We start from the raw sequence: 71,327 nt of genomic DNA, 5'->3' as shown, positions 1-71,327 counted from the left end.
AAAAAAGAAAAAAAAAAAAAAAACCTACCCAAAATAGAGTTTTATTCGGCTCTATTTTCAGCCATTTAGCATCATCTCCTCACTCCTACACACTCAAATACTCTCCCTCTCCTACACTTTCTACTCTTCTCTCGACACTCGGGGCACGTTTGGCAACCATGAATTTTTTATACGAAAATTCGGTGTCTCCAAGTGATGAGACGTGGCAAAAAAACTAAAAACTCTAGTCAAAATTGGATTGACTTTTTTCTGATTTTTAGCCACTTCTCATTCTCATCACAATCGTGCTCTTTCAGATCTCTCTCCTTCACCTACTACCCTAACCCTCGCTCATCACTTGGAGACACCGATTTATCATGAAAAAAAAAAAAAAATCCTGATGGCCTTGGCAAACTAATATTCCTTGGAAAAAAAAAATTCAAGGTTGCCAAACATGGCCTATTTGGAAACGCTCAAATGCGGGTGCTGAAATGAAAATCAGAAAAGAATGAATTTGAAATCATTAATTATTGGTCATTTCAAAAAAAAAAAATCATGAATTATTGGCTTAAAAACTAGTACAATTGAAAATTTTAAAGTACTCTTTTCTTTTCTTTTTTAAATTTCCTAGTACCGTGGTTCTTCGTAGCAAGTAATTGTTCAAAATCATTGGAAAATAGGATATTCTAATTCATTAGGGTTGCCGTATAGCTGTGGTATGAATTATGTTCCATGAGAGGAATTAAGGTTGTGGTATGAGTTAATACAAATTCCCTTAGAAAGAAAATGACAACATGAATGTAAAATATGTTTGGAGTGTCTTCTTACAGAAAATAAAGGGTCTTAAATAATAAAAAATCAATTTGTCTAGAAAATTTCCACCCCCTCTTCTTTGTATTTTTCCCCTACAAAATGGTTGTATTTCTACTTCCATTTATTTCTCTTTTTCTTCATTTAAAAGGGTAAATGCTTAGAAAGGGGGTGGAAAAATCATGTCCGGGTGAAATGCACATATATGTTGTAATCTATCTTCCTTAAAAACAGTTTCTACTAGACCCAAGTGCCCCTAATTTTTATATTGACCAAAATATGCCCCTCCATCAAGTGCAAATACCACAGTTATTTTCTCAATTCATCGCACGCGACCTGCTACAATCGTCATAAAAGTTGAGCAAATTCATGAGAAATGTATGTAAATACTATTGCCATCCCTCTACAGATCGGATGGTTAGGATCATCTGATGTAGATGATTTGCATGGTACGACCTATTAAGTTGTGGGTCATTTTTTGAACGGTTTGGATCATCCTATGAAGTGGGTCCACAGTACTGTTTTGAAAAATAGTGGACTTCATGCACACCCACCATATAAATCTCCCATTTTTATTCTCTATGTTTCTTCTTCTTCGTTTTTTACTAAGCATGTACGTTAAAAGGTAAACCGATTGTTCCATATTGCATGTTTACAAACAAATTGCACGTCTTTTGGAGTAATTGCTTGTTTCACGTGCCATAAGAACTATTGCCTCACAGCAAATCATGTGTTCTAAACCTACTAACTAAATATTAAAAATCCACACGTAAAGCTAACCAAATAAATAGGGGCCATATGTGCCACTGTACTTCCAACCCCAAAAAAAGAAGAGCCACAGTGGTTGAAGTATAAATGATTAAAAATAACACCAACTCTAACAGCTTAAGCTTTTGGAGTAATTTGTTGTTCCACACTAACAATTTCAACTCAAAAAGTCTGTACTAAGGTTGGTCCAAGACATGCTGATCTATTGGGTGGTTGGTGCCATGATCAGTGTGCTGATTGGATGGTAGAGATATGATTTATGTACCAAGTTTCAGTGTCTATACATGGGAACATTATCACAACTAGTTTCAATTCCAGATTAGGGTTATGAAGGTTAGTTAATTCATGTTAGGAAGTCTTCTTAGTGTGATAATTTGCTATTTGTTTCCGTAGAAAATCAACGGATGATCAATACCCCAATCAAAAGCAAGATAAAACAAGCACGTGGCAATCCACAACAAACACACTCGATTTAATTATGTGGTCCAGCATAAAGGCCTACGTCCATGTGCGATACAAAGAAAATTCTACTAAGCGAGAAATTTAAAAGATTACAATAGGCTCCCTCAATCGATCCAAGACTCAATCGATTCCCAAACGCTTCTCTTGTAACCCTTTGCACTAACCTTTCTTGACTTTCTCTCTTGTAGTAAACACAAGAGAATACAAAGCTTTCGCTTACCTTTCGTGTGAGTGAGAAATCCGTGAAATCTGTCACCGCTCCTTGCCTTCCAAGCTTGAAGGCCTCCAACCTCAAGGCTGAAGGCCAAAAGCCTTAATCATTATGTTAGAGGTGCAATGCAATCCCTCTATTGCCTGTTTTTTGTAGGTTTTTGTTAGAACCTTAAATATCTGGGTTTTCAGAACCTAAATAAAAGATGTTTCTATTTTTACTTCCAACAAATCACATGACACATATGGGTGCCATAGGAAACTAGGCAACTTCCCAACAGTGTCAAAGTAAGAACGGGCAGATTCAAAACCATCAACAGGAGAGCGGAAAGCAAAGGGGAAAAAAGCACACATCACCCCACCCCAATCAAGCCTCCCAAGGCTTTTCAAAAGAGTCCCTCCACACATAAAGAAGAAAATAAAGTAGTCCATGTGATGAATCCTACCACTATAAGCTTCTTTTCCCTTGCCTATTTAAACCTCCAATTGCATTGCTCTATGTTCAGTCGGATGAAAATTCTCCCACTCTTATTCTCCCTTATCCTCTCTCAAAACCACCCCCAAAATCTCCTCTAAATTCATCTTGAAATTCCCACAAAACCCCATCTCACAAAAACCCTTCTAAAATCACCCATCAAATTCAAATTCCCAAACTCCCACAACCCTTCTCTTAAATTACCACTTGTTTGATCATGGATCCTATCCACATAGAAAAGCTTCAAGCCATGAACAACTTCAAGAGAAACTCCATCCTCCAAAGCCTCTTCCAATACTCTCTAACAACTCTCATACTTGGTCTAGTTTTCTCTAACCACCTTTGGTTCCCCTCCCTTTGTTCTTTCCTCAATCTCTTCTTCTTTGTCACTCTCCCAAATCTTTGCGCTTTCGCCTTCAATCGCAAGTGTTTGTTCTTCCTTTGCAACGCCATCATAATCTTCCTTGTCAGCGAGTCGAAGCTCGTCGGCTCGCCGGCCCCTCCGGAGTGGGATATTTACGAACAGTACTTACGTCGGAATCGGAATCGGAATCAAAACCTCGAAAAGCTTTCTTCCATTGGAAAGAATGGGAGGGAGAAGGCATTGGAGATGTCTATGATTGAAGGGAATGTGGGGGGAATTAAGGGAGGTGGGGAGGAAGATAAAGAAGAAAAGAAAGGAGAAGGGTATGAAGAAGAGGAAAAGAAGAATAAGAAAGGGGGAGAGGATATAGATGGAGAAGAGGAACTAGGTTTGCCAGCTGAGGAATTGAACAAAAGGGTTGAGGATTTCATTGCAAAGGTTTTTAAGCAAAGGAAGCTTGAAGCCAAACTTGTAGATTCTAGTGGGTGAGAAGAAAAAAAAACAAAGGGGCAACCCCCAAAAGAAATAAACTGAATAAAAACTAACCTTAGTACATAAGAGTAGGATTTTATTATTCTTACCGAGATTTAAATTCTTCTATGCTCTTTAGTGTATATGAGATCTTTATAGTTCTCTACGCACCTTGCAAATGGCATGTCCATGCCAAGTATGATGCTTTAGTTTCCTGCAATATCTCAATTTTCAGTGTAATTTATGAAAGAAACGGCAACTATACCCGGAGAAAATACTAAAAAATTTAAAAATAAACGGAGAGGGGAGTGATAAATCGACTCCCATATATCTTAAATCGACTCTCCATGTGTCTTTCTCTCTCCTCTCGGTTAGAGAGAGAAAGATGAGAGAGATATACACATGGGGAGTCGATTTATCACTGCCCAAAGGAAATGAATAAATAATAAAAAATTATCAAATAGAGATACCTCATGTGCAATTTGTAAATAAATAAATGGACCCAATGTCATCATCATAAGCTTTTAACTGTCTGATTGGATTCAACTTCTATGAAAGGTGGACCCCACTTTGTTAACTTTTCAAGAGTTAGTGGAATAAAGTTGGGCCCACATTTTATATATCAATCTAATATCCAATACAAAGGCCCAGATCATTTCCCATCTTTGATGAAATAAAGGGATTACTTGGGAACTAAGCTATTAATATTATAGTGCTTTCAAAGGGTTAAAGGAACGGGTGGCGCGACCAAAAGGCGGAGTGGATATTCTGTTGGCTCCATCACTTGGAGCAATGAGAGAGAGCTGACCTAAAATCCATGATTCTAACCTCTTTATAAGACAACAAGAAGTGGGGTTCCTCTCTTTCCGCCCAAATAAAAAAAGGAGAGATTAATCCTTTTAAGGCCATGTTTGGCTGCCATGAAAGTTTTTTTCCGTGGAATATTAAAAACTCTATTTTGAGCATGGATTTAAATTACGACCGACCGAAACCGAAATTTCGGCCGAACTGAAATTTGGGAATTTATGTCCGAAATTTCTATTAAATGCCATTTTTTATTTTTTAAAAAATGTTACGAAATTTCTGAATTTCGGAATTTGGTTCCGAAATTTTGGGCCAAAATAGCAAATTTTGGATCTTCAGTGGGGGTCCGAAATCAGTACCGAACCCGAAATTTAAATCCTTGATTTTGAGTAGAGTTTTTCTTTTCCTTGTTTTTCTGCCACTTCTAACCCTTCCCTCATTCATGCCCTCTCAATTCTCCCCCTCTACCTACCCTCTCTCAAGTCTCAACACTTGGTCAGCTGATAATCCATGGAAAAAAATTCATGGTGGCCAAACATGACCTAGAAGTACAAATCTTTATTTCTATAAAGCCAAACAAAAAGAAAAGAAAAGAAAGAACAGCTTATTGAGCAAGTAAGGGTGTCAAGGCGTCCATTTCGGATGGATCCGCATATTCCTTTGTCACAATTGATATGGATCCATTTATTGGTCCGATCCTTCTTGGATCCTACTTCCTGTGCTGAGTCATGATCCATATATTGATTCGGACTGAGTTTCCTGAGTCATATTTAAGGCCAATGATATTTGCACTTCCATGTTTGTATTAATTCACCTTGGCTTTTCTTTTAAATTGGCTTCTCGGAGCTTTATAGGCTCAGAGAGTAGTGGAATAGGAAGTCAAAAGAGAGGGGACGAGCGCTGGAATTGTCTAAAAAGAACAAAAGAGAGAAAAAAGCACCATTCCTAAGATTTTTCAACAAAAAATCTACTTTTTCTATGAAATTTGGTTTTAAAGTGAGAATGAGGAGACATGAATACCACATGGACAGACAAGTAATAATTACCTGGGAAACATGTCTAGGAGTCTCTTGAGAATTTTATGCAATATTGGCAACCAAACAAGGAATGACATCTGGAATTCTTTCAAAATGCCAACGATTGCCGAGACAACCTTTGCCACCTGGTTAAATAATAAAAGATAAGGTGAGTTAGTGCAATTATCAAAACATGGTAGTGCCAATATCAGTAGCCCGACCTATAAAAACAACATTAGTAGCCCTACTTGGAGAAGGGTTGACCCTTAGCCCGACCTCCTCAACCTGTGAGTCCGGAGGTTAAATCCCTGCTTACCTACCAAAAAAGAAAAGTTGATAGCCGAGGAGAATCGTCATCAAAACTGAAAAAGTGGAAAAATAATATTGTTTATCATTTCAAGGAAGTTTTTTAATATTCCAAAATACCCATCATTAATAGATATTAATGAACAAAATATCATGGGTATTTTCGTACATTGATGCCTTCATATATAGGATGCTCCATTGGACTTTCTGGCTATAAAATAACTTTGGATCTTAGGATAGCCCACCCGCATCCATAGAACAATATTGTGGCAACATAGACCTAAGTGGTAATATTGGATCCCAGGGAATCATCACAAGTACGGCCGGCCTATATTTGAACGAGAATGCTATGTTGTCCAAGGAAAATCGTCATCGAAACTGAAAAAGTGGAAAATAATATTGTTTACCATTTCAAGGAAGTTTTTCAATATTCCAAAAATACCCATCATTAATAGACATTAATGAACAAAAATATCATGGGTATTTTCGTATATTGATGCCTTCAGATATAGGATGCTTCATCGAACTTTCTGGCTATAAAATAACTTTGGACCTTAGGATGTGGATCCAATGGACACGATTCTAGTCCAACAGTGTGCCTAGTAGTGTTCGGATCCTAAAGATCCATCAGAACTGTTTGGGTCCGTTGACACCCCTCGCAGGAAGTAAGAAGAGTTGAGTTAAATGAAATAATTGATAATTTCGAATAGGTTCTAACTTCATATGTATTTGAGAAATGTTCATTCTAAAGAGTACTATCCAACATATTGAGGCATGAATCAACTTCGTGAGGCTTACGTTCTGTATGATGGTGTAGACACCCCATTTTGATCGAACCCTAAACCGTTGTTTTTATTAAAAGAATCCTTTAAATAGGTGAATTTGATGTCCCAAAATCAGTCTTAGCATAGGTCTGGGTTCCATTTAGATCCCTCTAAAATTTCAAAAAAATCTGAAGAAGGGTAGGTAGTGTTGTGTAAATTTAGTGTTGCAGAAGGGGTGTGCATATCCTGACCAGGAGGTGGCCTGGTGGGAATAAAATGTGGGTAATTTGCTGCAGGAGGGTGTCCTTGGGTAACTTAAAGGAGCGAATTTATTCCCTTATTTTTTATTAAATTTTTTACCTTGGGCCACTCATCACCTAACCGAAATAGGTATAAATGTAATATGGGGATTGTCTTAAGAACTTATGGGGGTGAAAAATATAGGGAAACCATCTATAAATAGAGGTGCCCTTCTCATTTTCTGGGATTTTCATTTTTCGTTGAAAACCTTTAGAGAGAGAAACTCTGAGATTCCTAGTGAGAGAAATCAGATCTAGTCTTCTTCTCCGGCCATACTCCGGCAAACTCCGGACACTTCTCCAGTCGACTCTTCTTCTCCTTTGATCATGCACATCACAGCCGCTGATTCTTATTTCGTTTACTCTAAATTTTTGCTTGTCACTTAAACCCTAACCCTAGCCTTCTCTTCTCCGATCTTCTCCGGCAGATCTCTGGACGGATTCCGACAGATTTTCGATCATGCTTTGTTACTTTTTCCCTCTTTACTAGTTATTAGATCTCTTGATTCTCATTTTTTTTTTAATCTTCAAATCCTATTTTCACCTTCTTTTCCCTAATTTCAAATCCTAAATCTTGTGGCTTCTTCTTCTTCGTTTGTTCCTCGTTTTCCGAACCTTTTCCAGCAATATTTTCTGGTCGATCATCTGCAAAATTCAGATTTTAAGCAAATTTTGATGTTCAAGAGAAATCTGCAGGTTCTAAGACTTAGACTCAAGGAAATAAATAAGAAAAACTTGTGAAGGAAAGGAGTTTATAAGTGCTGATCTAAGAAAGAAGAAATCAGAACAAAATAAAGGAGAAGAAGATCAAAGGAAGAAAATAACATTTTCATCTCATTTAAGGTGAGTTTTCCTTTCATTATTTGATATTTTTACTGATATAGTCTGTTATGTGATTAACTAGTTTTATTTTGTTGATATATCCGATTGATTAGCTTAATTTCTATGTGTGAATGAGGTATTTATGTTTTGATGATTATATTATGAGAAATTTTCTCAATTGACTGTGATTAAACGGTATTTGGATTTTGGACGAGGATATATATAATCATTAGTTGATAGTGCTCAGGATCAGGTTAATTTAGAAGATTATAATGTGAAAATTACACATTGCTGCTTGAATTATATATATATATATATATATATATATATATATATATAAAATATTAGGATGAGTATTTTAGGATGACATTTCAGGTCTTATAAATGGTAATTTTTTTTATCTCTCTCTATATGAGGTCTGTTTTGCTTGTAGATCAAACGAGAATAAATCATTTTACATGATTTCAATTCTTCAATGATTTGTAAATTGATAAAAAAAAAGAGTGTTAATTTTCTATTGTAGCTTATGGCCTTCATTATTATTTGTTGTTTCTCATCAAGTTTTCATACGCAGGTGACATATTTTAATTTGTTGTAAATTAATTCCTGAAGATTTTGGAATTGTGATATTTATCTTGTCTGTATTGTTATCATTGAATCTCATTAGACTTATTTCATTCGATGTAGTTCGAAGGATAGTGAAAAAGTGATATTTTGTCATATGTTTTTGGTATGAATTCACTTTGTTATGATTCATCTATTGGCATAAATTTCCATCTAAGAAATTTGGTGCTTCATTGTTCAAACTATATATGCTTCATTTTTTTTAATTTTTCTTGACTATATTGCTTATCTTCCATTGGTATCTTTTATTGGCGTATGTGATATTTAATAATGCAAAATACCTCAGTGTGTGTTGTAGCGTATATGTCTATACTTCAATTTATCTCAGTCGAGTATATTGATTCTAGAGGTGTTTAGATCAGTTTCTTATATATCTATGCTCACTTGAACATAGCTTTATTATTGGTTATTATGTTGGTGTTACAAGATGGATTGAGATAATTCAGGAATATGATAATGTTTGTGAGTTATATGTTGGGCTATATAGAATACAAGAATATGAGTAAATATACTTCCTATATAGTTAATCTCTAGCTTGAGAGTAGATATTATTTACTTTAGTATTAGTTATTTCACTCCATAGGAGGTGATAGCCTGTGGACCCGCGATCCGAGACGGGGCCGGGGGGACGTGCCCCCACGCTCGTCTCGGGATCATCCACGTGAAGGAGAGCCCCGCCAAGGAACTCTCGAAAGAGTGCCCCTCACAGCATGAGCGGCGATGTGAAGTGAGATACCTCTCGATTCGGGGACCAGCCCGGATTCGAGACGCACCTCGAATAAAGAAAGAGTCGCCATCCAAGGAAGTGGGCCCTGGATCCCATGCTGTGCTCTGTCGCAACAGATAACCAGAGATATAAAAGGTCCGTGCCTGATGATGAATGGGGAAGGGGTTAGGCGCCCCCAATTTGCCCAAGTGCGAGCACCTGGTCTCTTATGCCATTTATTATTAACTTTGAAGAGTTTTGGGCGAAAATCATGTGAAATGGGAACGAGCATCCCCGAGAAAACGTCTATCTAAGCATGCATGACCCGGGGATGGGCAAAAGAAAAATAGACATCCAAATCCTAACTCACCGCATCTACTCCTAACCCATCACATCTAGGAAAGCAGTAACATCCGCATGCACAGCTACAGCTAAACAAGCAATATCAGACATGGTAAGCAGAAAGCAGTAAATAGCCACAGCTAAGCATGTGAAACTAAGCGCACAAATAATAAGCAAGCTGAAAGTAAACACACAAGGAACCAAAGACAAACACACGATAAACAAAAGATGCGAGGAAAGAAATGAATCGATAAATCGACGGTACATGAGGACCGAGAATACCAGGGAAAATAAAAGGGAGCGTACGATAGGCTCAGGGAGTCTAATGAATCAAACTCAACAATCCTGATCCGCTGAAGATCGGATAGGTCTCACGATCGTCATAGCCTATCGTTGGGCTCAGCGAGGACAATCCCTGCGAAGGGGCCACGCTACGTCGTCGCCCGTCCCAAAACGCGATAAAAATGTCGGAAAATCGATAAAACCGGCAAACCACGATGAAAACCGGAAATGGAATGGAAAGAGGGCTCCGAGTGACCTGGCAATCACCGTCCTTGCCCATTTTTGCTTTTGTTTTGAAACGTTTGGAAATATTTATTAAGAAGGTTTGACTGAACTCGGGTGGACGAAAAGATGTGAAATATTTGTAAAATGGTGATTTAAAAAAATGGTGTAAAAATAAGGAGTGAAAGTGAAAATGGTGACTGCACTCAGGATGCCAGCAGCACGCCTGAGCTGCCTACGTACCCCTCAGCTAGGGATCAAGCCATCCGTAGTTCGGACGGAAAGGTGAGAAATAAAGAGTGATAAAAAAAAGGTTGGTGACTGCACTCAGGATGCCAGCAGCACGCCTGAGCTGCCTACGTACCCCTCAGCTAGGGATCAAGCCATCCGTAGTTCGGAAGGAAGGGTGAGAAATGTTGGTAAAATGGTGTAAAAAGAGTGACTGAACTCAGGGTGCCAGCAGCACGCCTGAGCTGCCTACGTACCCCTCAGCTAGGGATCAAGCCATCCGTAGTTCGGAACAGATTTTCCTAACTACACTCTAATGACTCGAGATTTTTGAGATTTTTTATTTTTCAGATGTTTTTGATTTTTTTCGACACAAGAGGACAAAATCCTATCATCACAAGTGGAGGACAGACTCCTGATATCCCGCAAAGGTTGGACAGCATCCTATGCTTTGCGGGGGGGATGAACAGAATCACGACTCTGCAAGGGTTGGACAGCATCCTATACCTTGCAGGAGCGGACAAAATCACATGACTTGATGAGAGGGTGGACAGAATCCTATCCCCTATGATGATAGGACAGACCCCTGAAAGACTGAAGGACTGACTCCTATGCTGAAGACTGACTTTCACAGACCCATGAAAGACTGAAGGACTGACTCCTATGCTGAAGACTGACTCTGAAAGATGGAAGGACGGAATCCTAAATTTTATGAAGAGATAGGACAGAATCCTAAACTCTACAGGGGTAGGACAGACACCTAAACCCTAGGATGGTAAAACTGACTCCTAAACTCTCTGGGACTGACTCTAAAGAGGAAGAAATCCCTTAACATGCGAAAACTCTAAGGCAGGAAGGGAGGGGGTTGTGTCGAGCCGGTAAGGGCTGAACTCGGCTGGGTTGAGTTGGGTCTGAGTTGGACTGGGGTCGGGTTACGGGTCCCGAGTTGGAGTTGAATTGGATTGGGGTCGGTTAGGGCCAAGTGCGGGTTGACTTGGCTTAGACTGGATTGGAACGGGTTGAGGCGGGGCTGGACCGAGTTAGGTCCGAGTTGGACCGGAGTAGCTTGGGCCGAACTATGTTGATTTGGGCTGAGTTGATTTGAGTCTGGGCTGAGCTAGGTAAAGTTGGGCGAATCAGATTGCAAGATTGAGTTTAGACCGCATAAGGTCCAAATTGGATCAGGAGGAATTGGGTCGCGGATTGGGCTTGGGCTGGGGTTAAGGGTGCGGGTTGAGACACGGGTTTGGGTAAGAGCTGAGTTGGGATTAGGATCAGGTTGTGGATTTGATCTAGGGTTAGGGATTAGTGGGCGTAAAGGGAATTGGGCTGTGTCGAGCCGGTAAGGGCTGAACTCGGCTGGGTTGAGTTGGGTCTGAGTTGGACTGGGCTCACTCGGATTGGGGTCGGGTTACGGGTCCGAGTTGTGGTTGAATCAGATTGGGGTCGGAACTGGGCTCACTCGGGGTGGACACTGCCCGGCGTGGGAGGCCGGAACTCCGGCGAGACACCGGAGAAGACATGGTCGGGTCGAGCCTCCCTCTCTCTGTCTATATATATATCTCTCTCTCTCTAGTTTTTTTTTCTTTCTTTCTTTCTCTTTTTTTTTTTGGGTTTTTTTTTTGGGTGACAGAGGGGTGGCGGTGGAGGAGGATACGGTGGTGGAACCGCAGAGGGAGTGGGTGTTGGCAAGGGAGGGTGATGGATGGCAAGTGGCGGTGAAGGAGATTTAATGGTCGGAGAACATGGGGGAGCATCAAATGGGTTTGATATGAACAGGGGGTTTTAATGGCAGAGGAGATCAAAATCGAAGTGGGTTTCGGGAGGTGGAAAGGGTGGAGGTTCGGGTATGGTGGAGGCGCGGCGAGGTGGGAAGAGAAGGGGTTTTCATGGAGGTGGCGGCTCGGTGGTGGTGAGGATGGTGGCGGTGGTTGCAGAGAAAAGGGGTTTTTCGACGGGAATGGGTTTTGGATTTGGGAGGTGTGGAGAGGGGTTTGGAGGTGGCAGATAGAGGGGGTAGAACGAGGGAGATGATGGCTTGGATTCCGGTGGGTTGCCGGCCGGAGATGGGTTTGGCCTCGGCGGATTCCGGCTGGCCGTGGTGGTGGAGAGGGTGAAGATGGGGGAGGTGGTGGAGAAAATGGGGGAAGAAGAGGAAGGTGGGGGAGGAGAGGCTGGCCGGAAGGATGGTGGTGGCCGGCGGCTCTTTCTCCCTCTATCTCTCTGTATTTTTATTTTATTTTTTGCTCTGTTTCTCTCTCGATCTTTTTTTTTTTTTGGGATAAGGGAGAAGGTGGAGGGAGAAGGTGGTGGAATGGAAGAAGGCTGGTGGAGGCAAAGGGGAGGTTTGCCTGAGAAGATGGAGGTGGAAGTGGCGGCTGTGGGTGGTGGTGGCCGGCGGCAAGGGAGATTGCTGGTGGTGGAGATTATATATTTTTTTTGAAATGGGTTTGGTTTCGAATTGGGTTTTAGGGGCAGAGGAGTTGCAGAGGTATGGGGGTTTGGGTGGGTTGTGGCGGAGTTTGCGGCCGATGGAGGTGGCTGGCAATGATGGTGTGGGTGATCGGAGAAGGGTGGCCGGATTTCATGGAGAAGATGAAAGGGGTGTAGTGAAATAAGGTCGGATTCCGATGGGGTTTGCCGGAATCCATGGTGGTTGGGGATTGTAAGAGTGGAGATGGGTGCGGTGATGGGGATAGAAGAAGGTGGAAGGAAGAGGATGGGAAGAGGCTGGCCGGAGGAGTGGCCGGAGGCTTCTCTTTCTGCTTGCCACGAAGATGAAGACCTCCATCTCCCCTTTTTTTCTTTTCTTTTTTTCTCTCTGGTTTTTTCTTCTTTGGTTTTCTTCTGCTCTCTTTTTTTCTCTCTGGTTTTTTTCTCCTCTCTCTCGTTCTCCCTTCTGCTGTTTTTTCCACTACGAGAGAGGAGAAGACTGGGGAGGCTCTCATGACTCATCATGAGAGAGGATGATGAGTTTTTTTTTTTGTCCCCCTCTTGTCCCCCCCCCCATTTCCCATTTTTTTGCAAAATAATAAATAAAAAAATAAAAAATAATTTTCAAATGGCATTGGATGCCATGCGAAAACCAAAACCACTCATTACGCCCACTTTAAAAACAAAGAAAATGATGACTGTCCTTATTCTCTCTTTGACCACATAAGCGGGTCCCACACCAGCGGGCCCCACACAAGCGGGTCCCACATCAGCGGGTCCCACATCAGCAGGTCCCACACAAACGGGTCCCACAAAAGCGGGTCCCACACAGGCGGGTCCCACACCAGCGGGTCCCACACAAACGGGTCCCACACAAGCGGGCCCCACATTCTCTTTTGCTTGGATTAATTCCATTCATTTTCCGCCTGACCTCGGGATTTCATTCGAATACGCGGGTTTAGGGCCCTGTCAAAATGGGGTGTCTACAGATGCCCCTCTTTGGCAGAGTGTGCTTGTCGCACGAAAGCCAAAGCCGAACAGACAACACATTTTGACTGGCCCAAGATTTTAAACAGAAAGGATGCAAGGGGGTGACGAGATGGATCGACTAGACAGATTCTAATCGAGAGGGAATGATAAGATGGATCGACGAGACAGAATCTCGAAAAGAAAACTGAGATGGACTCTCAAGGGGGAGTGAGACAGATTCGCACAAATTGCAGAATGGAATGATTAGACAGCATCTAATTAAGCCACTCAGGGATTTGGAGATTGTAAAGCAGAATGATTAGACAGCATCATGATCATTCCCGAATTGGGATCTGGGACAAGCGAAATGATTAGACAGCATCTTGATCATTCCTGAATTGGGATCTGAGAAGACAGCATCTTAACAGATGAACACAGCGGAATGATTAGACAGCATCATGATCAAACCTAAATTTGGATCTGAGAATACAGCATCTTGACAGATGAACACAGCGGAATGATTAGACAGCATCATGATCAAACCTGAATCGGGATCTGAAAAGACAGCATCTTGACAGATGAACATAGCGGAATGATTAGACAGCATCATGATCATTCATAGATTGGGATCTGAGAAGACAGCATCTTGACAGATGAACACAGCGGAATGATTAGACAGCATCATGATCAAACCTGAATCGGGATCTGAAAAGACAGCATCTTGACAGATGAACACAACGGAATGATTAGACAGCATCATGATCAAACCTGAATTGGGATCTGAGAAGACAGCATCTTGACAGATGAACGAAGCGGAATGATTAGACAGCATCATGATCATTCCTAGATTGGGATCTGAGAAAACAACATCTTGACAGATGAACAACGCGGAATGGGTGCTCTCAGGGAGACTTTAGTGAGGTGCTCTCAGGGATGCTCTCAGGGAGACTTTGGTGAGGTGCTCTCAGGGAGACTTTAGTGAGGGTGCTCTCAGGGAGACTTTGGTTGGGTGCTCTCAAGGAGACTTTGGTTGGGTGCTCTCAGGGAGACTTTGGTGACGGTGCTCTCAGGGAGACTTTGGTGAGGTGCTCTCAGGGAGACTTTGGTTGGGTGCTCTCAGGGAGACTTTAGTGAGGTGCTCTCAGGGAGACTTTGGTTGGGTGCTCTCAGGGAGACTTTGGTTGGATGCTCTCAGGGAGACTTTAGTGAGGTGCTCTCAGGGAGACTTTGGTTGGGTGCTCTCAGGGAGACTTTGGTTGGGTGCTCTCAGGGAGACTTTGGTTGGATGCTCTCAGGGAGACTTTAGTGAGGTGCTCTCAGGGAGACTTTGGTTGGGCGCTCTCAGGGAGACTTTGGTTGGGTGCTCTCAGGGAGACTTTGGTGGGGTGCTCTCAGGGAGACTTTGGTGAGGTGCTCTCAGGGAGACTTTAGTGAGGTGCTCTCAGGGAGACTTTGGTTGGATGCTCTCAGGGAGACTTTGGTTGGACGCTCTCAGGGAGACTTTGATGAGGTGCTCTCAGGGAGACTTTGGTTGGGTGCTCTCAGGGAGACTTTAGTGAGGTGCTCTCAGGGAGACTTTAGTGAGGTGCTCTCAGGGAGACTTTGGTTGGATGCTCTCAGGGAGACTTTGGTTGGGCGCTCTCAGGGAGACTTTGGTTGGGTGCTCTCAGGGAGACTTTGGTGGGTGCTCTCAGGGAGACTTTGGTGAGGTGCTCTTAGGGAGACTTTGGTTGGGTGCTCTCAGGGAGACTTTAGTTAGGGTGCTCTCAGGGAGACTTACACGGATGGGATGCCTCAGGGGTCTTACACAGAAGGGATGCCTCAGGGGTCTTACACGGATGATGCCTCAGGGGTCTTACACGGATGATGCCTCAGGGGTCTTACACAGATGGGATGCCTCAGGGGTCTTACACGGATGGGATGCCTCAGGGGTCTTACACAGATGGGATGCCTCAGGGGTCTTACACGGATGGGATGCCTCAGGGGTCTTACACAGATGATGCCTCAGGGGTCTTACACGGAAGGGATGCCTCAGGGGACTTTGGAAGGGATGGATATTTCTTTGGATGTTGATTGATTGATTTATTGATTCAGATTGATTCCTTTGAAAATTGCCTTGTCTCTTGCCGAGAAAATGGGAGTGCGGGTTCCTTGGTGAGGACCGGGCTCACATGATTTGCTGGGATTTTGGGTATTGACCCTTTTCCTGAGAGAATTGAATTCGGCAGGGGATTGAAGGTTGTGAGAGCAAATTCTAGACTCCGCTGGGGAAAATTGATTTTCTTGGAGAATTGACTCTTCTGAAGGGTGGACTCAACTGAGGAGTTTAGAGGTTTGGCTTGAGATGTGCTCGTACTCCTCTTATCTTAACTTGCTGGAGACATTGGCACTGATTGCCTTTGTGCTTGACATCTTTTATGACACAAGTCATAAAAGATGCCCCTAGTATATTGTGTTTCCATGACAGGAGTTTTAAGGAGGCAGGACAATGATGGTTGAAGAAAAGATGCTTCGTTTCATGAAGGCTTGAGGTTGCACAGTTTTTTTTTTGTATGGAGAGAATAGGACAATCACCATGATGGCTGAGTCTGAGAATCCTTTCTTTCGCATTGCTCACTTTTGGAGGCTTAAGGTCTCTGGTAGGTTCGAACAAGATGTCTCCCGCCCCTTCTGATACCTAAACCAGGATTTACTCTGAATTTTCTTTGCATTTTGGAGAACACGCTCCCATTCTTCCAGCACCCGACAGTTTGGACTTTGCAAGGAAATGGAACACAAATACGGAGGAGGAACAGATTTCCAAGGACTCAATCAAAGAAGACTCTTATTGCTCGAAGGACTAGACTCACTTTCGACTCATTCTTGGATCTGATGTGTTATTTTTTAAGGGTTTGGCTTAACCACTCTTAGAGTATTTCGAAGACCGTGTCAAAAGGCACTACTCTCCTCTTTCGGTGTTTATGTCATGGTCATTATCCCTTTCGGATTGCTCGGTTTCAATGCCCCCAGTTTAGAGGAATGTTAAAGTAAGTTTGCTGGCACTACTTGGACTCCGAGATTTTACCCTGGTTGAATACTGTTTCTCCATCTCAATGATTCGCTTTTTGTTGGAAGTCATTGCCATTGACCAGATTGCCTTTTCAGGTTTTCAATCTGACGGACCGCTTGCCCTAACTTTTGCCTGGATCGCCCTTTCGGGTTTTCAATCCAGCGGGCTTGATACCCTAATTTTTGCCTAAGCCGACTTTTCAGTTGTCAACTTAGCGGGTAAATGACCCTAAATTTTGCCTAGACCGCCCTCTCGGGTTTTCAGCCTAGCGGGTCTTCAGACTCCATCATTTTTTTTTATTTTTTATTTTTGACTTTGAACCTTTGCTTGTTCACCAGAAGGACTTTCTAGGTGGGCTTGGATTCAAAAGGGTTGGATATTTCTTTTGGATTTCAAAGTTTCGACCGAACCTTGATCGGCCAGGTTGCCTAAGTACCCCAAAAATGGAGGATCAGGTCCGCGTAGTTCGCTGGGGTTTGGAACAGAATGATTTGGCTTTTAGCTCAAAAGTTGAAAGGGAATATTTTGATTTTTATTCCAAAGGTTGAAAGGGAATAATTTGACTTTTATTCCAAAGGTTGAAAGGGAATAATTTGACTTTTATTCCAAAGGTTGACCGAACCTGACTTGATCAGGTTGCCTACGTACCCTGTAGAAAGGGATCAGGTCAGACGTAGTTCCGAACGAACTACCCCTGGTTTGTGGGTGCTTGAAAATAATGTTTGATTTTGTTGAGGCTCAAAGGTGTTTGCAAAAGGATTTTTTTATTTTTTTTTAAAAAAAACTTGGGATTTTGGCATTTAAGGCTCAGGCGTCCAAAGATGGCCTTCTGGTGTTTTGGCATACAAGCTTCTTGAGTGACTACGGTTCAATGGCTTTGAACTTTTTCCTTTTTTTTTTTTTTTTTGAGGAGTCTGGCGGCATTTCCTGGCAAGACTTCATCTGCACTGTGCAAGCTAGACTGATTGAATTCCCACTTTTTCTTTGGGATCTCGCACTGATATTCGGGATTCTACGATTCTGGGTCTTCTCTGAATGCTGAAGATTTTGAAATCTTTCAATCTATTTATCAGCTCTGCTTTTTGAGATTCTGACATTCTTGAGGAGTTGACGTGGGGCATGCTCCCTTCTCCTTTCTTCTCTAGATTCTATCTTTTTTTTTATTGGATGTCGGGGAGGCCCCTACTCCTTGAATGCTCTAACTTGAAATTCCATCGGAATGTATAGCCCAAGTATTCTTTTTGGGGTTCATGTTCTATGCTCATGACTTTGTTGTCCGAAAGTCTTCTCTCAATTTTTTATTAACTTCACTTGATATCTGGTATTCTTCGTTTGAAATTTTCACTTTTTCGACCCGATGTCTGAAGCTGAGGGTGACTCACGTTGAACAGTGTCAAGATACGCTTCCGCTTTATCCTCATAGGACCAAACAACACTTATTTGAACCCTCTAAATAAGTTTATCGATTCTTTGCGCTCTTCGGGAGATTTTGCCAATCCTTATTTCCCGAGTTTCGGATTTGGATACCACTATCCACGGTATCGATTTCATCTTCAAGTGGCTTTGCTCGACGCTCTTCCTCTCGTCTGATCATCTTTCAAATCTCGAGGAGAATTTCATCGGCATCCTCGTCCGAGGAGGGTGTCTTAATTTGTTTATTAACATTAGATCCAAGAGTGAACATATACAAAAATATTGACGACACTGGAATCAAATGTTCGTTGCATTGAATGTTTGAAGTACATACAATGATTTTTGACGCGCCACGATAGGCTCTCCATCAAATTCAACAAGAGACTGGACATTGGCACAATGAGAGAGACCAATAAACACAACATACTTAGAATTGATATTGACATGGTTAAACTTACCAACTTTGACAGGAGGGTTGGTATACACACTTCAAAACAAATTTCAAAGATGGGACACTTCATCGGAGGCAACGGATTGGCGCTGAAAGTTCGAGGGCAACGTGCCTTCATTAATGATGATAATGATTGGAGAGAGCAGTCCTGGAGTTAGAATCTCAGAAGTGAGGGCCTCTTTGGTTTCTGTTGACCCAGCTCAAATTGTTCTTTAGTACCTGACCATGCCAAGGCTTTCTCTGGTATGATATTTTTAAGGAGTTCAAGCTCTGACATTTTTCTTTTTCCTTTCCAATCATTTTTCAACCCAGAAGTGGTACAGGTAAAGGTGGTGAGATCTATGAAGGGTTGAAAGGGTAGAGTGGTTCCCATGGTGGGTGAAAGAGGTGCAACACGGTTTGGTGTAGGGTTCTTGGAAGCACCTGAGCTCGAGAAGAGAGGGGATCCCCGTCTATCAGGTCCTGGATATCATCATCATCTCTCTCATTTCTCTCAAGACGAGACTTTCAGTATACTCAGCCATCTGGGCAATGTGAGAGGAAAAAGGTACAGCAGACTGGCTAGACCAAGCGAGTTTAGAAATGAAAGCTCTTTTGGGGTTAATGGTAGGCGAGTGACTAAGACTCCTGTCATGGACACCATAAACACTAGGCTCAATGAGAATTAATCGCATGGCAATGTAACGCGCAAGTTGAAGCAAAAGGTAGCACAAACACATCCTTCCCCTGGATAAAATCCGACAGCTTAACGGTTGTACATGAAGATGTGGTACAACAAGTACATGGTTTGTCAGCAAGCCTAAAAGGATGATGACCACACTCAAAGTATTCGAAGAAAATTCGACATCATAACAGCTATACTAGGAGATGTGGTAAGGTAAGCACATGGTTGTCAACGAACCCAAAAGGATAATGATTACGCTCAAGGGTTCTGAAAAGAAATCGGCAGCATGACGACTGTACTAGGAGGGTCTCAGCAATTAAACATGAAGAGTATGCCGTCATGGTCAAGATAAAGCAGGGCTCTCAGCAAGAACACACACTCCGATAATGATAATGGCAAGATAGACTCACAATCGACATGTGGAACACGGTCTGATCAGGATCAATCAAAGGATCAGACTCATGGGAGATAGATCATGGCTAAGAGAGCCAAGCATCTGATGATAATCCACATAATGGATAGAGAAGAATAATTGATTAGATTATGAAGGAAAACTTAACTAGGAAGTAAACCCTAATCTAATAACAAATATGTATATATATATATATACATCCTAACCAGGGGCACCAACCCTAGTCTAATCTAGCGGAGCCAAGGAGGTCTCGACTCGTGACAGACTGATGAGTGTACTAGGACCGCGCTGTAGCCACGCAAGGTGAGCTACCCTAGTCTACAAATTGGACAAGGCTCCTAACTCTAGGCTTCACATGTGTAAGCAACATATGTTCGTCCTATATGAGTACATATATATAATGTCCTAGCAAAGGTTCCCTAATTTTGGTTCTAAAGGGAGCAACTAATATATATACATAATATAATGAAATGAAAGTAGGGCCCAGGCATTTCTGCAGGGTACTATGCTTATGACCATACCCTTGATGTATAACGCCAGCACACCCAGCATTATACAGAGTATGTTCATTGCTCATCGGCTGCTGTAGAACACCAGCACACCCAGTGTCTACGGCTGCAGCTCCGGCGCATAGCTAGGAAATAGATACAACGGCTCCCATCTGGTGCGCGTCATATCTATTCCCTGAGGCCAATAAGGAAAATAATGAAAGAAATAAAGAATATGACAATGCATGATGTGCAGTGTGTGAATCCCTTGTTTTATTTACGCACCTACTTGGTGCCCCTGGATTTCTAACGATAAAGTTCCCATTTAACTTGGTTTTGACCCAAATTTCTTCAAAATTAATAAAAATGGCATTTTCACAGAGTTAGGCAATGTTTCAAAAACTCCCCAGCAGAGTCGCCAGCCTGTGGACCCGCGATCCGAGACGGGGCCGGGGGGACGTGCCCCCACGCTCGTCTCGGGATCATCCACGTGAAGGAGAGCCCCGCCAAGGAACTCTCGAAAGAGTGCCCCTCACAGCATGAGCGGCGATGTGAAGTGAGATACCTCTCGATTCGGGGACCAGCCCGGATTCGAGACGCACCTCGAATAAAGAAAGAGTCGCCATCCAAGGAAGTGGGCCCTGGATCCCATGCTGTGCTCTGTCGCAACAGATAACCAGAGATATAAAAGGTCCGTGCCTGATGACGAATGGGGAAGGGGTTAGGCGCCCCCAATTTGCCCAAGTGCGAGCACCTGGTCTCTTATGCCATTTATTATTAACTTTGAAGAGTTTTGGGCGAAAATCATGTGAAATGGGAACGAGCATCCCCGAGAAAACGTCTATCTAAGCATGCATGACCCGGGGATGGGCAAAAGAAAAATAGACATCCAAATCCTAACTCACCGCATCTACTCCTAACCCATCACATCTAGGAAAGCAGTAACATCCGCATGCACAGCTACAGCTAAACAAGCAATATCAGACATGGTAAGCAGAAAGCAGTAAATAGCCACAGCTAAGCATGTGAAACTAAGCGCACAAATAATAAGCAAGCTGAAAGTAAACACACAAGGAACCAAAGACAAACACACGATAAACAAAAGATGCGAGGAAAGAAATGAATCGATAAATCGACGGTACATGAGGACCGAGAATACCAGGGAAAATAAAAGGGAGCGTACGATAGGCTCAGGGAGTCTAATGAATCAAACTCAACAATCCTGATCCGCTGAAGATCGGATAGGTCTCACGATCGTCATAGCCTATCGTTGGGCTCAGCGAGGACAATCCCTGCGAAGGGGCCACGCTACGTCGTCGCCCGTCCCAAAATGCGATAAAAATGTCGGAAAATCGATAAAACCGGCAAACCACGATGAAAACCGGAAATGGAATGAAAAGAGGGCTCCGAGTGACCTGGCAATCACCGTCCTTGCCCATTTTTGCTTTTGTTTTGAAACGTTTGGAAATATTTATTAAGAAGGTTTGACTGAACTCGGGTGGACGAAAAGATGTGAAATATTTGTAAAATGGTGATTTAAAAAAATGGTGTAAAAATAAGGAGTGAAAGTGAAAATGGTGACTGCACTCAGGATGCCAGCAGCACGCCTGAGCTGCCTACGTACCCCTCAGCTAGGGATCAAGCCATCCGTAGTTCGGACGGAAAGGTGAGAAATAAAGAGTGATAAAAAAAAGGTTGGTGACTGCACTCAGGATGCCAGCAGCACGCCTGAGCTGCCTACGTACCCCTCAGCTAGGGATCAAGCCATCCGTAGTTCGGAAGGAAGGGTGAGAAATGTTGGTAAAATGGTGTAAAAAGAGTGACTGAACTCAGGGTGCCAGCAGCACGCCTGAGCTGCCTACGTACCCCTCAGCTAGGGATCAAGCCATCCGTAGTTCGGAACAGATTTTCCTAACTACACTCTAATGACTCGAGATTTTTGAGATTTTTTATTTTTCAGATGTTTTTGATTTTTTTCGACACAAGAGGACAAAATCCTATCATCACAAGTGGAGGACAGACTCCTGATATCCCGCAAAGGTTGGACAGCATCCTATGCTTTGCGGGGGGGATGAACAGAATCACGACTCTGCAAGGGTTGGACAGCATCCTATACCTTGCAGGAGCGGACAAAATCACATGACTTGATGAGAGGGTGGACAGAATCCTATCCCCTATGATGATAGGACAGACCCCTGAAAGACTGAAGGACTGACTCCTATGCTGAAGACTGACTTTCACAGACCCATGAAAGACTGAAGGACTGACTCCTATGCTGAAGACTGACTCTGAAAGATGGAAGGACGGAATCCTAAATTTTATGAAGAGATAGGACAGAATCCTAAACTCTACAGGGGTAGGACAGACACCTAAACCCTAGGATGGTAAAACTGACTCCTAAACTCTCTAGGACTGACTCTAAAGAGGAAGAAATCCCTTAACCTGCGAAAACTCTAAGGCAGGAAGGGAGGGGGTTGTGTCGAGCCGGTAAGGGCTGAACTCGGCTGGGTTGAGTTGGGTCTGAGTTGGACTGGGGTCGGGTTACGGGTCCCGAGTTGGAGTTGAATTGGATTGGGGTCGGTTAGGGCCAAGTGCGGGTTGACTTGGCTTAGACTGGATTGGAACGGGTTGAGCCGGGGCTGGACCGAGTTAGGTCCGAGTTGGACCGGAGTAGCTTGGGCCGAACTATGTTGATTTGGGCTGAGTTGATTTGAGTCTGGGCTGAGCTAGGTAAAGTTGGGCGAATCAGATTGCAAGATTGAGTTTAGACCGCATAAGGTCCAAATTGGATCAGGAGGAATTGGGTCGCGGATTGGGCTTGGGCTGGGGTTAAGGGTGCAGGTTGAGACACGGGTTTGGGTAAGAGCTGAGTTGGGATTAGGATCAGGTTGTGGATTTGATCTAGGGTTAGGGATTAGTGGGCGTAAAGGGAATTAGGCTGTGTCGAGCCTGTAAGGGTATGGTGGAGGCGCGGCGAGGTGGGAAGAGAAGGGGTTTTCATGGAGGTGGCGGCTCGGTGGTGGTGAGGATGGTGGCGGTGGTTGCAGAGAAAAGGGGTTTTTCGACGGGAATGGGTTTCGGATTTGGGAGGTGTGGAGAGGGGTTTGGAGGTGGCAGATAGAGGGGGTAGAACGAGGGAGATGATGGCTTGGATTCCGGTGGGTTGCCGGCCGGAGATGGGTTTGGCCGCGCCGGATTCCGGCTGGCCGTGGTGGTGGAGAGGGTGAAGATGGGGGAGGTGGTGGAGAAAATGGGGGAAGAAGAGGAAGGTGGGGGAGGAGAGGCTGGCCGGAAGGATGGTGGTGGCCGGCGGCTCTTTCTCCCTCTATCTCTCTGTATTTTTTATTTATTTTTTGCTCTGTTTCTCTCTCGATCTTTTTTTTTTTTTTTTTTGGGATAAGGGAGAAGGTGGAGGGAGAAGGTGGTGGAATGGAAGAAGGCTGGTGGAGGCAAAGGGGAGGTTTGCCTGAGAAGATGGAGGTGGAAGTGGCGGCTGTGGGTGGTGGTGGCCGGCGGCAAGGGAGATTGCTGGTGGTGGAGATTATATATATTTTTTGAAATGGTTTTGGTTTCGAATTGGGTTTTAGGGGCAGAGGAGTTGCAGAGGTATGGGGGTTTGGGTGGGTTGTGGCGGAGTTTGCGGCCGATGGAGGTGGCTGGCAATGATGGTGTGGGTGATCGGAGAAGGGTGGCCGGATTTCATGGAGAAGATGAAAGGGGTGTAGTGAAATAAGGTCGGATTCCGATGGGGTTTGCCGGAATCCATGGTGGTTGGGGATTGTAAGAGTGGAGATGGGTGCGGTGATGGGGATAGAAGAAGGTGGAAGGAAGAGGATGGGAAGAGGCCGGCCGGAGGAGTGGCCGGAGGCTTCTCTTTCTGCTTGCCACGAAGATGAAGACCTCCATCTCCCCTTTTTTTCTTTTCTTTTTTTTCTCTCTGGTTTTTTCTTCTTTGGTTTTCTTCTGCTCTCTTTTTTTCTCTCTGGTTTTTTTCTCCTCTCTCTCGTTCTCCCTTCTGCTGTTTTTTCCACTGCGAGAGAGGAGAAGACTGGGGAGGCTCTCATGACTCATCATGAGAGAGGATGATGAGTTTTTTTTTTTTGTCCCCCTCTTGTCCCCCCCATTTCCCATTTTTTTGCAAAATAATAAATAAAAAAATAAAAAATAATTTTCAAAACCAAAACCACTCATTATGCCCACTTTAAAAACAAAGAAAATGATGACTGTCCTTATTCTCTCTTTGACCACATAAGCGGGTCCCACAACAGCGGGCCCCACACAAGCGGGCCCCACGCAAGCGGGTCCCACATCAGCAGGTCCCACAAAAGCGGGTCCCACACAGGCGGGTCCCACACAGGCGGGTCCCACACCAGCGGGTCCCACACAAACGGGTCCCACACAAGCGGGCCCCACATTCTCTTTTGCTTGGATTAATTCCATTCATTTTCCGCCTGACCTCGGGATTTCATTCGAATACGCGGGTTTAGGGCCCTGTCAAAATGGGGTGTCTACAGATACTAGTCCAGTTATGTTTAGAAGTATATACTATTTTATGTGTGTAAAACCAAAGTTATTGTCCCTATTGTAATTTACTCTTTTGTATCTTATTGTTTTAAGAAGGATTTTTTTTGGTGTGTAGTAAAATGAATTTTACTTATAAGAAATCTGTAGAGGAATAACTGGCAGTTCTTCTTCACATGTCATTTTGAGGGCATATATGTGTATTTTCATGTCTAAAGAATTATGTAGACTTTTTTTCTTGGCTTTAGTTTTTGTAAGTTGTTATAGGGAAAGGGAAATAATCTGTTATTATATATATATGAGTTTTTTTTAGATCCTCATTTTTCATCTATTTTCCATTTTGGTTTTAGTTTTGTGTTTGACAATTTCGAAGGCCAAGTCTTCTAGTAGCTGCAATTTCTCCATGCCCTGTGTTAGGCCTAAAATTGGTAACAGGTTATGGTAGGGCTGGATGGTCCGAGCTAACAAGTCACGACTGAAGGGCTGGTTGAGTCCTGCGCTGCAGAAGGGTACAGACAAGAAAGAGAAGGGTCAGAAGACCAACCCGAAGTGATACTCCGGACGGGCGCTTCGACACTCAAGTCAGTATGAGCAGGAGTGCAGAGCAATGTCAGAGCAAAAGCTTAGAGTTTTGATTCTCAGATTTCAGGACCCTCACCTTAGTACAAGTGAAGGCTATTTATAGTGATTCTGAGCCACCTGTCTAGGACAGGTGGTAGTTCTGAGCCACCTGTCCAAGACAGGTGGTGGCCTCTGTATGGACCAGGTCTCATACCTAAGGAGGGCAGGTGGAAGTCCCTGATTGGTCCAGGTGTCATACCTAGTAGGGACAGGTGTTGGCCTTCCAACGGTCCTTGTGAGGGCCACGTGCCAGCAGCCAATTGGATGCTGAGTTCGGACCCATCAGTGCTGAGTCCGGATTCCCTCAGTGCTGAGTCCGGACCCCATCAGTTGCCCCCTGGTTCTTCGAGCCATGAGAGTGGCTAGAAGAAGCAAAGAGAAGGTAAAGACAGCGTCTGGCCGGCCTTAAGGCCTCTGGGCAGCTCAGGCTGGACTCAGATTTAGCTAGGAGGAATCGTGGCCGGACAGGAGCCTCCGGGCGCCCTGGCCTGGCCTTGAAGTTTGGCCTGAAGGAGCACGGCCGGGCAGAAGGCTTTCGGTTATCCAGTACGGCCGAATTTTGGACCAGAAGTCTGGCCGGCCAGGCTTCCTGGGCGTCATAGCCGGGCGTAATTGGTTCATGTGGTTCATGCGATCCTGTCCGGCTAAGGCTGTGGACGGCCAGCCGGGCAGGTCTTTGGACTTCGAGCGCTTTGCCGTCTAGCGAATGCGCCATATCCTGTCCGGCTAAGGCTGTGGACGGCCAGCCAGGCAGGGTTTTTATCTTCTAGCGTTTTTGTCGTCTAGCAATTGCACCATATCCTGTCCGGCCAGCCGGACAGGTCTTTTGTCTTCTAGCGCTTTTGTCGTCTAGCGATTGCGCCATATCCTGTCCGGCTAACCGGACAGGTATTTTGTCTTCTAGCGAATGCGCCATATCCTATCCGGCCAGCCGGACAGGTCTTTTGTCTTCTAGCGCTTTTGTCGTCTAGCGATTGCGCCATATCCTGTCCGGCTAACCGGACATGTATTTTGTCTTCTAGCGCTTTTGTCGTCTAGCGATTGCGCCATATCCGGTCCGGCTAACCGGACAGGTATTTTGTCTTCTAGCGCTTTTGTCGTCTAGCGAATGCGCCATATCCTGTCCGGCCAGCCGGACAGGTCTTTTGTCTTCTAGCGCTTTTGTCGTCTAGCGATTGCGCCATATCCTGTCCGACTAACCGGACAGGTATTTTGTCTTCTAGCGCTTTTGTCGTCTAGCGAATGCGCCATATCCTGTCCGGCCAGCCGGACAGGTCTTTTGTCTTCTAGCGCTTTTGTCGTCTAGAGATTGCGTCATATCCTGTCCGGGCAGCCGGACAGGTCTTTTGTCTTCTAGCGCTTTTGTCGTCTAGCGATTGCGCCATATCCTGTCCGGCTAACCGGACAGGTATTTTGTCTTCTAGCGCTTTTGTCGTCTAGCGAATGCGCCATATCCTGTCCGGCCAGCCGGACAGGTCTTTTGTCTTCTAGCGCTTTTGTCGTCTAGCGATTGCGCCATATCCTGTCCGGCTAACCGGACAGGTATTTTGTCTTCTAGCGCTTTTGTCGTCTAGCGAATGCGCCATATCTTGTCCGGCCAACCGGACAGGTATTTTGTCTTCTAGCGCTTTTGTCGTCTAGCGATTGCGCCATATCCTGTCCGGCTAAGGCTGTGGACGGCCAGCCGGGCAGGTCTTTTGCCTTCTAGCGCTTTGGAACTTGTGCCTTGTATTTAATGCGGACGGCGCATTTAATGCGAACGGCGCATTTAATCCTGTCCGGCTAAGGCTGTGGACGGCCAGCCGGACAGGTCTTTTGTCTTCTAGCGCTTTTGTCGTTTAGCGAATGCGCCATATCCTGTCCGGCCAGCCGGACAGGTCTTTTGTCTTCTAGCGCTTTTGTCGTCTAGGGATTGCGCCATATCCTGTTCGGGCAGCCGGACAGGTCTTTTGTCTTCTAGCGCTTTTGTCGTCTAGCGAATGCGCCATATCCTGTCCGGCCAGCCGGACAGGTCTTTTGTCTTCTAGCGCTTTTGTCGTCTAACGATTGCGCCATATCCTGTCCGGCTAACCGGACAGGTATTTTGTCTTCTAGCGCTTTTGTCGTCTAGCGATTGCGCCATATCCGGTCCGGCTAACCGGACAGGTATTTTGTCTTCTAGCGCTTTTGTCGTCTAGCGAATGCGCCATATCCTGTCCGGCCAGCCGGACAGGTCTTTTGTCTTCTAGCGCTTTTGTCGTCTAGCGATTGCGCCATATCCTGTCCGGCTAACCGGACAGGTATTTTGTCTTCTAGCGCTTTTGTCGTCTAGCGAATGCGCCATATCCTGTCCGGCGAGCCGGACAGGTCTTTTGTCTTCTAGCGCTTTTGTCGTCTAGCGATTGCGCCATATCCTGTCCGGCTAACCGGACAGGTATTTTGTCTTCTAGCGCTTTTGTCGTCTAGCGAATGCGCCATATCCTGTCCGGCCAACCGGACAGGTATTTTGTCTTCTAGCGCTTTTGTCGTCTAGCGAATGCGCCATATCCTGTCCGGCTAAGGCTGTGGACGGCCAGCCGGGCAGGTCTTTTGCCTTCTAGCGCTTTGGAACCTGTGCCTTGTATTTAATGCGGACGGCGCATTTAATGCGAACGGCGCATTTAATGCGGCAGGTGACGTGGCGCACTCCGGCTGGTGGGAAAAGGGCAGGATTTTTCCCGCTCTTCCCAGCCTCTCTATATATACTGAAGTTTACTCTTCATTATTTACTTTTCATCTTTTACTCTCCTCCTCTTCTGCTCGGCTGTTCAAGTTTTCTGCCCGCTTCGGATCAGTGAGCCCGGAGATCTTCGTCCAACACTTCAGTTCGGTAATCTCTTTTAGCTTTTCTTTTCTTCCCTTTTTAATGTCTAGCACTAGTTCGGAGACGGACTCTAGCTCAAAGGAGTCCGGTTCGACCAGTACCACCACGGGGTCCGGGGCGTCAGAGAGGGCGATGCCGGCCTCACCTATGGAGGCCGGTGTTGAGGACGAAGAGATAGTAATCGTACTAGACGAGGAGAGCGGTGAGGAAATGATTGTGGACTTAGACACAATCCTGGTCCATGGGGACGGACCGGACCGGGTAGAAACCAGCGACGATGAAGAAGACGTTGAAACGGTAGTTCCTCGCTCGCCGCGCATGCCTCTCGAGGTGATAGCGGAGGCACAGATGGAAGCCAACCCACAGTATAACATCGGGGCCCTGTACGAGGTGAACCATCTGTGGCCGGGCAAACTTTAGACCGTCAGGGACAAATACTGTATTCCTAGTCGGTACATTTTGAGGGCGGCCGTTGAAGGGGACCGGGCCAGCAACGATAGTGCAGACCTCTGCCTATATGAAGAGGCCTTACGGGCCGGACTTAGGCTCCCCTTCCACCCCTTTTTTGCTGACGTACTGAATTATTACGAGCTGGCGGTTACACAGGTCGTCCCAAACTCTTGGAGAACGCTGGTCGGCTTCTTATACCTTCTGGGAGTCCGGCTCTGTAGGAACCCCACCGTGCCCGTCTTCAGGATGTGTGCGCACCTGAAGAGGCATAAGGACGGCGGCTGGATCTACATCAGCCAGAGGCCTGAAGTGAGAATGATCACTGGGATACCTACTTCCATTCACACATGGAAGAATAGGTTTTTCTACGTAAAGGACACCGAGCCGGGCTCCCACTGGCCGTTCTCATTACAATGGAGAACACCGGACACTCGTCTCCTTAGTAAGAAACCAGCCCTTGAGGACTATGACCACATGACCTTCGCTCTGATCAAAGAAGAGCTCAAGCGAGGTCAAATACACTGCTCAGAATTCGAAGAGGAGGCCGAGCTGGTAGCGCTCGGGGTCAGTCGTGCGACGCCGGCACGTAAGTAGACTTTTTAGGCCAGCATTTTATTTTCCTGAACTATTCTTCAATTTTTCATAGTTCTGACTGCGTTCCGTTCTCGCTCGCAGAAATGGTGAAGCAGATGTCCCTGTTGGACAGAATCAAGCAGACCTCCCAAGCGTCCCCAGCGCAGGAGCAGCCCCAAGCCAAGGGCAAGAAGAGGAAGGTGCCGGAGTCGACTCCGCCGATGGTCGCACTGGCTAAGCCTCTGAAAAGCAGCCGGGCGACACATAAGCTTGCCATATCGAGCCGGGCAGATACCACGGGTCAGAGCTCCAGGTCCAGAGGGACGACAGGGCCGCAACACGGCGGGGCGGTTCTGGGCATTGCTGCCGCCGCGTCGGTTGGAGGCGACAACGTCTTCCGCCCGAACTGGGCCGTGCAGAAAACGGACACCGGTCTGGGGGATAGCCGGGTGGCCACGGAATTGATGTACAAGGGCGTCCTCCCACGCGACCGGTTAGAAGTCAAAAAAGAGGTGCCGGAGACCTGCGAAGCGGCAATCAGCTCCGCCCTCTATCAACTCCAAGTCTACTCGAGGGACATGGCTAAGAAACTATATCTCTTCTCTGAGACGATCACAAAGATCGAGTCTGAGAAGGCCCAGCTCCAGAAAGAGAACAGCGAGCTCACTGAAGCCGTCCAGATCAAAGAGGCCGAACTCAACAGCTTACAGGACGAACTGCAGAGGGTCAAGAACCAGGCCGTGCAGGATCTCTTAAGTTCGGCGGAGAGGGCCGGAAAGAAGGAGAAGGCGGCCGTGGAGAAGGCCGTGAAGGAGACCGAGGAGAGGAAGGAGGCTCAGCACTTCGACTTGGGCCTCCAGGCCTATAGGGCGGGTTTCCTTCTCTGCGCCGAGCAGGCGAAGAGGCTTCACCCCGGCGTTTCCCTGGACGGACTGACCGTTCCGTATGCACCTCCGGAGGGGGAGGATGACGAAGAGGAAGACGAACCAGACTCCTCCCGGCCTGTTGAGACGGATGCGGAGGTGACTGTGGCCGCAGTCTCCTCTACTGAGGTCGGCGAGCTTGCAACCCTCACTCCTACAGAGGTCGTCACCGAGGGGGTGGCCGACGAGGAGACCTGAGTAGCAGCCCTCTTGCTCCTATCTTTATTTTTTGCATGGTTCGTAAAGCCCATTCTTTGTAAGCCAGCTCGGCGAAGAGAGCAATTTTGTAATATGAATACTATGAATACAAATACACTTTTGTTCAACTGTCTGTACGGCATTCTTGTCTTTTGTACGCATAATTTCTATGCTGCTTCCTTCTCTTTCTGTCGAGCCGGAGTGGTTGTCCGTCGTTGACCGAGAGGGTCTGTGAGCCATTTACAACGAGCCGGAGTGAACCACTTCAACCCCACTTCAACGACCGGGAAGGTCTGCAAGCACCGAGCTGGGAGCTAAGTGTGCAAACACTTAGAAAATATTTGAAGGTGGTTTCCACTGCGGGCGTCCTCGGCTGAAACTGATCTCCAAGCCACTAGGATGAGCCGGAGTGCACCACTACTGCTCGTCCTAAGTCTGCGAGAACCGAGCTGGGAGCTTGGTACGCAAACACTTAGAAAATATTTGAAGGTGGTTTCCACTGCGGGCGTCCTCGGCTGGAACTGATCTCCAAGCCACTAGGATGAGCCGGAGTGCACCACTACTGCTCGTCCTAAGTCTGCGAGAACCGAGCTGGGAGCTTGGTACGCAAACACTTAGAAAATATTTGAAGGTGGTTTCCACTGCGGGCGTCCTCGGCTGGAACTGATCTCCAAGCCACTAGGATTAGCCGGAGTGCACCACTACTGCTCGTCCTAAGTCTGCAAGCACCGAGCTGGAAGCTTGGTATGCAAACACTTAGATTCTTTGGAGGTGGTTTCCACTGCGGGCGTCCTCGGCTGGAACTGATCTCCAAGCCACTAGGATTAGCCGGAGTGCACCATTACTGCTCGTCCTAAGTCTGCAAACACCGAGCTGGAAGCTTGGTATGCAAACACTTAGATTCTTCAAGGTGGTCTCCACTGCTGGCGTCCTCGGCTGGAACTGATCTCCAAGCCAACAGGATGAGCCGCAGTGCACCACTGCGGGGCTTCTAAGTCTGCAAGCACCGAGCTGAGAGCTAAGTATGCAAACACTTAGAGTCTTCAAGGTGGTCTTCACTGCTGGCGTCCTCGGCTGGAACTGATCTCCAAGCCAACAGGATGAGCCGCAGTGCACCACTGCGGGGCTTCTAAGTCTGCAAGCACCGAGCTGAGAGCTAAGTATGCAAACACTTAGATCCTTTGAAGGTGGTTTCCACTGCTGGCGTCCTCAGCTGGAACTGATCTCCAAGCCACTAGGATGAGCCGGAGTGGGCCACACTATTGGCGTCCTCGACTGGAACTGATATCCATGCCACTAGGAAGAGCCGGAGTGGGCCACACTATTGGCGTCCTCGACTGGAACTGATATCCAAGCCACTAGGATGAGCCGGAGTGCACCACCGCTGAGTCTGCACTTCAAACAGGTTCTACGGAGTGAACCTCTGCACCGCTGCTGAGGTCTAAGTCTGCAAGCACTGTAAACACTTAGACTCAGGACCCACATGCCTGTCCCGGAGGCTGTTGTCTCATCTTGTGAAATGACGAGTCTGATTCCGGTCCGGGGGCGTGTGTTCTCCGCGCCAATCCGTCCTACCATTTTTGTCTGAGTGAGATTTCGAACAGCTTTTTGTTGCGGGGTCCCACGGATGGCGCCAAATCTGTTAGGCCTAAAATTGGTAACAGGTTATGGTAGGGCTGGATGGTCCGAGCTAACAAGTCACGACTGAAGGGCTGGTTGAGTCCTGCGCTGCACAAGGGTACAGACAAGAAAGAAAAGGGTCAGAAGACCAACCCGGAGTGATACTCCGGACGGGCGCTTCGACACTCAAGTCAGTATGAGCAGGAGTGCAGAGCAATGTCAGAGCAAAAGCTTAGAGTTTTGATTCTCAGATTTCAGGACCCTCACCTTAGTACAAGTGAAGGCTATTTATAGTGATTCTGAGCCACCTGTCTAGGACAGGTGGTAGTTCTGAGCCACCTGTCCAAGACAGGTGGTGGCCTCTGTATGGACCAGGTCTCATACCTAAGGAGGGCAGGTGGAAGTCCCTGATTGGTCCAGGTGTCATACCTAGTAGGGACAGGTGTTGGCCTTCCAACGGTCCTTGTGAGGACCACGTGCCAGCAGCCAATTGGATGCTGAGTTCGGACCCATCAGTGCTGAGTCCGGATTCCCTCAGTGCTGATTCCGGACCCCATCACCCTGTTTTATGGTAATTTCATCTCTTAGGTATCAGACTTTCAAAATTTTAATTCTTTTTTTTTTGTGCATTTGGTGTTGACTCTACCATGCTCTGTAATTGTGCTAAATCTTTTTGTCCATTATCAAATTTTGATATGACTCTTAAAAAAAGCTTGTAGGTCAATTCCCTTTTATAAGATTGGTCATAGTTCCATTTTGCTCTAAATGAGATGAATTTACCTCTTGTTTGATGAGAATGAAAATAAAGTGAATGTTGCATAATGATTTGAATAAAAGTTACGCATGCATTGATTTTTCTAGATGTTGATCTTAATGTTGCCATGTTTTAGAAAAGCCTTGCATGGTTGAAGTCACATTTTGCAAATACCTAAGAAAAATTTAAAGAGTTTAGTCCATGAGTTTTGGGAAAGAGAGCAGGACATATTGGGACCATGATTATCATCCCAATTCTATGATAAGTCCTGTGAAAGACAAAAATCCATTTCATTTCTGCTCTTAGATCCTTATGAGAATTGACTGAAATATCAATTTTTTTTTTCTGTTATGTTGTTGATCACCCGAAGTATAGTTTTCTCTAATCTGCTACATTTGGATCCATAAAGAAAATTGGCCCTGCTTGCTAGGTATTATCCTAGAACGTACCTTTGATAATTTCAGCCCATACACTTGATAATGATAGCCCTTAGACTCTGGATTTTGAAACCCCACACATCATTTAGCCCTCTTGTACATTTAGTGTTTACACCTCACATCATTTTGGTATATCAACCTTCATTTTGGTTGTGTGGAATAGGGTAATGACCATAACAACCTTCATTTTTGTTGTGTAGAACAGGGTAATGATCATAGCAGCCCTCATTTTTATTGTTGGAACATGAACATGGGAGTTTTGTAGTGTTGGGATTTGATGATTATCTAGTGATAGATTTTTTTTTAAGTTCAAAATCATATCTTCAGAATATATTGTGTACTTGTTATTCAAACAGGTCTGATGATTATGTTGGGCTAGCCTGCATGTATGTTATTCAAACGAGCTGATGTTGCTTTTAATTAGCTAAATGAACTGTAAAATGATAGTGTATTTGTATTATGTTGTTTATTTGCTTGTGTCTATTCATCAAGACATGATGTTGGATTAATTAGTGTACAGGTGAGGATATCTTTCAGGTTATAGAACTGAACAGGGGTTTAGTCTAAGGTTCTGTTGGGTAAAATTCTAGGATTAGGACGAGTAAGATCATTTGAGTATTTGTGTGGATTGTGAAAAGTAAAAAAGGGTTTCACTATGGGAATATAGCAGAGTGTTTATTGTGCAAATTATGTGAACACATTATTCAGGAGCTGCTAGTTCCTTCAGATGAATACACTGAACCAGTTATATATATATATATATATATATATATATATATATATATATATATATATATATATATATATATATAATGGCACAACCATAGCTTACTAGGTCAGCTACCTTTGTTTTGTCATGTTTATATTGATTAGATGGCCTTCATAGGTAACTCTAATTTTCCAAGTTGCTAGATTTGTTTTGTCTTTGAAAAATCTAATGATTATTTGTAGATTGATATTCGAATGAGTTTGTTGTTTTGGTGAAAATGGATATTTAGGCTTATACTAGGAGCTTGTTAATGGTTGAAGCCTAGGTATGGTGGCTTGTGATAGGAACCTTGGAAAGTTAAACATATACTTTGTACTTTTAATAATTGTAGTTTTTGGTGTTACCTTTGGTCCACTCCTTGAAAACTGAAAGATATACATGACCTCAATTCACAAATTTGAAAGAAGTTTGTTGTCAATTGATCTTGGAAAAAGTGATGTCTATATTACCATATTTTGATGTTGTGACTTCTATCACTTTCACTTTTTCAATTTGCCTTCTACTGCTATTAAAATAATCAAGATATTATTATTATTTTTTATGGTCAATTAAAATAGAAGGTAGTCACAAACCAATCAAAATGTTGATGAGTGGTTGTTAGTTTTCTTGTAAAATTTTAGCAGGAATCATAAGAACCGATTTATTTTTCTCATGGATTACAAGGATATTTATCTACTGTGACTTAAGTTTTTCTTTGGAAATGATACTAACCTAACTCCTATTTCAGTCTTATGGCATTCATGTTATTTTTCCGTGACCCTGTTTCTTTATAAATGGATGTCATAAATGTTGTTGTTCATTATTCTCCTTATGTAAAATAAAAGAGTATAGTCAGCCCTAGAATAATTCCACTATAAATTTAATAGTTGTTGAGTAAAGAAGTTTGATTTTTTTTTATGTATACTCTATTTAGATTTTATTTTATTTTTGTACTCAATACTAAGGTTATTGTTTAAATCCATATATTCTTACAGGCGAATACACAGGTGTACATCACTTTTGTCAAATTAGATAATTTTCAGTAAAGATTGATTTGTTAGGATATCTTCTATTGTTGGATCATTGTCTTGAGTTAGTCCTAACTTTTCTTGTCTTAAGGGTTTTCCATGTTAAGAGGCTTTCATTATTAAAGTTATTCTGATAACTTAATATCCCATTCATTAGTCTAAGAGTATTTCTCTTGATATAGGAATTCGTTCTTTTAAGGCGATGAAGGCGTTAGCCCAAGCCCATCATTCTTAGGGGACTTGCTCGGTCCTAGTAGCATTCCCCTCTTTTATTTATTATACTTTCCAAGTCTTTTAGATACCTTTAAATATTTGTTTCCCTCATTGCAAGGGCAATGAAAGAGTTATCTAGAGCCTTCCATTTTAGGAGACATGATTTGTCTTGCTAAGTAGTTCCCCTTTGGAAACAAGCCTAATTTAGAGCCTACCCTTAGGAAGGTTACCTTGATTTTGATAGATAGTGTACTCATAGGAGACATGTCTTGCCTCATTTATAGTCTCTCTGTAAGTTGTACCCATTTCTCAGTGTTTTAGTTAGGAGTTTCTCTTTTAGAGTTGTTGTCATTCTTCTTTGTCTGAGACTCGTGCAGTCTTATTAGATCGTTTTCTCTGTTCCTGGGGCATTTGTTTACTTGTTGCGGATCGTCTCTTGGAGACGTAAATTGTTTGTTCGAGGTTTCCCCTTTAGCTTTAGGGCTTCGCCCTAGTTTATGATTGTGCTTGCGTGTTCCCTTTAAGGAGTGAAATGTTTAAAGGTCCTAAAACATTTGAAATCATTTAAAATCTCAAAAACATTTGAAATTTAAAACATTTAAAAAACATTTGAAAATCTTAAAAATTCAAAAACATTTTGAAGTGTTAAAATTTTTAGTGATAATTAGGAGAGTTCGTTTTCGAACTACGTTGGCTTGATCCTCTTTCACGAGGTACGTAGTGCAGCTTGGGATCCACATCTCAAGTCCAGCTAAATTTTGTAAAATAAATCATTTAACCCTTTTAAAAATACAAAAATCTTTCTTACAACATGTTTTTGAAAAGCTCTTCCTATAGAGTTAGGAGTATGTCCTAGATAGAGTGTTTTGGTGGTTGTGTGTTTGCTTTAGAGTTAGGGGTTTGTCCTAGAATTATATGAACGCCTCCGTCCGGTCAGTTGGTGATTCACATCGCCAACTGATGATAGGTGTAGGATGCGTTAGTGATCCCATGGTTTTTCTTAGAACACAGCGCCTAGTTACACATAGGTTGGAATCACCTGCATTAGCTTAGGGCTAACCTGCATTTAGTTAGAACATATAGGGTGTCCTAAAATCCACAATCCACCGGAATTTAAATAATTATACAAAAAGCTCTAATAATCAGTCTGGTCTTCTAGGTCGTGTCTAAGATAGAAGTCTAGATGTCTTAGGCATCATAGTTTAGAATAGGTGCGAAGAACTACGTGACTCTGATTCTTGGGGAGGGGGGATACGTAGGCTTTTTTGGATGAACATCAGACCATCCAAGGACTCGGGTTAAATCGTTTAGAGTCATAGGATTTGTTATTTTGTCATGTTGTGTATTTTGTTGTGTTTTCTTACTTTCCTGCGCATACCTTATACCTTTAGCTGTAGCATGTGTGTGTTTGTCCACCAGAACTTAGACACCAGTTAGGCATGTCACTCATAACATAGCTGTGCTTAGGTGACACATCTTTTATTTTATTTTATATGTATTTATTATTTCATCCCCGAGTCATGCATGATTAGGTAGACATCTACTTGGGGATATTTGTTCTCATTTGACATGATTTTGCCCAAAACTCTTTGGATTTAATAATAAATGGCATAAGAGACCAAGTGATTGCACTCGGACGAATTGGGGGTGCTCTTTGGACCTTCTCCATTCGTAATCAGGTATGAGCCCATACATATTTTTGGTTATCCATTACACAGAACATATTTGTTTTGGGGTTCCATGGCGTATCCATGGATGGCGACTCTGAGTTTATTTTAGGTATGTCTTGGTTTCGAGCCTTGGCTCCGGATCAAGACGTATCTCTTTCTTTTTATATCGCCACTCGTGCTATGCTATGAGTGTGGTATCTGTTTTGAAAGTTCCTTGGTAGAGCTCTCCTTCTTTCACTTGGATGATCCAGAGGATGTAGGGACTCGTTCCCTCATCATCCTCGGATCGGGGTTTATAGATGGCAAGAAAAACATTTCTGATGGAAATAGTTTTCACAAGAAAACTTTTCTTTTCACAATTTAGAGGTGATCAAGGTTAATTTACACGGATAACCCCATAAATTGAAGGTCCCTCTAAATAAAAATTAAATAGGGTCGGTTCAAGTAATCTTTACTTGCGTGTAAAAAGAGTACGAAATCTTAGAAATATTTTCCCTTTCTAAGCTTTTCTAGAATATTTCTGCAATCTAAACAGGGCCTAAGGAACTTGATGTTGACGTTTCCTTTGCATAAAGGAGAAAGTCTTATTATAATTAAAAATTATGATATGGGATTTGCTAGAGTCCATCGCAAAAGGCATTCCGCAAATGGTCTGTCACATGTTAGACCAGCCACACATGATCTCTTTTATGCATAAATGACATTAGCATTGCAATCTTTCGATATTCCGTGAAAGCTTCTTGTTGTTAGGGGCCGTTTGGATATGCGGATTTTAGAATCCGGGATTTCTTCAAAATTGTAGCTAAGAGACAAGAGAAGAAGCGGACCAGCCGTCGTTTTTTACTTCTCGGCCATCTTTCCGTCAGCAAGAGAGTGGCAGATCCTCCCATTTTTCCAGGTTTTAGAAATCTTAGGATGCAGGAGAGATTTTTAAAACCTGAATTTCTCACTTAAAATCCAAGAAACGCTGCCAAGACAGCATGCAACAGCTTGATCATGAACCTCTTTTACATTGTTTTGAAACTAAAAACCTAGATTCTAAAATCCGCGTATCCAAACGGCCCCTTAGTATTTAAAGGGCTGTCAAAAAGGTTATTACAGTTCCCAAAAAGCTCTAACAAGCCCTTTAAATACTAAACGACAAGAAGCTTACGCAATAATATCAAAACACTGAAGTGCTGATACCATTTCACTAATATTATTTTGGTTTTCTTTGTAACAAACATTTCCTAACATGCCCATTAATTAAGGAGCACTTTTGTTAAGCATATTTTTAAGTGACATGTGGTAAACAAAAAGGCATCCGAAAGGATACATATCCCATCTTGTGTTTTCATTTATAGTTCCTTTTTCTTTCCTGCTTCTTCTGTTTCCAAAAATTTCAAGTCATTTTTTTCTCTGATCAAGGCGGTATAAGTGTGTTCACTAGGCATCTGAGTAGCGTGAGTGCACACCCCCTTGGAGCAGAGTTGTAGGCATCCGGGTAGCGTGAGTGCACGCCCCCTGGAGCAGAGTTGTTGAATCCTGGAAACATATGCCAGAAGACCCAATTTGCACCGTGACTCATCACATGTGGGGGCACTACTTGTCTCAAGGACATCAGATTAAGATTCAGACCTCAACTCATCGACATGTCACTCACTACTGTTTCTTTTAGTCTCCCCCACCCCCCCCACCTACGCACCCACACACATTGCTATTTTGTTATCAAATTTTGCATATTACAGTATTCTAATCAAATTCATCTTCATCAAAGGTATAATCTGAAATCCCTCAATATTTTCAATCAATAGTTGATTCATAAAAATCATTTGATCTATAAGAATCTGGGATGCGTGCTTATTCCTTTATGCTCTGTTTGGTTGCTCATTTTGGGGAGATTGTAGGAGTTTGAAATGCTTGAGATCTTCCAAAGATCTCCCCAAAGCATGTTTGGTTGTCATTTAGACCTTTGACCACTAGACAACTTCTAGACATCATTATTGCTTTTTATCCTAGGTGGCGCCTACATGGCAGAGATGTTTCCCCATAATCTTCTCCCCAAATTTGAGGAGAAGATCTAGATCTTGTCTAATTCTCTTTTCTCCCTTTCTCTCTTTTCCACCCTTCATTTTGGTAATGGCACCCTACATCTTCTGCTAATCTTCTCGTGGATTTCCTTGTAACCAAACACCACGGTACCAATCTTCCGCATTTCTTCTCCAAATCTTCCATGCTTGTCTTCTCCCCTCTGACCACTTCTTCTACTAATCTCACACTCAACTTCAAGAAACCAAACATAGCATTAAGGAAGTATATTCATACTTTTTTTTGGTTGATGTGGCCACATCTTCTGATTGTGAGGGGCAAAGATTTGGAAGTTTCCTAAGAGTCCGACACATACATGGAAGTGGATTTAGTTTGATTTTTATTTTTTATTTTTTTATTCCTAGTTAAGAGTCCTGCTACAAAGAGTTTGGTTATTCTTGTTTTTCATGGATTCGTAGAACAGCTCTTCATGGATTCGACAAGCTCCCCTCGCTGATTCGAAGGTTTTTCCAATCCGAGGTCTATGACAATTCCTCGACCGTCGTGCTTCCGGCTACGCCAGCAAGCATAACTATACTTGCTCTTGGACCATGCCTTCCCTACAACTGCTACCCACTTATTGTGAATGCTGAAAGGGAGCCCCCATGGGCTGCACGTCACCATCTTGCATTTATGATGGCTATAAGTTAAAGAGCATTAAATCCACTTTGGTGACTCGTAGCCAATGGGGGCTCCATTCAGGCCATTTTTGCAAAGGTGGCCGTGAGTTTAGCATACGTCATATCACAAACTGTTAATTACGCCTCTAGACTGCCTCTAGATGGTAACAAACTGTTGATTACTCATCTTTAAGATCTTGTACATCTATTACATGTCTATTAATATTTGCACGGGCATGTTTTTACAATGGGGCAAATTCTTTTGGGACCCATGTTGAACTTGCCCTTAAAAGCTAACTGTTGATTAATGGGAGGGTGCCCAAGTTCTTATAAGCCCTCGACATTAGTTGCTCCCCAACCAATGTGGGATCGTTTCTTTTGTGTAGAACCCCAATAATCTCTCCTGCACATGGGAGCAACATAAGAATGGAAAGATCTTTCCCGAGGGATTTTTGACAGCCTTAAGGGTAAACCAGAGCCACCACGCCTAGCTCTGATACCAATGTTGGACTTGGGTAGAACTCACCCTTAAAAGCCAATTGTTAATTAAGAGGAGTGTTGTGTAAATGTCATGTATTCTGGCATTGTACAGAACCCTTGAGGACTAATGTGAGTGACGCACACACAAGTGCAAGGTTTTCTTTGTGTTTTCTTAGCCAAGAAGGAGAGTTTCTGTAACTCTAGATTGAAATAGTGAAAATCTTCCCCCGGGGATGTAGGCACACGGCCGAACCACATAAATCTTGTCTTCTATTTTGTGTGATTGTGTTTCCCGCATCTTCTTTCTATTGCTTGTTGCAAATTGTGTTTGATCCTCATTTAAGAAGTTATTTCTCATTTTTCTACAAGTAGGGTGCCCAAGTTCGTATAAGTCCACCACATCATCAGTTGCTCAGGATCGTTGCTTTTGCATGGAACCCAACAAATTCCCCTTATTTTACATTTTTTGATGGGCTGCTGAGAATATTTTTTAGAATTTTAATAGCTTTTGACACCTGGCTACACTATGAAACAAGGTGAGTTCAGCCCATTATCAAAATAAGGCGAGTTTGGCCCATCACTTTGGGAACTGTAATACTGTAATAGCATTTGACAGCTGGTTATCACATGTAATGGTCATGTTGTTTATTTAATGAGTGAAATCTTGATACAGATAAATAGAATGTTGTTTATTTAATGAGTGAAATCTTGATACGAATAAATAGAATGAAACACCACCTGGTGGTCATTATAGCAATTCCTTGCGAATGACAATGGAAAGAAATATGGCTATCATATACCATAGAGAGATTTTTTTTATGGTGCCCGGCCGTGAGGTCAAGCGTGGATACTAGGTAGTACCACCCTTGGTATTTTGATCCAACAGCAGACCACTTTTTAGGAGTCTCCTCTTAGATCAAATCTCAGGGTGGTACTTTTATCGTACCACCTACACTTGACTTCACGGTCGGGCACAGTATAATTTCTCATATTATAGAGACATGCTTTATAGAGAACTTATATACTGCCCGACCGTCAAAATATAAAGGACGGAGAGAGAACCCCCTCCACCCTTAATTTCCGATCCAGAAAAAGCCGCCTTTTTTTACTTTTTGCTGCATTGGAAAAGTTGAGGGGTTGGGGGGTGCCTCTCGATCTCCGCCCTTTATGTCTCACGGTCGGGCATCATATAATTTCTCTGCTTTATAATAGGCCTATAATGCTCCCTAGAATCCTATGTAGATATGTACTTCAATTTCCTTGACTAGACCTAGAGAGGGTCTTTGAAATATTGCACAACAATTCCATTATATTCTCAAAGTAAAATATTAAATCACACATTCTCATTCTACCCTTCCATGGAAGTAGCATGAGAAACTTCTTGTCTTGTTACTATTCATGTCGAGGTTTTTTTTAGTTTGATCAGTATCTACAGCTCATGTCTATCATACATGTGGGCATGTCCGAAACATGGTTTAAAATTTCGGTTTCGGTAACCGTTTCGGACTCCACCGAAAACCAAAATTTGGGCGAAATCCGAAATTTCGGTCCGAAATTTTGTAATTTTGTTCGAAATTTCAGCACGAAATTCCAAAATTTTGTAACACATTTTAAAAAAATAAATAACGGCATTTAATTAAAATTTCGGTCCGAAATTTGGTAAATGGCGAAAAATGAAATTTCAGGAAATTTCGGTTTCGGTCGGATTTCGGTCCGAATTTCGGATTTCAGTCGAAATTTAAAACCATGGTCTTTAATGGGCCTTACGAGGCTATAGGCCGAAGATGGCAACGATGCTAAGGTGGGCGGTTTCCCCTGGACTGCCACTCTGTGTGTGCCCTCCATGTGAGCCCCTCAGCGTCCTCAAATTATTTTTCTAAGAAAAATGCGCTTTTTGTTTTAAATTATTGAGCTATATTCATTCACAAGGTAATCTACTCGATAAATGACCACAATTGTTAGTGCAAAAATATGTAGGAACCCGAGTAGAACTCACCCTTAAAAGCTAGCCGTTCTGTAAAGGGGAAGGTGCCCAAGTCCTAAATTATAAGTCCATCCACATCCATCCACTTTTCCGATGTGTGATCTTTGCTTTTGCATGGAACCCCCAACAGATGGATGGGTAATTCGGATTATACTAACAAACAAAGGAAATAACTCAATAACTTGCATTTGAACTAACTAATCATAATCAATGGAAGAATCAATGTTGAGTTGAGGCATGGATCTAAATCTCTTATCCTTAAGACAAATATCGCCCCTACATTTGACGAATTAATGGTGCAGATGGTTTCTCCAGGGTATGCGCTCCATTAAGAGAACATTTTGGGAAGAAACAAAAAACCAAAGACCTTGACTGTATGTACAGATACTATTCAGATGGTTTCTCAAGGGTATGCGCTCCATTAAGAGAACATTTTGGGAAGAAATAAAAAGGGAAATGTTGTCAGCACTACTGTATTTTGATGAGGCCACTCCTCACTTTATTAAAAGTACGGCATGGCCCGCACCATAGGATGATCCAAACCGTCCATTAGATGGCCCATAGCCTAAATAGGTTGTGCCCTAAAAATCATTTCCATAGGTTGATCCTAACACTCCAATCTATAGAGGGTTAGGATCAACCTATGGAAATGATTTTTGGGGTACAGCCTATTTAGGCTATGGCCAATCTTATGGATGGTTTGGATCATCCTATGGTGCGGGCCATACCGTACTTTTAATAAAGTGAGGAGTGCCCTCATCAAAATACAGTAGTGCTGATAAAATTTCTCATCAACCTATGTACAGATACTATTTATAGGATTTGAAGAGGAATACTTTAAAGAGACACTTCTCTTCAATCGTAACTTTAAAATAAAAGCAGACTTTTTGCATAAAAATAAATGAATAAAATTTAAATTTAAAAATGTCGTATTTTTAATTAAAGAAAAACAGTCAACACCACACACCATGATTTTTTATTTTTTTTTGAATGATGGGTATACTAGATGCAAGAATAAATTTATTTGATATATAATAAAGTATTAAACCTAATGTCTTTCAAATATAATTTTATTCCAAAGTAATTTAAAAGTAAAAGAATAAATTTATTTGATATATAATAAAGTATTAAACCTAAAGTCTTTCAAATATATTTTTATTCCAAAGTAATTTAAAGGGAAAATTACATTTAGACCCCCTCTAGTTTCTGGCACATTCAACTCTAACCCTGACTTTCAAAATGTGACAAGTACACCCCCTCCGTCAACGGTCCGTCAGTTTAACCTGACGGAAAGATTGAAACTAACCATGGTTAATATTTTGAGGAAAAAAATACCCTCATTTGCAGAGAGATTAGGGTTACGCCATTTCCCGCCGCCGCCGTCGCACCTCAGGCCACCGTCGTCACCTCCACCACAGACAATGAAACCCCACCCCATGGCTACATCAAACCCATATTTCAAGAAAAAAAATATTGATAAAAACAAAACAAAAAAACCCTAAAATATTAGGGTTTATGTGCAAATCATGATAATGGTGTGAATGAAGACAAATAAAACTCATAAATCGGGGGTTTATGTTGATAAATAAACAAGGGTTTGAATCAAACCCTAATTTTCAGCTTTCAAGTCTGAAAACCCTAATTTTCAGTTAGGGAAGACGAGGGCATTTTGGTCATTTCCGTCTAGCCGTCTGCTCCGTCACATTAACAAAACCTCAAGGGGTGTACTTGTCACGTTTTGAAAGTCATGATTAGAAATGAATGTATCAGACACTAGAGGGGGTGTATCTGTATTTTTCCCTAATTTAAAAGTAATTCTTAATTGGAATATATTCCCACTTGTGAGAAAAGAATAGGAATGGAATAGATGGCAATTCCCACTCAAGAGTATCTTTTTCTTCTACTAGTTTATAATCTTAAATCTGTTTCAATCTAAAAACCCAATATATTTTGAGTTCATTTCTTCACATCTCCTTTTCTCTCCTCTGAGGCTATTAGTTTGAAGGAGAAGGAGTTTCTACCCGGTATAAATTTTCCATCTTGTTATTGTTCATATTTCCAATTTTTGAGGTTGATCCCTCTACAACACTATCCACTGTTTGATCTCTACCGTTGATGTGAGTTGGTCTGGTGTGATTTGTATCATTTAATCTTAACTGCTATATGATTTGTCCCATCCAACAATCCGAAAAAAATTGGCCATGATCTATTTATCAAATAGTTAATCGGTGAGAATTTTTTTTTTAGGCCGGGGGTCTGTCTACTGCAGATAGGACAAAAGGGACATGGTCTTAATCACAATATATAATTTTAATTTTATTTTATTTTATCAGTAATTAAAACCTTTTTTTTGGGGGGGGGGAGGGGGGTGGTGAATATTAGTTATCAAATTTCTAAAGCTTTCATGAAATATGTACATGATTTTTTTTTTTAAATGAATGATCCTATATTTAGGGGATAGGAGTTGGGTCTAAGGCCTTGTTTGGATTGTAAGAATTTTTAGGGCATGTTTGGCAACCAGGGGCAGTTGTGAGCTTGGTTTTAAATTTTGACCAAAATCCGATGGTCGAGACCGACACCGAAATCACTAATACCCGAAATGGTATTTTATTTCGTTTTTCCCCGAAATTTCACCCAAAAACCTATTTTTTAATTAATTTAATATTTTACCTAAATTTCGGTAATTTAGGCCAAAATTTCAGTAATTTCAGCTGAAATTTGGTATCAAATAAAATAGTCTTTCTATTGTTTCGCCGGATTTCGGCCGAAATTTCAATTTCGGTGGGGTCCGAAACCGGTACCGAAACCGAAATTTAAAACCGTGGTTGTGAGAGATGGCAGATAGAGGGAGACTTGAGGAAATTTTCGCCATTTGTAAATCTATTATAACCATTATTGCAATCAAGCATATTAAACTTCAAAACCATTTGCATATAATATTAGGCTCTTGTTTGTATATTCCTAAAATTGTCTGCATTTTCACCTCCATTTGTTTGTATTTCTCTCCACTTACAGGAAAACACAAACAAAACGAGGTGAAAATGCTGTCGCATGAAGTGGAAATATCATTTTCCATTTGATTACATGAATATACCTTTTAGAGGTATCCAATAATTGCTTAATTAATTGGCAGAAACATAATTATTTCTTTCTTTGGTAATTAGTTCTCCATAACACTCTAATCTTGATGTTGCAAGTCTTACCAGTTGATTAACTAAACAACACTCTCACATATTAACAGTGGTCTTAATAACCTTGCTTGAAGTAATTAGAAAAGTTGCATAATCTTGTCAGTTGGTCAATTGAAATGGAAGAAGCTTTTGAACCCGTCACCAAGCGGATTTTGCAAACTAGCAGCAAGTGTCTATTGCAAAGCAATGAGCTGCATCAGGTGATCTCCTTTTTGAATCCCTTTTTATTGGTCATTCCTCTGAGATTCTTCTTTTTCATTTTTCTTTAATTCATTGCTTTTCTTTTGTGTTCTGGTTTTGATTTCATTTGGGTAGTATATCTTGGAGACTAGTGTATACCCAAGAGAGCCAGAGCCTCTCAAGGAGTTGAGAGATGCTACTTCCACACAACCAAGGTAATTTATCTCATTACCACCTTCCCTTCCTCTACTTCCACCCCATTTCTTGCCTAATTTTCATAAAAGAATGAAAAGGACAATATAGTATCAGGGTTTCGTTTCTTTCAATGTAAAATGGATGTGAAACAAATTTTATGCCCATTTTTTAAATTTGTTTTAATCCCATTGAATTATGAGGAACCCTGGTAAGAACTACTCATGGGTTCCTATACCCAAATTGGGTATAGATATTTTTTTTGTATTTCCTCCCCGCTCCCCGACGGCTGGCTAACGTTTTCCCACCATTTGACCGGTCTCTCTCTCTCTCTCCCCCGACACACACAACAGGAACAGTTGGTGGGCCCATCAGAAATCGTTGGCGGAATGGTGGGCCCATCTTTGAACAACGTAGGCCCCGCCCATACCACACCATAGGATAATCTAAACCATCCATTTGATGGGCCATAAACGTAAATAGGTTGCGTCCCAAAATATTATTTCGATAGGCTGATCCTAGCCCTCCGATCTAAATAGAAACTAAATCTTATGCAACCACTATAGATTGTTGGGTTGTGATCATCCTACGGAAATGATTTTTGGGGCACAACCTATTTACATTGTGGCCCATCAAATGGACAGCTCGGATCATCTTATGGTCTGGACGGTACACTTCATTTTCAAAATATGGGTGGGGCCTAAATTGGTACGAACCACGCCATAGGATGATCCAACATCCTATGTTGTGGACGGTACGCTTCAATTTGAAAAATATCGGTGGGGCCTACGATTGGGCGGCCTTAATGTCATTGTACGACCACAAGATGATCCAAACCATTCATTTGATGGGCCAACCCATTTGGGGGCACAACCCATTTACGTTATGGCCCATCAAATGGACGGCTCGGATCATCCTATGGTCTGGACGATACACTTCATTTTCAAAAATATGGGTGGGGCCTAAATTGGGCCTTTGTGGATGAACCAAACCATGGATGGCTTGGATCATCCTATGCTGTGGACGGTACGCTTCAATTTGAAAAAAAATTGGATCGTCCTATGTTGTGGACAGGCCTTAATGTTACTTTACGACCAACTCCATAGAATGATCCAAACCATTCATTTGATGGGCCACAATGTAAATAGGTTGTGCCCCAAAAATCATTTCCATAGGATGATCACAAACCTACAATCTATAGAGGTTGCATAAGATGTAGTTTCTATTTAGATCGGAGGGCTAGGATCAGCCTATGGAAATGATATTTTGGGACGCAACCTATTTACATTTATGGCCCATCAAATGGACGGTTTGGATTATCCTATGGTGTGGTATGGCGGGGCCTACGTTGTTCAAAGATGGGTCCACAATTCCACCAACGGTTTCTATTGGGCCCACCAACTGTTCCTGTTGTGTGTGTGTGTGTGTGGAGAGAGAGAGAGAGAGAGAGAGAGAGAGAGAGAGAGAGAGAGAGAGAGAGACTGGTCAAATGGTGGGAAAGTAACATATACGTTAAATCCTAACGTTTAACGTTAGCCGGCGTCAAGCGGGGGGAATAGCCTATACAAGGGAAAGGTTGGGGGGGGGGGGGGGGGGGCGGTGGAATATCAGCGCCCTTTTTTTTTCTTTTTTTATATTTTAATGACCCAAATAAGATATTTTTGACATGTACTATCCTAGCAGGACCTCCTAGAACAATCGAGTTAGTTAAATCGAGGTAAAAGTCTTGAAAGAGTCATCCTATTTCGGACACTCTAGTACTGAAATTTGCGATTTGGAATAACTCCAAATACTTATTAATGTAATAACACCTAGTAAGAGAAACCAATGGGGCATGTTTCGTAACAATTAAAAGAGGTTTCCTTTGAAGCTAACCCACACAGTGATAGAGTCTGCCGAATTGCAAATGATCTACAAAAGATAGCTCTGGAATCACATGTTATGTAAAAAGAAATACGGTCTAAGATAAAACGAATCATGTATCTCTGCTGAGAAGAATGTTAATTAAATTGTTCATTGTTGTGGTAAAAAACAGTCAATGTGATGTGGCAGTTCAGGAGAAGCGAACCTGGCTGGGATATGATCGGATATTGGAGTTGATGCTGATCCGATCGTCTGATAGAGAAGGTCCTGCGCTCAGATGAGTCCTGCACAAGGTAGCACCCGGTCAGAAGGCCAACCCGGGGTATAGTCCCCGGGCGGGCCTTCGACACTCAAGTCAGTAATGGGCACCAATAAAGAAACCAATGCTGTGAATAGTGATTTCTTGGGATTCCCCCCCTTATCTTTGAGCCTTTAATGGCTATTTATAGTAGGTGGTTATAGCTGATTTACCTCTTTGCCCTTTGGACAGGTGTCGCCCTATGGTTGGGTGTTGAGTGAATGTTTGCTTTATTTTCTAGGATTAGGTTCTTAATTATTCCCTTGTAGCGGGGGTAATTAGGGTATACTACCAGAGGACACGTGTCGCTTCCTGGTTGGATGGTCGATTCTGGGTCCCATCAGATGCCCCCAGTTCCTTAGGCCATATTTATGGTCGGGGAAGTCTGAGTATCGGCTTTGAAGGTTATCTTTGTTATTTTCCGGCTCTGCTCATCATTTAGACCGATTTTGGACGGCCCAAATCGTTTTGGTGAAGTTGGATTTTGATCCGATTTGATGAAGTGACACTGATCTTAGCTGGATCAACTGTCTTAAGTTTTAGGATGTGCATCTCATATGACGATCGGGTGGTGGCTCCAATATTGGGATCGGCTAATGCTGATCCGAGATTTTTATGAGGCTCGGGTCTGATATTGGGAACGGCCAAAGCTGATCCGAGATTTTTAAGAGGCTCGGGTCCCATATTGGGATCAGCTTTGTACGATCTTATTAAGTCGCCTTTTATGGCATGGTGCCAAATTGGCCTTGCTCCATAAAAGTCTCACTATTTATGGTATTTAAGCCATGTTGGGATCGGTTTATACTTTTCGTAAAATTTTGGCGTTTTGGGTTGCCAAATTGGGAACGGGTATGCAGGATCACAATTCCAATGTATATGGCATTTAAGCCATGTTTTGATCAGTTGTGTACCTTCCCTAAAGTCTTTCCTTCTTTGTGGCAAGATGCCATTAAATTGGGATCGGCCTTACTTGGTCCGAATTCCACATTTTTCTAGGCGTTTTAAAATTTGGGTATACTTCCCAAATTTTTAGGCATGTAAATATTTGGATCGGCTCCAAATTTATTAGGCGCACGGAACTTTTGGGTATGACTCCCAAACTCCGAATTTTCCTTGTATGATATGTTAAAATCAGATCCGTTCTTTCGGGATCGGCAACATGCCATCCAAAGTTCTTATATTTTCGGGCGCCATAAATGGGATCGGTTTTGGCTGATCCGAAATTTTTATGGTGCACGTGTCATATTGAGATCGGTTACAGCCGATCCAAGAGCCCAACTTTTCTGGGATGTGCCTCATATTGGGATTGGTAGCGGCCGATCCGGAATTTTGATTTTTGTGTTGTTGCATATATGGATCGGTTCCACACAATCCTAAAATTTTGGTTCCCATTTTTCTAGGCGCATCCAATTTTGAGTACTCCTCCCAACATTTTTGGCATTTAAAATTTGGCAATTGCACTAAATTGGGATCGGCTTTAGCCGATCCTCAATCCCAATTTGTAGGGGTTTAAAATTTGGGTGTACTTCCCAATCTTTTAGGCGCACAAAGTTTTGGGTACGGCTCCCACTTTCTTAACTTCTCAGAGCATAATACCACATTAGCATCGTATCTGGACGATCCAAACCCCAAAGTTTTACGATCTGTATGCTTTATTTGGATCCGCAATATACGATCCTAGGCACGCCCCAAGTTTAGATAGGCAAAATGCGATTTAAAATTTAAAATACAATCCTAAGCATTTTAAGCCATGTTTGGAACGGTTGTATACCTTGTCTAAAATTTTGGGTGTAACTCCCAATATTTTACGCATATAATTGTTTGGATCGGTTCCAACATTTTTAGGCGCACAATAATTTTTAAGATCGGCTACGATCCAAATCCCACTTTTTAAGGCATTAAAGCCATGTTCGGATCGGCTATATAAGACCCTAAAATTTTGTCTTTTTATGGCGTAGTGCCATATTTGGATAGGATGTGGACGATCCTAAATTTCCGAATTTTATGGCGTTTGTGCCATATTTGGATCTGATTTAGTCGATCGTAAATTTCTGAATTTTATGGCGCATCATATTTGGATATGATTCCAAATTTTTTAGGCGCACAATATTCGTTCGATTCTGGTCGGCCAAAAACGATCATAATTTTGTCGTTTAGCGGTCAAGCACCATACCCTAATCGTCCTTAGATGATCAGGATTTTGTCGTTTAGCGATCTTGAGCTATATCATGATCGGCCAAGGACGACTAGAATTTTGTCGTTTAGCGGTCATGCGTCATATGCTGATCGGCTAAAGGCGATCATGATTTTGTCATTTAGTGATTGCGTGCTATATTCTGTTCGGACCAGGATGATCAGAATTTATTGTTTCTGGCTTTGCGCCACATCCGGATCGGCTCTGGACGATCCTAGATTTTTGTCGTTTTGTGGCTCTGCCCCATATTGGGATCGGCCAACGACAATCAGATCGTTGTCATTTTGTCGCTTTGCCCCATGTTGGGATCAACCAACGACGATCAGATTTTCTTCGAAGGAATCTAGACAAACTACTTTGCTTAGTAGTTTTTTGTCTTTTTCTGCATGGAGGAGGCAAAACGACGTGACTACTCGTGAACCGAGCCAGCCATTAATGGCCTCTGGCATTACGAGACTCGTGGCATGGCGGTATAGAGAATGTGAAGGGTCGTCAGTGCTGCTTTCGGGTCATCTATAAAATGAGATGGCTTTTTCTTCCGTTTTCATTCCTGACTTCCTCTTGCCCCCTCTCCTGCTGTCTCTTCTCTCTGGTCGTATTGACTGTGTCTTGTTCTCCTTGAGTTTGGGGCTTTCAATCTCCTGGTCGGTGATCCCTTCTTCGTTGTTTGCCCCTTCCATTTTTTATTTTTCCGTTCATGTCTGGTAGCAGTAGTAGTTCTAGTACCCTAGTAGAGTCTGGATATGGTTCGTCTTCGGGAGAATCTTCTTCTTCCGGTAGCGATTCAAGAACTAGCTCTTCCGAGAGAACTAGATCCACCTCTAGGGGTCATAGCGGCCGGATCATGGCCGATCAAAGTCATCGGAGAGGGATCCTTGGTCCTTACGTTGTAGATAGTGATGAAGAGGTGGCTATTGTTGATGAGGATCCCATCTTAGATTTAGGGGCGGTTCCTGATCCGTTAGCATCTCCTTTTGATGGGGGAGCGGATCATGATTCCGATGGAGAACTGAGAAATCATGTACAGGGGGCTTCCGATTCGTCCGTGTTAGATAGGATTGTTGAGGTTATTACTGAGGTGCGAATGGATGCCGAGATTTAACACCATAAAGCGGCCCTTAAGGAGTCCAGTAAACTGGTAGGGTCTAGGCTGGGCTTCATTAGAGACAGGTTCTGTATCCCTGGGCGATTCGGCTTGCGACAGACGGAAGCAGGCGATCGCGCTCCCAACGACAATGTAGATGCGTGCATCTACGAGGATTCCCTTAGGGCCGGGTTTAGGTTTCCCATTCATCCTTTCGTGGCGGAGGTGTTACGCTTCTATGGGCTAGCTCCATCTCAAGTACTCCCGAACTCATGGAGGACCATAGTTGGCTTCATGTACATAACGAAGAAGAAGCTGGAAAGAGATCCTATATTGGATGTGTTCCGCAGGTGTTGTCATCTCACCAGGAATCGCTCTGATAGCTGGGTTTAATTTAGCCAGCTCGTGGATATGAAGTTCATAGTCAGTTTTCCATCCTCGACCCATGGTTGGAAGAATAGGTTCTTCTATGTGAGCCTTGACTATCCTAACCCAGGTGAGATGTGGGAGGTTCCATTGGTGTGGATACCAATAGATACAAAGTTAATGAGTGAGAAGCCTGAATTGTTGAGTGGTGACCTGGCAACCTTTGAGGCTCTTGAGGCACATCTCCGAAAGGATGGGCCAATATTCTACAGTAAGGACTATGATAGTGAAGAGGCTTTGTTAGCACTCGGAGTTAGTTCTGCGATCCCAGCCAGTAGGTGTCTTAGGCCTGCTTCTGATTAGAATTCATGCCTCTGTTATTCTTTTACCTTTATTGGTCATATCTCATTCTCTGGTTGCTTTGTTATTTCTTTGTTATTTGCCTTGATCCCAGTGATGGAAGTTGCAAAGAAGGCTGAAATGGTGAATTGAGTGATGGCAGGCAAAGCAGGCCATGCTCAGAAAAGGAAGGAGCTAGAAGGACCCTCTGAATGTCCGAGTCATGAGAAGGAAAAAGGGGTCAAGTCTACCACAGCTGGTAAATCTCTTTCTTCTTTAGTGCAACATTATAAAGAGACTCATCCTGAAGAAGTTAAAGGATCAGGTGCTGGAGTTGGGACCGGGGCAAAGCGCCCGGCTTCTACTGTTCCGCCAATTAATAAGGACAAGATGTTTCGTCCCGATTGGTCCGTTCTTCGAACAAATACTGCGTTTGCCAATCCAGACGTTGCTCGAGAACTCCTTAGGAAGGTTGTGCTGGAGAAGGGTGCTCTGCGCATTGAGAAAGAAGTTCCTGCGACGGCGTTTGGGTCTGGCTTTGCATCTATTTACCAGGTGACCGTTCTCATTTCCTCTTCAATTGGTTGCGTGCGGCCTTCGTAGTTTTGGTTATCTTCTTATCTGCTGCCTGTGTTTGTAGTTGAGCTGCTACTAGACTAGGAGAACAAATGCCTGAAGAATGTCTAGGATGAGAAGATCCAGAGGGCTTTGGATGATCAAGCTTTAGAGCATCTGGCTGATAAGAAGTAGGTTGTCGATGAAAAGCAGGCTGAGTGTGATGACCTCATTTCTACCGCTTATGCCGAGGCTTTTGATGCATGCAAAGGCCTTATCCTGAAGAAATATCCTAGTGCTGGTTTTGACTTTGAGAATATTACTTGGGAGAGCCTGTTCACCAGTTCTTCTGCTGATCCGGTGGATGCTCCTATTGCGGAGGAGGTCGGTCAAGGTCATGATCAGAGTCCTACTCTAGTTGTTGATGATCAAGAGGCTCCGGCTCCTTATGCTTTGTTTGTTGGTTTTCTTTTCTGCTGGTGCTACATTTTATTTTGTTCTTAGTCCTTGTACACCATTTATGGGTTGTATAAATACTCTTTGGATGGGATTTTGACTGCTTTTCCTTTTAAGTAGTCTTGCTACTCTTTGTGTGGTGGATGTTTTACTACTTCGTGCTTGGTAAATACAGAACTTTCTCATGCTTGGAAATTTTATTGCTCTGTTGTTGTACATGTAGTTTTTCTTGCTTTGATGGTTAGTGGAGCAATTTTGTCTGATTGTAAGGGGTGGTCCTAATTGGATCAACTGTGCTTCGATAGGCTAAGGTTGATTGGATTAAGACTCCTGTGCCGACTTTTTGAGAGCCAGTAGTTGTTAGATTTCCCCTACCTTTTTTTGGGGGGTTCATAACTTTTTCTATTCCACCTAACTCGGTCTTTGGCATCCCTCCCACGTAGTTCCTAGAATTCGGATGCACAACCAGGTTAGTGTAGACACCTCATTTTGACCGTGCCCAAAATCCCTCCACGATTGTTCAAAACCCCATCAAATCAGCGAGCTAGAGTCCCAAATTTCTCTCCAAGCTAGCTTAAGGTCCCACCAAGGACCCTACAAAATTTCGTCGAATTCCGAGCGCGTTTGCCTAGCGAACGAGATGAGAGAGTGTCCGTAGTGTAAACCACAACAGGGGGTGGATTATCCTAGATGGGGTTGTCTAAGGTAATAGAAGGGGTACTAATGTCATTATTTTTTCCCCCTTTAAATATCGATCGAGTAAGGTCATAGAGGAGAGAGCTCATTTTTTTCATGGAGAAAAATCACAGAGAGTAGAGAAGAAAAGCCAGCAAAGCCCTAGCTCATTCCCCCTATTTTCCAGACACCTCCTCCGACGAGCTCGCCGGAGATCTGTCCATCAGCATTCTTTGATTTTCCCTCATCTCTCCCTCCTTTTCCATCTCTCCCTCATCCAAATTCAAGATCCCCAATTTTCCAAACCCTAACCTCCTCTCTTATCTTCTCCGGCTCAACTCCTTGCCGGATTCTGGTAAAAATCCGACCGTTCTTTTTCCGGCCATTTTACACAAAGATCCGATCGGCAAAGCTCCGAAATTTCAGATCTGAAATCAAAAGAAGAAAAGCTGGGAACAGAGGGTTTTCCCCAAATCTGAGAGAGAAAACGAGAGAGATTTTTTTCCCCAGATCTCGCCAAATCCAACACCTCAAGGTTTAACCTTCTCGTCTTCTCCGATCAACTTTGCCAGAGCTCCGGCCAAGCTCCGGCTGGACCTTCTTTCCATTCTTATATTTTTTCTTTTCATTTTTATCTTCATATTCTTTCAAATTCTCAGCTATCATTTTCCTTCATGCTCAGATCTGAGTTATCAAATATCAGATCCAAGTTTTCAAACCCTAATCTTTGTTGCTCATCTCTGCTCTTCATCTCCTCCGGCTACACATCCTCGATTGATTTCCATTCCATCTGCCATTAGATCTGGGCCATTAGATCTGGTGATTTCTTCACAGATTTTCCTCTTCCTCATTTTCTACGGTGGATCTCGTCGGAATCCGGCAGATCTACATGAACTCTGGTCGGTGCTTCACATCTTCAGCTACCTCAAGCAAATCTCATCATTCATTAGCTGTGAATTCAATTATCTTATTCTAAACCAGGATTCTAACACAAGAAAAGGTACTTTAAAGAGCTGAGGTAATTTTTATTCTTAAAAATGTCTTGTTAACTAATTTTTTTTAATGCTAGTTCTAATCTGAGAATTCTGGTTTCATCTCATCACTAATTTCAATTTTTAGATTTTGATTGTTGTGATAGAATTTGAGATCTGAATGTTCTATTCATTTTTAGTTCAGTTTTAGTTTGAAATGTATGCATTAAGACCTAAAATTTCATTTTTCTTAATTCTGTTCTATAAAGAAAAAATGAATAAATTGGGAGACTCTATAGGCTAGCTGAAGTTCTTCTCTTTTAAGCTGAAACACTGTTAAGTTGTTTTGCTTGTGGTTGAATGATTTTTTGGACACATAAAATTGAGCATGACGAATTCTATGATATTTGAGTTTGGAGTAGTTAATCTGCTTTGATTAGTGTGCCTCTTATACTTTGTAATTTTTTGTGATCCTACCATACATTTTTTTTTAGTTGTGTCACTATCACCATATGCACATCGAATCTCAATTCAACTTTGTCTTTATATACAATTTCAGCCCAGCTATGTCTGTATCATTATATGTGTAAATGATTTTAGTTCAGCTGAATATCGGTTATCATGTACATGTTGTGTTTGATCTAATTTCAGCTCAGTTATGTCTATAACATCATAAGTATGTTCAGTTTTGTCTCCCTGCCCATGAATATGTTCAGTTTTGTATCTATGATTGTATGTGTGTTCAGTTCACGTCAATTTTATTTGAACCATCCTCTTGGATGTTTATATCAACATGTAGATAATCAGCCGCCCCTGTTTTGCAATTTAGCTCATGTTCTATGCGATGAAATCAGTCCCTGTTTTGCAATTCAGCTCATGTTCTATGCGATGAAATCAGCCTTTACCGTCTTGATATATCAGCCCTCATTTCATTAATGGCAGCCCTCTTTTCACTATTATCTCTAAGCAGCCCCATTACATATTCAATTGTTCTCTCTCAAAATAGCAGCCCATATTTGGAGGGAATTACCCGGTCGTGGTAGTACCCTCTCCCCTCTCTCTCTTTGTATATAAGATTTCTTAGTCTTTTAGATATAATTGAACCTTTATCCCTTTCTCATTGTGAAAGGGCGATGAAGGCGCTAGCCCAAGCCCATCATTAGGGGACTCTCTTAGTCCGAGTAGCTCTCCCCTCGTTTGTTTTTAAGGCTTGCCCAGTCTTTTGGGATACCCTTAAACATTGTCATCTAGAGCCCTCTTTTAGGAGACAAGCTGTGTCTCGGAAAAATCAAACCCCTTTAAGGAGACAAGCTATGTCTCAGCAGATAGTCAATACCCTTTAGGGAGACAAACTTTGTCTCATTAGCACTTCCTTCTTAGAATCCTATTTTCAGAGTCAGTCCTTAGCATAGGAATCTCTCCTTAGTTAGAGAGTCAGTCCTTCAGTTTCCAGAGTCAATCCTATCATCATAGGGGTTAGGATTCTTTCCAACCTCTCATCAAATCATGTGATTTTTTTATCCGCTCCTGCAAGGTATAGGATGCTGTCCAACCCTTGCAGAGTTGTTATTCTGTTCATTCTCCCGCAAAGCATAGGATGCTGTCCAACCTTTGCGGGATATCAGGAGTCTGTCCTCCCCTTATGATGATAGGATTTTGTCCTCTTGTATAAAAAATATTTGAAAAACATCTAAAAACCAAAAATCTCAAAAATCTCGAGTCATTATGAGAGTAGTTAGGATTTCTGTTCCGAACTACGTTGGCTTGATCCCTTTCAACAGGGTACGTAGTGCAGCTTGGGATCCACATCCCAGGTCCAGCCAAACTTTTAAAAATAAACATTTCAAATCTTCAAAAACACAAAACTTTTTTCAAAACCTTTTCAAAAAGATCTTCCTCTAGAGTTAGGAATCTGTCCTAGATATTTGGGGTGTTTTAGAGTTAGGAGGCTGTCCTGATTTGTTTGATATGGTGTGTCCTGTCGTGTGAGTGTCCCTAGAGTTAGGAGGCCTCGAGTCGATCGGTTAGACACTTAGTCGAACCGATGGCTAGACTAGGAAGCATATAGTCAGCCCATGGTTTTCATTAGGTTGCACAGCTTAGATACACATAGGATTTAGGGCCCACCTGCATTAGCTTAAGGCTAACCAACTTGCATTAGTTAGGGCATATAGAGTCCTAAAATTTACAACTCACATGAATTTAAGCAATTGTACAAAAAAGCTTTAAAAATCGGTCGAGTCTAGTGGAATCGAGTCTAGGATAGCGATTCTAGAAAGTTAGGCATCGTAGTTAGAATAGGGCATCGAACTACGTTGACTCCGATTCTTCCCGAGGCCGGGATACGTAGAGCAGCTGGGATGGCGGCCATCTTGGTCCGAGTCAGGTCGCATTAGAGTTAGGACTCATTTTGTCCAGTCATGTATAGAATTGAATTGTGTTATGTATTTTGCTGTGTTTTCTTACTTTCATGTACAGATCCCATACCTTTAGCTGCAGCATGCATGCCTTTGCACATCAGAACTCAGACACCAATTATGTATGACACTCATAACCTAGCTCTTTAGGCTTGTCACTCAGAATCTAGCTACTCCTAGGTGACTCTTATGTCATTTCTTTTATGTGTGATTATTATTCATCTCCGAGACATGCATGATTAGATAGACGTCTTCTCGGAGATATTGATTCTCATTTCATATGATTTTTGCCCAAAACTCTTCAAAATCATTAAATAAATGGCATAAGAGACCAGGTGTTTACACTTGGGCGGATGAGGTGCTCTTTAGACCTTCCAAATTCGTAACCAGGCACGAACCTTATTTTATATCTCTGGTTATCCGTTGCAACAGAGCATAGTATGGGATCCTTGGCCCACTTCCTTGGATGGCGACTCTTCTTTGTTTAAGGTACGCCTCGAATCTGGGCTAGTCCCCGAATCGAGAGGTATCTCACCTTTGTATCGCCACTCATGCTGTGAGGGGCACTTCTTTCGAGAGTTCCTTGGTAGAGCTCTCCATTCACGTGGATGATCCAGTGAGACTGTTCTCGTGGGGGTTCGTCCCTCACCGCCTCTCTCGGATCGGGGTCCACAGTTAGGTCTTTTGGTTCGACCTGAGCTTAGAAACTCGGGTTTTTTATTTGCCTAACCTATCATCATGCCTTTATCTCTCCCAACCTAAGGTTGTCCTCTGGTTTTCGGGAGGTTGGCAAGTGATTAGTTTTTTGGCTACATGGAATGCTCTTTCCAGATTTTATCTTTTTGGAAGCTTAACCCATCATCATGCTTTTTATCCCAACCCGAGTTGGTCCTCCGGCTTTCGAGAGTATTAGCAAGTGATTGGTTTTGACTCATCCGACTTGGAATATTCGGATATATTTTCTTGAAGTCGATAGTGGCTGATCGCCTTCGCTTGGATCACTGGGTCCTTCGAGGTTCGGTGCCTCTTTCTCATGCTCTTGCCCCCTGAGAGTAGTTGTATTATCCCCACTTGGAGGTTGTTGTGAGCTCTCTGCATCGTTCGCACGCTCCTACTCCCCAGGTGTAGTTGTATTATCCCCACCTGGGGGCTGCTGTGAATTTTCCTGCTTCTCCTCCAATTGCTTGGGCTGAGTACACTCTACCACGAAGTCAGCAAGGATCTAAGCCTTTATTGCCGGCCGAGGTAAGTATCTAATGTCAAACTCACTAAATTCTACCGATCTCCTGACAAGTCGTCCGGATGTGTTGGGTTTGTGTAGAATCTGCCTTAGCGGTTGGTCGATCAGTACTTTGATTGTGTGTGCTTGAAAGTATGGCCTTAGCTTCCTTGTTGCCATTACTAGAGCATATGCCAACTTCTCCATTTGATTATACCTTGTCTCAGCTTCGTGCAGCACTTTGCTGACGCAGTATATTGGCTTCTGTAAATGCAGCCTTGCTGTTGAAGACTTCGAGATCAAGATTCTTACGACCTTTGGCTAGTTCTTCAATCTGATGATCAATTTATTCAAGTTTACGCTTCATGCGCTCGCTCTTTTTGTCTTCTTTTCTTTCCCTGTGCCTTTTATGTTATTGTAGAGGATTAGAAGCAGAGTCTGATCGACTCTCGGATCTTTTCTTCTGCTCTTGGTGCTTTCCCTTGCCTACGATATTCTTTGGGCCTTGTTGTCATTTTACCGATCTCGATCGATCCCGATGGCAATCGTGGCTTGGTGATGGAGATCGTTCTCGACGTCTGTTTCGACTCATCGAAGGAGACCGGTCATGATTGTGGCAGGAGTATCGATTGGACGAGCACGAGCGAGATCTGAGACAGTCGCATGGCTCTTCGCGCCTGAGTGGACAAACAGGATGAGGGTTGGTGAGGATCTTGACTTGGTTAGTCAGATCGAACACTTGTTGCATCATGTGATTGAACTGCTCCACTGGGAGCTGCATAACGGGCGTAGCCGATCGCTGCTCTTCTAGTCCTTGATCCTCTGGATGAACTTCAGCTACGATCTGCGAAGCTAGGTGCCTGCTCTTTGGAGGAACGTTGAAAAACGGAGGGTCTCTAGGTGGTCGCGGGGAGTGGGCACCTCGCCCCGATCCTGCACCTTGACCTGAACTCGTGCGGTTGCTTTTCTTGCCTGCCATGTGGGAGATTGGGGACAGTTTTTCATTCGTGTCCCACGGATGGCGCCAAACTGTTGTGGTAAAAAACAGTCAATGTGATGTGGCAGTTCAGGAGAAGCGAACCTGGCTGGGATATGATCGGATATTGGAGTTGATGTTGATCCGATCGTCTGATAGAGAAGGTCCTGCGCTCAGATGAGTCCCGCACAAGGTAGCACCCGGTCAGAAGGCCAACCCGCGGTATAGTCCCCAGGCGGGCCCTTCGACACTCAAGTCAGTAATGGGCACCAATAAAGAAACCAATGCTGTGAATAGTGATTTCTTGGGATGCCCCCGCCTCTTTGAGCCTTTGATGGCTATTTATAGTAGGTGGTTATAGCTGATTTACCTCTTTACCCTTTGGACAGGTGTCGCCCTATGGTTGGGCGGAGAGTGAATGTTTGCTTTATTTTCTAAGATTAGGTTCTTAATTATTCCCTTGTAGCGGGGGTAATTAGGGTATACCACCAGAGGACACGTGTCGCTTCCTGGTTGGATGGTCAATTCTGGGTCCCATCATTCATAAACATCAATAAAATTCGACATGGAAGTTGTATGATTACCTTGTTGGAATAATGTATCTCATGTTTAGTACTTGCAATCTATTAATATTCTGAAACCAGGTAGTATCATGACTTGGATCAAAATCTTGTACATGTAGGAAAATAATGGCTACTGCACCTGATGAAGGGCCATTAATGGCATTGCTCTTGAAGCTCATCAATGCGAAGAAGACGATAGAGATTGGAGTTTTCACAGGATACTCTCTCCTACTTACAGCACTTTCAATACCCGATGACGGAAAAGTCTATCTCTTTCTCTCTTTCTCTCTTTCTCTTTTGTCTCCATATATCAGTATAACCTGTGAAACAACCAATTACTCCAAAAGCTTAAGCTGTTAGAGTTGGTGTTATTTAATCATAACACACCCCCTTACATGTAGCCCCTCTTCATTTTGGGTTGGCCGTAGATGTGGATTTTTAATATTAAGGAGTTGTTGGGTTTTGAACCCAGGACATGCTGTGAGGCAATAGCTCTGATACCATGTGAAACAACCAATTGCTCCAAAGCTTAAGCTGTTAGAGTTGGTGTTGTTTAATCATCTATACTTTGACATAACCCACCATTTTAAACCAATGACCATAAGTAAATGATGCAGATCACAGCCATAGACATTAATCGAGAAACGTACGAGATAGGATTGCCAATTATTAGAAATGCAGGTGTTGAACATAAAATCGACTTCATCGAATCTCCTGCTCTTCCAGTTCTTGATAAATTTTTGGAACATGTAAGTATAATCTTGGCATATTATTTCCATATTATTCTCTTTACTAGTTTATTCAAGCTTTCATCTCCATGGTTTGATTTTCTTTTGCATTGAATCCTATTTCAGCCAGAGAACGAAGGTTCTTTCGACTATGCCTATGTTGATGCGGATAAGGATAACTATTTGAATTATCACGAGAGATTGATGAAATTGGTGAGGATCGGGGGAATCATTCTCTATGATAACACGCTATGGGGAGGATCGGTAGCCATACCGGATGACTCTTTAGTCCCAGAGAACTTGAAATTCAGTAGAGTACACATCATCAAGCTTAACAAATTCTTGGCAGCCGACCCTCGCATTCATATCTCTCATATTCCATTAGGTGATGGGGTCACCGTCTGTTGGCGCCTTTCCTAATCTTATTCTTTTGTGTGGTTTTACACATCTGCAGTTTCTTGGCTTCTATGAGACAAGCTTGGACTAGGAGCTTGTGAGTTGTGACTTTAAATTAATATTATGTTTAAAGTGATTGGATCCAGATAAGTTCCTCCTGAAAACTGATGTTTTTTGAAACTTTAAAGTTGTTTGATATAAATCTATACTGTTCATAATGAGAAAAAGGATATCATTGATATCATTCAAGCTCAATGAAACTAACCTAGTTGCGTACTCTAATCTACATACCTCTCATCTAGTACTGGATGATCCAATAGTCAGATGTCACGACATCTAATATATTCTTGCACATAGGCACTTGCCCTTTTAGGGAGATGAGCCAATCATCATGGGTCAAATTTTGATATTTATTGTCATGGGATATCACTTTTTTAGGCACTCACCTCAAGCGAATTGAGGTACCTCAATCGAAATGGACCAAAACTAAGAAATCAGAGTTTGAAAAATAAGAAAGAAACTGAGAGAGAGAAAAGTAGAGAGATGGGCAATAAGCAGTGGCCAGGATGGCAAGGATGAATATCAGCAACATGGGGAAAAGTACAACAACTAGAGTGGGCAAAATGAGCTAAAGAGAACAGTGTTGAGTGACAGCCTCGCTCAGAGAATGTCACAAATCATTGCAAAGTTCCACTTAAGAGTCAAAAAATGAAAGAAATGGGCAAAATAAAGCGGCGTTGAACACAATTCTAGGTTCAACAAATCCTCTGCCTTTCATTTTAAAGAAGTCATTGCTTTGACTATATTGTGGGCCAAATTCCTTCCATGTTTCTTTTTCGTTTCAGCTTTCGACATATGGAATGGATGGATGGCCGGAGATTTGCTATAGTGTAGAGCATCGACCTGAGATAGTGCAAGCTTGGGAACCCCCCACCCTTGGTTTCCTAAAGCTTAACTTTGACGGACCTAGTTTTGGTAATCCCGGACCCATAGGCATTGGGGTGTCCTTCGTGATGAGTCAGGAGTAGTTATTTGGGCATTTGCGGGTCCAATAGGGGTTCCAGATGCCAGCAAGGCTGAGGTACGTACAAGCAGCTCATCAAGGAATAAAATTGCTTGCGAGAGACTCTTTGAGCAGGGTGATCGTCGAGGGCGACTCACTCAATGTCATTCGATGGCTCAGCAGCTCTCTAGTGCACGCTTGGAGGTTCACCAAATATTTCGACAAGATTCAAGATATAGTGGGAGGATCATCTTTGGTATGTCATCATGTCAGAAGGACGACAAATGGCGAGGCAGATAGGCTAGCAAGGGAAGGGGTAGGTAAGGATGGATTGGAGATGTTCTATTATCTCTCTCCTTGATTCGCTTGCTTTTTTTCTTTGTTGTTTCTCTTGTCTTCCTTCTTGAATGTGTTTCTCATATTTTTAATCTTGTACTACTCTTAGCATTGACCACCTTGGTCTTTGTTTTTCCTAATGAATTTTTCTCACCATTCAAAAAAAAAAAAAAAGGCTAAAATGAATCGACATTTAAGAACACCATTCTCGGTGTTTTTTCATTCTGCACGATGAAAAAAATGCATGAGCTGCAAAGAAAGGTTAAAGAACATAAACTTAATTATGTTGGTGTTTTCTTTTGCAATCTAGATTATTACTATGCACAACTCGTTTTCCAAAATTTTCTTAGTTTTTGTTCTGTTATGTTAGATTTTGTTATCTTATGCTAGGTTCCAATAAAAGAAAAACCTTCTTAAAAGGGATTGTCTAGGGACCGTCGCAGAAGGCATTTCGGCAGACGGCTGTTGCATGAGAGAGCAGCCACATCAGATGAATAAAATGAATAAGACAAAATTTGTTGAAAAGTGAGCTTATGTGGCTGCTCTCTCATGCAACAGCCGGCCGGCAAAATGCCTTCTGCGATGGTCCCTAGCAAATCCCTTTTAAGAACGCTTTTCATTTATTGGGACCTAGCATTTGCACGGTCAAGGTAACCAACTCTATCCACACTATTTTAAGAAACTGGATTTTCATTTTTTGGACCCTAGCTTTTGATTCATCTTTGTACTTTGTTTAGATGTACTATGATATCAGATTTCAATCTACTTTTGTGCACCCTTAATGTGAAAGAAATGACTACTACAGCATAAATATAGATATTCATGTTTTTACGCATCAGTAGAAGTCTATCCTTACCGGTTACTTGCAAGGAGAACTCTGACTAGCACTCCTAGATTCTTCCTTCCTCAATTGTTCATCATAGCTCCTCTTCTTAGTTGCATCTGAAAGAACCTGAAAATCTATCACTCTTATGATTTGTTGAATGTTCTATATCATCCACCTACTAAAATTTACAAAATTATCAAGATGGCGATGAAACAATATACAAAAAGTTGGCCACCATTTAATGGGAAGAGGACTACTCATGTCCATGAACACAAAGCAACAAAGAAAAATGACTGACAGCATCATGTTTTTAAATTCAGAATTAAAACTCGACACCATGTTTTTAAATTCAGAATTAAAACTCGACATACGCAGTAGAATAAGAGAAATAAATAGTGAATTATAGTTTTTTCCATCACTCAACATTACTTTATCATCTTTCTTTTTCAATTGAATTTAAATTTTACTTGCACCACCAATGTGGGCAAAAAAAACTAAAAAAAAATAACCATTTTTAATACAAGGTCTATATCTTTTGTTGCACCATTTTGAATCAGATTTCACACTCCATAGGAGAAAGTGGCCTTGTATGAATTTCACAAGCATTGTCAATTTCGAAACCAGTCAATATTACTTGGCTCTGTTTCTTTCGACCTAAAATGGGCATAAAACAATTTCTATGTTGAAATGTAGTGGTGTCATAACCTAGTAACTCGGCAGACAGGCAGCAATTTCAACTAAATTTTTGGGCCTTAGCCTATCTAGCAATGGTTTCCCTCACATCTACTTCCATTTTAATGCCAGAATTTTACACTCATATAATTCGGTTATAACCGAACTAACCGAACAACCGAATTCATTTTTCGGTTTTGGTTCACGTTCGGTTATCAAATAATTCTATTCGGTTTCAGTTTTCTTTTTTCAGTAACCTAAATATTTCGGTTCGGTTATTTTCGGTGAATTCAGCTCGGTTTAAACCGAATAAATAGCCCTAGCAATGAGTCGTAAATACCGCTTTCTGCAGGGGTCTTTTGTTGACTGTGGGGAATTACTTTGCTACCCTTGTGTCACCTGAGTGTCCTTTGACACGTGGAGCGTATCAATTGGGTGGTCATTTTTACCCCCTATCACAGAGCATGGGTGTAAAATGATGGGCCTCACCTTATCATTTTATATGGTGCCCAGATATGATGGCCAGTGTAGGCGGTACAACAGAAGTACCACCGCCCTAGATTTTTCATCCAATAGCACCCTCTTAAAAAAGTGGGATGCCCTCCGATCAAATTTGTAAGGCGGTACAGCCTACAATGAACTTCACGCTCACGCATCATATAAAACCTGTTGTAAAATGATGTGTGCCACCCATGTGGTGCATTTGTTCTACCATTAAAAGTTCTAATAAGAATTTTCAATGGAAAAAGGTTTCCAAAACAATTCCAAGAAAAAGAAAACGAATGACAAATGAAAGAAACACATTTTATTATATTATAGATTATCCGAAACATGGAGAGTTTCTCTTTCATTAGCGCACACGAAAACACCAGTATTCACTGCAGTCTACAAAGAGAGACTCTTAAACATATATATTTTCTCAGATATTGAGTATCAACCTAAGTATGAGAATATCTCTCTTATTAGCACACACAAAACACACCATAGAAGCAGCTTAACCATAGTAATAGCTAAAGACAATCAAGCATATTTCGTTGCAAACTCCAACAAAGCCTTGTACACGCCTTGAGGGTTTGAGAGCATGGCTTCATGGTCTGTATTTTCAAGCACTATCACTTCCTTTGGTGGAAATTAAGTTGTCAATCTGCCAAATTTGGAATTTTTCCACAAGACAATTATCTTCTTTCCCCCTGATGTAAGCTCTTTTGAGTGCTCCATAAGCTGAATAAGGTCGTTCATTCTCAAGATCTTTTTTGAAAAATGATGTCATCCTTACCAGGGTTCTTGCCAAAGTGTAATCCTTTAAACATCCAAAAAATAAAGAAAATGTTAGGGAAATGTAAGCATGCAAGAAGGTTAATTGGGTAGGTGAAAATTAATTGTGAGGGGTCATACCTGTTAAGGTGAAAGTTGATATAGCTTTGTTTTCAGGAGTTTGGGGCCAAATAATATTCCAGTTTGCCCGGAGAGGGGAGTGGGACGATTGTACTGTCCCCATAATCTGTGCCCCCCTCATTGGCCTTGCATTCAGAAGTTAAGAGACTTGTAGTTAGATAACTTTCTAAGAAAGAAGGATATAATGCCATTTCAAAAAAGAAAGAAAGAAGGATATAATATCACTAGCATTCTTGGCCCATGCTATGCATAGGTGTGAAATATTGGGCCCCACTCAACCAAAACATGAGGTGCAAAATGGTGGGCCTCGCCATATGCATGGGCTTAGGTGGAGATCTTGGGACCCATTGCATTAAAACATGAAAGAAAATGGCGGGCCCCACCCAACACATGGATTTGGCTAAAGATGGTGGGTACACTCATGGACGTGTAAAATGGTGGGCTCACCATTATCAAAACATAGGGTGTAACATGGTAAAAGTTTCCCCATAAAAATTTTCCGTGGAAAGAAAGCGAATGTCGATTGAAAGAAAAACATATATTTTAGAGGGAAATTATATGATGAATGAGCGGACATGCTCATAATCATCGATCATCCTGCCCTTGATATTTGATCCTACAGCAGCACAGTTTTTAAGATGATGTAAGCTCACTCATCATATAATTTCTCTATTTTAGATAGATTATAGATAGAAAACGACATTTCTTGTAGTGAGATACCCACTTTTTTTTTTAACCAAAGTTACCTTATCAAGGACATAACCTGGAGGATGAGTTGCATCCGGCATAAACACGTTGATAAAGACACCAAGGGACACATTCTCAGGAAACTTATCCATAGCCTTAGCGATGCTAAAACCTCCGAAGCTATGGCTCACAAGAATCACCTTCTCTTGTTTGAGACCACGCATAAACTCCATCAATGGTTTTGTATATTCATCAAATGACATAACATCTTTGAGTTGCAATGTATTTATGCCAGAAGCCTCCATGATGTAGTGCCAACATGGCAGCCATGTCAAGTCTAGGTGTTTTTAGTAGAGTTCCAAGGTGTAATCATACAGTAATGTTGCTGGCCCGTTTTTTAATATCTTTTTTGGTCCTCTAAATGCTAAAATTATGGAAAGTGGTAGACTATAAAGTTGTAGGTCTCTTTGAGATCTTTCCAACAAGTATTTGTGCTTGAAAATTGGACAAGATGATAGAAAGTTATGATAGTTTTTGTGGACTGTGTCTGTGGGTTCCCAAAACAGTCAAAGTTAGTGAGTTCCTATGCAATTAATATTATGTTAGTCCCTAAGCTAGCTAGTGGAGGAGCTTGAACGAATTTGCTTTGGTTTTCTTTTATTTAAAGAGTTAGAAACTATCTTGAGAGGGGATTTTGGATGTTAATAAACTTATGTAATCGATGGAATATCAATTGGGTTGAGCTTTGCTCCCATTTTCTTCTTCTTCTCTTGTTGTGTTTTTTATTTCTATTTTTCTTCTTCTTCTCTCTTAAGCACCCACATTATCTGGTATCAAAGCCAACGTTACTCTCTTGGGCTAGCTTCGATTTGATTTTCATGGCGGCACGAAGAGGTAGAAGAAGGCGTGGTAACTAAATGACGGAAGATTTGAGAGATGAAAGAGATGATGAACTTCAAGCATTTCGAAGACAAGTTGAGCAACTTACCATGCTACTTGAACGTCAAGAGGCTCGTAGTGAGCATGGTAGATCAAGCCGTGGAGGTTCTAGTGATGAATCCGATGTGAATCCCTTCGCCAATACTCATGAAGAGGCTAGGTTGGGAAGGTTCTATCGTGATTTCGACACCGTCAAGATTGACTTGCCGGAGTTCCATGGTCGTCTACAACCCGAAGAGTTTCTTGAATGGCTTAGTGCCATTGAGAAGTTCTTTGATTACAAGGAGACACCCGAAAGCCAACGTGTGAAGCTTGTAGCTACAAGGCTTCGTGGCTACGCTTCAACATGGTGGGATAAGGTTCAAGAGATGAGAATCCGCAAAGGAAAGAGTAAGATCTCTTTTTGAGAGAAAATGAAGTCAAGGCTTAAGGAGAAATTTCTTCCGTTGGATTTTTCCCAAATTATCTTTTCTCAATTCAACAACCTACGCCAAGAATCCAAGAGTGTGTTGGACTACACTGAAGAATTCTACAAACTCATGGCTCGTAATGATATTCAAGAGGTGAAGATCAACTTGTGGCAAGGTATGTTGATGGTTTGAAGTTTTTCATTCGTGATGAGGTGGAAATGCACCGATCATTGAGCGTCAATGATGCTTATCAACTAGCCTTGAAGGTGGAGGCTAAGCTTTCTCGTCGTGGTGCTAAAAAGTATGTGGATGTTCGTAATCTCTATCCTTCTTCTAAAGGTGAATCTTCACATGGTGGAGGTACAAAGTCAAGGTCCGACTATTTCAACAAAAATTCTACAAAATCAGCCCCTACACATCAAGTTGGAAATCAGCCCAATCGCCCCAACAATTCAAATGCTTGTTTCAAGTGTGGTCAAGTTGGCCATCATTTCAAAGATTGTCCAAAGAGGCAAGTAGTGGCCTTCGGTGATGAAGAAAATGATGATAATTTTGTTGATGATTCAAATCAGCCCATATATGATAAGGAAAATGACATACAACATGAAGAAATCGAACCCGAAGGAGAAAGCTTGGTGATCCAAAGAGCACTTGCTACACCAAAGGTTCAATCCGATGATGATTGGCTCCGTTCCAATATTTTCAAGACTCAATGCAAATCTCATGACAAGGTTTGCACCATTATGATCGATGGTGGGAGTTGTGAGAACATCGTATCTCATGATATGGTGAACAAGCTCAAGCTAAAAGCCGAACCACATCCAAAGCCCTATCGGATTGCATGGTTTAAGAAGGGTTAAAGTTACTAAACGATGTTTAGTTTCATTTTCTATGGGTAAGAATTACCATGATCAAGTTTGGTGTGATGTTGTCCCTATGGATGTGTGTCACATACTCTTAGGAAGGCCATGGCAATATGATAGAAATGTTACCCATGATGGTCGTAAAAATACATATACCTTTCGAATGGGAAAAGTGGAGATTGTTCTTTTGCCTAGTAAGGAGGAAAAGACACCCAAATCTTTACAAAAGGAGGGTTGTAATTTTCTCACTTCATCAATGTTTGCAAGAGAAAGTGAGAGTAGTGGTGTCATTTACATGCTAGTGGCGAAAGATTTGGGAATGTCCTTTAATGTGCCTAGTGAGTTAGAACCTCTCTTGGAGGAATTTAAGGATGTCACACCGATGAGTTGCCCAATGGACTTCCTCATTTAAGAGACATTCAACATCAAATTGATTTAATTCCCGGTTCTAATCTTTCCAATAAGGCTCACTACAGTATGAGTCCTAAAGAGCATGAAGAGTTGAATAAGCAAGTCATGGAGTTGTTGAAGAAAGGTTACATCAAAGAAAGCATGAGTCATTGTGCGGTGCCGGCATTACTTACTCCAAAGAAAGATGGAACATGGCGTATGTGTGTGGATAGTCGTGCCATAAACCGGATCACTATCCAATACCGGTTTCCCATTCCAAGAATTGATGATATGTTTGACATGCTTGCCGGTGCAAAGATATTTTTCAAAATTGATCTTAAAAGCGGCTACCATCAAATTCGAATCAAGCCGGGTGATGAATGGAAGACCGCTTTCAAGACATGTGAAGGCTTGTATGAGTGGCTTGTATGCCATTTGGTCTCTCCAATGCTCTAAGTATCTTCATGCGGGTAATGAATCAAGTCCTTTGCCCTTTCATTGGAAAATTTGTTGTTGTTTATTTTGATGACATTCTTATTTATAGTCATGATAAAAGTGAGCATGTAGAACATTTGAAAGTTATTCTAACCACTTTGAGAGGTGAAAAACTCTATGTAAACCTCAAAAAGTGTTCTTTCATGACAATTAGCTTAGCTTTCCTAGGCTTTGTTTTAACTTCAACAGGGATTATAGTGGATGATGAGAAGATCAAAGTTGTTCAAGAATGGTCTACTCCAAAGAGCTTGCAAGAAGTGAGGAGTTTCCATAGATTGGCCTCATTTTATCGCCGATTCATAAGAAATTTCAGCACTATATCAGCCCCCTTGACGGATTGCATGAAGAAAGATGGGTTCAGGTGGACTATGGAGGCCGAAAAGAGTTTTCAACTTATAAAGGGCAAGTTGTCTAGTGCTCCTGTGCTTGCTTTGCCGGACTTTGAGAAGATGTTCGAGGTTGATTGTGATGCCTCTTATGTGGGCATTGGCGGAGTACTTAGCCAAGAAGGTCATCCCATTGCCTTGTTTAGTGAAAAACTCAATGAAGCAAAGAAGAAGTACTCTACCTATGATGTGAAATTTTATGCCATTGTTCAAGCACTTCAGCATTGGCGATCGTATCTTGTTCAAAGGGAGTTTGTTTTGAATTCCGATCATGAAGCTCTCAAGCACATCAACAATCAAGGAAGCCTAAATCGAAGACATGCAAAGTGGGTTTCTTTCTTACAAGAATATACTTTTGTGTTAAAGCATAAGAGCGGAAAGTGCAATCAAGCGGCGGATGCTCTTAGTAGAAGAGTGGCTCTTCTTAATTCCGTGAGTGTGCAACTTGAAGGATTTGATACCATTAGAGACATGTATGCAAATGATGAAGACTTTGGTGAAATTTGGAAGCTTTACAAAGAAGGGAAGCATGCAGATTATCTTCTTCAAGATGATTTTCTCTTTAAGGGGAGTCGCTTATGCATTCCAAAATGCTCCCTTAGAGAGTATGTTATAAAAGAACTACATTCGGGAGGTTTGGGAAGACATTTTGGAAGAGACAAACTATTTTGCTAGTCAAAGAAAAGTATTTTTGGCCGACCATTTACCGAGATGTGATGTGTTATGTAAAGAGATGCCGAATATGCCAAACATGCAAGGGACAAACTCAAAACACCGGTACCTACACTCCACTTCCACTTCCTAATGCTCCATGGGAAGATATTAGTATGGATTTTGTGGTTGGCCTGCCGAGAACTCAAAGAGGTAATGATTCCATCTTCGTAGTTGTTGATCGCTTCTCTAAAATAGTCCATTTCATTCCTTGCAAGAAGACTATGGATGCTTCTTATGCTGCTAATCTTTATTTCAATGAGGTAGTTAAGCATCATGGTGTTCCGAAGTCCATTGTTTCGGATAGGGATACTAAATTCCTTAGTCATTTTTGGAGATGCTTATGGAAAAGAATTGGTACTCTTTTGCTCTATAGTAGGGCCTATCACCCTCAAACCGATGGACAAACCGAGGTGGTGAATCGAACTTTGGGAAACTTGCTTAGGAGTTTGGCAGCAAAGAGGCCCAAGCAATGGGATATGGTGCTCCCTCAAGCGGAGTTTTCTTATAATTATGTTGTGAATCGTTCTACCGGTAAGAGCCCATTTGAAGTGATTTATGAAAAAACTCCAAAACACTATCTTGATCTTGCCCCCATTCCCGATCTATCGTTGTCCAACAAGAAGGCGGAAGATTTTACTACTACCATGACAAAGATTCATGAAGAAGTGAAGAAGAATCTTGAAGAAAATACCGAGAAGTACAAGCAAGCGGCCAATACTCATTGCCGAATCAAATCTTCAATGAAGGTGATCTTGTGTGGATTTATTTGAAGAAGGGAACGATTTCCAGCTGATCCTATAACAACCTCAAGGAGAAGAAGATTGGTCCATGTCAAATTCTCAAGAAAATCAACGACAACGCATACAAGATTGAGCTCCCTCCAAATATCAATACTCATCCAACTTTTAATGTCAAAGACTTGACAACTTATTATGGAGAGCTTGATGAGAACTCGTGGGCGAGTTCTTTCTCACCCGGAGATGATGGTGTAGTGCCCACATGGCAGCCATGTCAAGCCCAGGTGTTTTTGGTGGAGTTCCAAAGTGCAATCATGCAGTAATGTTGCTGGCCCATTTTTGAATCTCTTTTTTGGTCCTCTAAATGCTAGAATTATGTAAAGTGGTATACTACAAAGTTGTAGGTCTTTTTGAGATCTTTCCAACAAATATTTGTGCTTGAAAATTAGACAAGAGGGTAAAAAGTTATGGCAGTTTTTGTGGATTGTGTCTGTGGGTTCCCAAAACAGTCAAAGTTAATGAGTTCCTATGCAATTAATGCTATGTTAGTCCCTAAGCTAGCTAGTGGAAGAGCTTGAACGAATTTGCTTTGGGTTTCTTTTATTTAAAGAGTTAGAAACCATCTTGAGAGGGGATTTTGGATGTAACGAGACCTTGTGGTTGGCATCCTGAAGAAGAGTGGCTACCTTATACCATTCCCAAGATCCATGGCCAGCACCATGAACTAAAACGAAATGCCAAGTGCTGATTTTCTCTTTAGTATATAATTGACTTTCTATCTCTTTGCCTTGTTATTTCTATAGACTTGCGTTTGCCCTTTTATAGACTTCCTTGAAGCCTTTGCACTGTTCATACATGAGATAAGCATGCTTCACCAAACTGACTTTATTTATTTCTAAACCGTTACGCATGTACTCTAGCACTTTCCTTGCATTATCATTGAGGGCCAAGGATGTTATTTAAAATGCACGCCAAACACTATATATGAAATTTGGAGATTCAAAAAGTACTGTGGGAACAACTTCATAGGATGATCCAAACAGTTCATTTGTTGGGCGAAACCGTAAGTAGGTTGTAGTTTGTACCCAAAAAATCAGCTCTGTAGGATGATCGTAACCCTCCGATCAGTGGGTTAATTAGGAACTTAGGATCATCATATGAAGTGAGCCCCACGCTACTTTTTAAAAAATACCATACTTCATAGGCAGGCACCATAAAAAATCCCGGCC

The 71,327-nt window shown here is 42.4% G+C and overlaps 3 protein-coding genes across 5 annotated transcripts; 2 read left to right on the top strand and 1 right to left on the bottom strand.

The window, feature by feature from the left end:
* Positions 1-43,516: 43,516 nt before the first annotated feature.
* On the top strand, positions 43,517-60,504 carry LOC143890849 (putative caffeoyl-CoA O-methyltransferase At4g26220). Of its 3 annotated transcripts, XM_077395530.1 has the most exons (7): positions 43,537-43,606; positions 44,598-44,685; positions 44,877-44,973; positions 45,089-45,168; positions 59,241-59,385; positions 59,739-59,870; positions 59,976-60,504. In XM_077395530.1, the coding sequence occupies exons 3-7, from the start codon at positions 44,890-44,892 to the stop codon at positions 60,267-60,269; spliced, it is 735 nt and encodes a 244-aa protein (XP_077251645.1). In that variant the 5' UTR covers positions 43,537-43,606; positions 44,598-44,685; positions 44,877-44,889; the 3' UTR covers positions 60,270-60,504. The 3 variants fall into 3 exon arrangements, with proteins under 3 accessions (XP_077251644.1, XP_077251645.1, XP_077251646.1); XM_077395529.1 differs by lacking the exon at positions 44,598-44,685 and having other exon boundaries at positions 43,517-43,606; positions 59,976-60,502; XM_077395531.1 differs by lacking the exon at positions 44,598-44,685 and having other exon boundaries at positions 43,544-43,606; positions 44,824-44,973.
* On the top strand, positions 51,008-52,351 carry LOC143891418 (uncharacterized). The gene is made up of 2 exons (XM_077395990.1): positions 51,008-51,844; positions 51,930-52,351. Exons 1-2 carry the CDS (start codon positions 51,446-51,448, stop codon positions 51,942-51,944), a joined length of 414 nt encoding a protein of 137 aa, XP_077252105.1. The 5' UTR covers positions 51,008-51,445; the 3' UTR covers positions 51,945-52,351.
* A 4,565-nt stretch (positions 60,505-65,069) lies between the features above and the next one.
* Positions 65,070-71,009, bottom strand: LOC143891019 (norfluorocurarine synthase 1-like). The gene is made up of 4 exons (XM_077395676.1): positions 70,954-71,009; positions 70,752-70,842; positions 65,224-65,463; positions 65,070-65,093 (listed from the first exon to the last, which is right to left on the bottom strand). Exons 1-4 carry the CDS (start codon positions 71,007-71,009, stop codon positions 65,070-65,072), a joined length of 411 nt encoding a protein of 136 aa, XP_077251791.1.
* Between the last annotated feature and the right edge of the window lie 318 nt (positions 71,010-71,327).

The sequence above is a fragment of the Tasmannia lanceolata genome, unplaced genomic scaffold (assembly GCF_043159265.1).
Source record: "Tasmannia lanceolata isolate RefF3 unplaced genomic scaffold, GAP_Taslan_0.1 ptg000013l, whole genome shotgun sequence".
NCBI lineage: Eukaryota > Viridiplantae > Streptophyta > Magnoliopsida > Canellales > Winteraceae > Tasmannia > Tasmannia lanceolata.
This window is presented reverse-complemented; position numbering and strand designations above follow the sequence as displayed.

Excerpts from the sequence above, each read along its gene's own strand:
- LOC143890849 (XM_077395530.1), top strand. The coding sequence starts at position 44,890 with ATGGAAGAAGCTTTTGAACCCGTCACCAAGCGGATTTTGCAAACTAGC. Across the intron at positions 44,974-45,088 it reads AAAGCAATGAGCTGCATCAG|TATATCTTGGAGACTAGTGT; the intron begins GTGATCTCCTTT and ends TCATTTGGGTAG. Across the intron at positions 59,871-59,975 it reads TTGATAAATTTTTGGAACAT|CCAGAGAACGAAGGTTCTTT; the intron begins GTAAGTATAATC and ends ATCCTATTTCAG.
- LOC143891019 (XM_077395676.1), bottom strand. The coding sequence starts at position 71,009 with ATGCGTAACGGTTTAGAAATAAATAAAGTCAGTTTGGTGAAGCATGCT. Across the intron at positions 70,843-70,953 it reads GTGAAGCATGCTTATCTCAT|CACTTGGCATTTCGTTTTAG; the intron begins GTATGAACAGTG and ends AGAGAAAATCAG. Across the intron at positions 65,464-70,751 it reads TTCAGGATGCCAACCACAAG|GCTTCTGGCATAAATACATT; the intron begins GTCTCGTTACAT and ends TACATCATGGAG.
- LOC143891418 (XM_077395990.1), top strand. The coding sequence starts at position 51,446 with ATGGCAGGCAAAGCAGGCCATGCTCAGAAAAGGAAGGAGCTAGAAGGA.